Source organism: Chelon labrosus (genome assembly GCF_963514085.1).
Source record: "Chelon labrosus genome assembly, chromosome: 9".
In the NCBI taxonomy this organism is placed as follows: Eukaryota; Metazoa; Chordata; class Actinopteri; order Mugiliformes; family Mugilidae; genus Chelon; species Chelon labrosus.
In genome coordinates, this window is record NC_140359.1 from 11,649,056 (window position 1) to 11,706,977 (window position 57,922).

At 43.1% G+C, this 57,922-nt stretch overlaps 4 protein-coding genes across 6 annotated transcripts; 2 read left to right on the forward strand and 2 right to left on the reverse strand.

Annotated features, from left to right (window-relative positions):
• Window positions 1–2,325: 2,325 nt before the first annotated feature.
• Window positions 2,326–4,169, reverse strand: msmbl (microseminoprotein, beta-like; the record flags this gene model as incomplete). The annotated part of the gene is made up of 4 exons (XM_084551743.1): window positions 2,326–2,720; window positions 3,390–3,494; window positions 3,641–3,696; window positions 4,158–4,169. The coding sequence occupies 4 exons, from the start codon at window positions 4,167–4,169 to the stop codon at window positions 2,597–2,599; spliced, it is 297 nt and encodes a 98-aa protein (XP_084407869.1). The 3' UTR covers window positions 2,326–2,596.
• Window positions 4,170–4,622: 453 nt separating this feature from the next.
• Window positions 4,623–13,700, forward strand: kansl3 (KAT8 regulatory NSL complex subunit 3). 3 transcript variants are annotated; one of them, XM_084552441.1, is made up of 20 exons: window positions 4,623–4,800; window positions 5,557–5,825; window positions 5,955–6,125; window positions 6,260–6,350; window positions 6,967–7,152; window positions 7,265–7,393; window positions 7,495–7,611; window positions 7,704–7,802; window positions 8,310–8,381; window positions 8,479–8,553; window positions 8,670–8,827; window positions 8,937–9,000; window positions 9,133–9,321; window positions 9,569–9,725; window positions 10,080–10,157; window positions 10,785–10,964; window positions 11,415–11,502; window positions 11,726–11,853; window positions 12,220–12,326; window positions 12,821–13,700. In XM_084552441.1, exons 2-20 carry the CDS (start codon window positions 5,614–5,616, stop codon window positions 13,055–13,057), a joined length of 2,538 nt encoding a protein of 845 aa, XP_084408567.1. In that variant the 5' UTR covers window positions 4,623–4,800; window positions 5,557–5,613; the 3' UTR covers window positions 13,058–13,700. The 3 variants fall into 3 exon arrangements, with proteins under 3 accessions (XP_084408567.1, XP_084408569.1, XP_084408568.1); XM_084552443.1 differs by lacking the exon at window positions 11,726–11,853 and having other exon boundaries at window positions 12,821–12,959; XM_084552442.1 differs by lacking the exon at window positions 10,080–10,157 and having other exon boundaries at window positions 4,624–4,800.
• A 3,337-nt stretch (window positions 13,701–17,037) lies between these two features.
• On the forward strand, window positions 17,038–45,722 carry bmp1a (bone morphogenetic protein 1a). Its single transcript, XM_084550690.1, has 20 exons — window positions 17,038–17,243; window positions 25,343–25,456; window positions 28,390–28,515; window positions 29,292–29,409; window positions 30,727–30,905; window positions 31,078–31,183; window positions 36,225–36,349; window positions 37,979–38,094; window positions 38,270–38,372; window positions 38,709–38,825; window positions 39,200–39,345; window positions 39,460–39,655; window positions 39,921–40,046; window positions 40,811–40,971; window positions 41,115–41,295; window positions 41,409–41,534; window positions 41,720–41,847; window positions 42,353–42,566; window positions 42,882–43,132; window positions 44,514–45,722. Exons 1-20 carry the CDS (start codon window positions 17,099–17,101, stop codon window positions 44,646–44,648), a joined length of 2,913 nt encoding a protein of 970 aa, XP_084406816.1. The 5' UTR covers window positions 17,038–17,098; the 3' UTR covers window positions 44,649–45,722.
• Window positions 45,723–46,913: 1,191 nt separating this feature from the next.
• On the reverse strand, window positions 46,914–55,129 carry disp3 (dispatched RND transporter family member 3; the record flags this gene model as incomplete). Its single annotated transcript, XM_084552158.1, has 20 exons — window positions 46,914–48,564; window positions 48,713–48,885; window positions 48,999–49,112; window positions 49,202–49,361; window positions 49,456–49,601; window positions 49,879–50,005; window positions 50,113–50,297; window positions 50,589–50,719; window positions 50,813–50,982; window positions 51,088–51,224; window positions 51,306–51,452; window positions 51,539–51,700; window positions 52,058–52,222; window positions 52,346–52,437; window positions 52,555–52,694; window positions 52,868–53,028; window positions 53,344–53,478; window positions 53,576–53,712; window positions 53,831–54,050; window positions 54,148–55,129. 20 exons carry the CDS (start codon window positions 55,127–55,129, stop codon window positions 48,208–48,210), a joined length of 4,041 nt encoding a protein of 1,346 aa, XP_084408284.1. The 3' UTR covers window positions 46,914–48,207.
• Between the last annotated feature and the right edge of the window lie 2,793 nt (window positions 55,130–57,922).

Consider the following 57,922-nt stretch of genomic DNA (forward strand, 5'->3'; position numbering starts at 1 on the left):
TGTGGATAGTGGGTAGGAGTTTTATTTTTTACAAATGACAGAAGTAATGTTTTAATTTCTCTCACAGAAGGAGATGAACAACTATGCTGGATATCTTTTACTACTCCAAACAAAAAACAGTGTTCATCAGACCTTCAGAGCATGTACAACAGTGACTCAATCACTTCCCTACTGCACCATAAATTGGACAAAGCTCAGATGGGTTGTCTTTTTTGCGCACAATGTATTTGCATGCCTCGGAGTCAAACACTGACTCACAGTCGGCGGGGAACTGCCTTGGGGTGGAATAACTGCAATCACACAATAAAAACAGAGTTAGTCAGTAGAGCTTGGCAGTATGAAAGGGGAATGATTTTTCTTTGGATTTAATCACGGAAATGTTGTAAAGTCTACTTACGCAGCGCAACAACGTCCACAAGTACAGTCCCAACATTCACTATTTCTCCATTTAGATCCTACTGCATGCCATGTCTTATCCACATCATCCTGGCAATGGGTCATGCCTGGGGTAGGGAGGAGTCACAATTCAGCATCATATGTTTTAAATATATATTTTTAAATGTGCTATAATGTGTGTGTGTGTGTGTGTGTGTTTTGTTTTTACCAGGTTGCAGAAGCTTAGCGCTGCATTGAGCTTTTGAAAGTGACAGCTGAGCACACAGCAGCAAAGCCAGAGCCAAATATTTCTTCAGAGGAAAGGAACAAATATTGTTTCAACATTCAATCACAACACTCTGAATCCAGATATATCCAGTTAAGCTCTGTCAAATACAATCATTTTTCATTCACCCTTTTACTATAACCTATCAAGAATGTCACAAAACTACTACCAACGAACACAACTTACCATTGTGGCAGTTGGATGTGTCAGATGTGTCAGATTTGAAAAGTGCTGAGATAAGAGTCTGTGTGTTTTTGAAGGACTCTGTTTTTTAAACTGCTTGAGTGAGGACCTTTGGAATCAAACATGAGAGGGTAGAGATGGGGACAGTGGTCAGCTAACTCACAGGAGGAGTTAAACATCAAATGCAATAGCTGTATTACACTCGGACTTTGGCCCAGCGCATGGCAAGCAAGTCACAGATGGACCAAGGAGAAGCACTGCTCAGGAGGCAGGACAGAGCAGAGAGATGCACGGAAGACGGCTTGTGGCCTTCATCAGGGTCATCCCTTGATGTCCCCGAACTGACATCAACCTTGGAGGAGAGAACACAAGTGTGCCTGATTGTTGCTCCCCCAATTTACTATAAATAATTTATGACTTTAAGGGCGCACAGTGGTGTGGTGGTTAGCACTGATGCCTCACGACAAGAAGGTTCCGGGTTCGAATCCAGGCTGACTGGGGCCTTTCTGTGTGGAGTTTTCATGTTCTCCCTGTGTCTGTATGGCTTCTCTCCGGGTACTCCGGCTTCCTCCCTTAATTGGTGATTCTAAATTGGCCTTGAGTGTGAGTGTGAATGGTTGTCTCTCTCTCTGTGTTAGCCCTGCGATAGAGTGGCGACCTCTGCAGGGTGTACCCCGCCTCTCAATAGTCAGAATTTAACATTTTTTTAAGTTATATACACTTAAATGGTTTTAATAATAACAATACAAAAAAAGAGTCTACTTAAAAGTAGTACAGTCAGGACTTAATATTGTAAGTCAAATACACTTAAAATTCTAGTTTTATTATACATATGAATGTATTACATTTTAAAATATTATATTTGAATATATATAAAAAATAAAATAAAATTCTTCTTTTATTAATGACCACACAATGCAGTACATTTTATTTATTTTATTTAGACACACAACAAAGCAACAGATATGTTTTATCAATGATCTATGTGAAATACCAGATGCAAATCCAAAATAACAGTTAAACCTTGTTTTCATAAAATTATCAAAATGGGTCTTTGCCAACAAATACAACAGTATGTTCTTACTTTTTGCTGCAGATATTACCTTACAGTACATTTCTATGATGCAGCAAACAGAAATAATTTCCTTCCAAATACAATCACAGCACAGTTTCTGCTCTGTGAACAATATTCAAGTATGAAAAAAAGCAACACTGATCATGTAGCAGCATACTGCGAGTGCAAAAGGAAAAACTGTACGCTTTGTATGCCACACATTTGCTTCCTTGTGAGGAGTATATGAATCAATAAACAACATGAGACAATCAAAATTCAGAATTTTTCTTTCCTTAACAGAAGATTTTATTTTACATTTTCACAATTTCACACAAACTTAATCACTGTCTGTCACATTAGTTCTTGTAGTGCTGGTTGATTATGAATGAAAAGTTTATTACACACTTAAACTTCAGTGGGAGATTTTGAAGGATTGTTTGCGTGAAAGTTTAAGAGATTTCGCCTGAAATTTGAGAAATTGAATTGGCTTGTTATTATTTAGTAGTTGTCTATTTGGATGCCAAAAGCTACCAGAAACAAGTTAAATGTTACTCCTTGCTGAGTGTTTTATGTCACATAAGGTAGTGAGGAATTATGTCTGCATGCCTTTTATTAGTTCATCAAATTACTGTTCATACAACAGTAATTTTAAAAAATGATTCAGAACTTAAGAGCAGTTAAAACAATGATTCCATCATCTACATTGCAGCAAAAATTGGACACAGCACAGATGGGTCGTTTTTCTTGTGCACTGTGTATCTGCATGCCTTCGAGTCCAACACTGACACACAGTCATCGGGGAACCTCACTGGGGTGGCATACCTGCAATCACATCATAGGTATGTAGTTAGTTTAATTCGTAAGGACAAAGAATATTATAATTTCTTTCCACTTAAACATTGCAGTGTTGTACCGATCAGGCATAACATCATGACCACTGACAGCAGAAATAAATAACATTGACCATCTTGTGACAATTCAATGTTCTGCTGGGAAACTTTTGGACCTGGTATTCATGTGGATCTTACTTAGACATGTACCACCCATGTAGAACAGACCAGGCACCCCCACCCCATAGCAATGACACTACTTGATGGCAGCAGCCATCCCCAGTAGGATGTAGCCTGACACAGGCACACACACAAAAACAGTTTAGGAACAACTAAAAAAGAAAAAAGAAAAAAAAAAACAGCACAAGGTGTTGACCTGGCCTCTAAATTCACTAGATCCCAAATTGATCAAGTATCTGTGGGATGATCCACAGAGGACCCTCCGATCAACCCATAGGACCCAAAGGCCCCCACTAACAACATTCTGTTGCCAGACACCACAGGACACCTTCAGAAGGCCCATGTCCATTCTCTGATGAGTCACAACTGTGTTGGAGGCACAAGGGAGACCTACACAATATAAGGAGCATTAGGAATATTACTAACCCTAACCCTTAGGTCATGATGTCATGCCTGATTGGTGTCATGCTTGTATACTTACCCAGTGCAACATCTTGTGCAAGTACAGTCCCAACATGAACTAGTTCTCCATTTGGATCCTACTGCATGCCATGTCTTGTCATCAGGATCCTGGCAATGAGTTGCGCTTAGGTGTGTCAAAAAGGTACATCTTTTTCACCAGATGTAACCTAGCATCATGTAAGAATTTTAAATACATATTTTAAAATATACTGTGTGTTTGTCGTGTGCTCTTCTTTTGTTTTACCAGGTGGAAGGACAGTATAGGCACACTGAGCCTTCGAAAGTGACAGCAGAGAACAAAGCAGCAAAGCCAGAGCCAAATATTTCTACACAGGATAACACAAACATATATAGTCATTTTAACACAGAATTCGGACATGTATCCTAGCATGCATTGGGCAAAAAGCAGAGAAACCCCAAATAGTTAAACAAAATGAATTATGTTTTAGTCACTGACAAGTGTGATAAATAACAACTTAAACAACGTACCATTGTGGCCGTCTGATGTGGCAGATTTAAGAAAAGTGTTCGGGTAAAAAGCAAACTACTGTGTTTCTGGAAGACGCCCTTCTTTTAAACTTTGAATTCAAACAAGAGTGGAGACAGATAGGAGGAGAGGCCACCTAAAGGTCATCATCAAGTTTATAAAAAGCTGTTCACTCAAACTCTGGCACAGTACAAAGCAAGCAAATCATAGGTAAGCCTAAACAGAAGAACTGCTCAGCAAAGTTAGCAGGACAGACAAAAGACATATGCACCGCAACCCAGCACATCAACTACAGGTTACCATCACCGACATCACAGTTGGAGGACAGAACTATAATTCACTAGAATCATTATCCATCTTGTGACCAGATAGATAGTTCCCCATAATCCTCTTTCAGAGCTGTAAACACAGAGCTCAGTCCTAAAACCAACCTTTATATTTACCTCAAAAATGTAATACAAGAAATACAACTTCTCTAAAGTAGGCCTAAATAAATAATATAATAACAACAATGGCATTCAAACGCATTAGGTTAATTTAAATGTACATAAACAATTACTTTTGTGGAATGAGCAAATTTACACTCGTATTTCTTAATCGTGGAAAGAATAAACACATTCAGGTGAAAAGTTACTGAGCCAGACTCCTCCAGTCCAGTCCATATTTTCTGTTACTCACTGACGCGCCACAAACAGGGTTGCCAGTTTGGTTGAAATACCTCCTTGAATGCCGTTCACGATTTACGTAGCACAAAAGGGGGGGATGTGGAACAAGACATGGCAACAAATCGCACAACAAAAGGAAGTGGGGCTCGTACGCACTGAATATTTATGTTTTATATAACCCCTGAAATTTACCAAGAAATACGCATTTCTTTGGTTTTCTTTGGCTCGGGGGAAGAGCTGAAGCAGTCGCGGCGAATATGGAGTAAAGAAACAAAGAGGTACGCCGCAAAACACAGCGATAACGCCATACGATTAGCTTTTAGCGCGCTACGCTAATGTTAGCATGCTAAGCCAGCCCACCGCCTTCAGTCGCCTTATATCGTGGGCGTAGGAAGGAACTTGAATATTAATGGAAAATTAGAAACTTAAATCGGGTTTAATGTGTGTGTTTATTTTTGTGTTAAAGTTGCATACAACACAAAACGACTCTATTAGTAATTATGCTAACACTTTCAGTACATTGCTGGAGCTAATAGCTGACGCTCACTGAGCACAAAGCACCTGCGTGTTTGCACGTCAGTCTGTACCAGGGTAGCTTCTGCTTTAACGATTCGTTTCCTTATCTATAGATGTGCTGGTTATCTTCCAGACAGGTCAAGTCACATTTTAGAAAGTATCCCTGGGGCCTCGATGCATTGCGTCCTAAAAATAACTGCAATAAACCGCAGCGAAAGTGCAACTAACATGAGGAAACATTTAGTCTGGCACAGGGCAACAACCACATACAGAAATACTGTAGGTTTATTTGTACATATCTGGAATAACATCTAAACTACACAACTAGAATATTTAAACAAACGGAAGACATTATAAATAAGTGTTCAGGGGCTGTGTAGTAAATGCAGCCATGAGTAAATTCACCTTAATTTGTTAAATCTGCTATTTGGAAGTTAACTCTCTGGGTGAAAGGTTAACAAATGAATTTGTCTTTTTATTAATAAAATTAATGAATAAAATCCTTTCTTTCCTTGCAGTTTGGACTGAATCCACACAAGAGGCCTTCCCGGGGCCCTTTGGGGCCCAGGAAGAAGATGCATCGTGGTGGGGATAAGGACTTTCAGATATCGGCACGAAAGATGGGCACCTCCTTGCTTTTCCAGCTGTCGGCTCATGAAAGAGAGCTGGATTTGGTTTTTCTGGACCACAGCTATGCCAAGCCGTGGAATGCCCATCCAGATGCCAGCAGCGCTCGGCCCACAAGGGCGCTCTTTGTTACCAACCGTCGCCAGCCTGAAGCCTTGTCGTGAGTCCAAAAGCTCCTAATCATAGTCTGTAACTGAAGTTAATATCTAGGTTCCGGTTGGCTTTGACAAAAATGAATCCACAGGTTTTGGTTTCATCACTCATTAGATGTTTGTTTCTTTGTTTGCAGAGATTCTGATTCTGTAATAGACGTGGAGTCTGTCACACCTACTCCTGTTCCTCTCTACGATAACCAAAAGGCTCTCAGTGTGATGAAAGAGTGTGAGCGACATGTCCTGTTTGCTCGCACAGTTGCAGAGAGCCCCCCGCCCCCTGATGACTGGGAGGAACACATAAACAAGTAATGAAGCTCCTGGAGTGATCAACAGCTAATCCTCAGCTGTTACACTGACACATTTGTTCAGCTAGAATATAAGTAGCAAGTAAAGTATTTCAGCTGCAGTGAATTGTTTTGACATTATCTTTCTGTTTCAGGGCTGGGTGGTCATTGGCTCAGAACAAGTTGTTCAACAAAGTCCTCAAAGCTCTGCAAGCTGAAAGATTAGCACGTCTAGCCAATGAAAATGTAAGCTGTGCTCATGTAATCAAATTCTGTTCTCAAGATCTAGAGTTGTTGGACATTTGGTGTTTTGGATAATGTAGGCTCTGTGGAACACAATCTGTGGTATAATAGTGAAAACACTGTTGTGGGTCTTTGGTCACTAATGTCCAACACCTATTGGTTAGCTAAGCTGTTAAGCAAAAATAAAAAATGGTGGAAACTTGTGGGCATATGGCATGCCAGTTGGATAATCAAATAACACTGAAGCATCTGAGAGCAAGTGATGATGGCGAAATTACTGACAAAAAAAAAAAGCTGTTTACTGACTTTGTTAAAACCACTGGACTGTGTAATGTTATATGGATTGTACGCGGTTTGGTTTAGATTTTTTGAAACAGACATTGCTACTTCACACTACTTTAATACTGGTAAAAATCTGTATTCTAGTCTGCATTTTTGATTCATTCATGTTTTTTTCAGATTATAGTTAATCATTCAAAAGCACCTGCCCAGTTTTTATAGGTAACATAGTTGTAATGTTAAGGCAAATGTCCTCTGACAAAGTCACGTGTAGTTATAGAAATTTGTGACATACTATTGTTACCATGTCACTACTAATTAGTTATTTTCTTGTTCTTAGGCTTCAAATGAGCCAATTTTGCGGAGGGTAGCTGTGGACAAGTGTGCCAGGAAGGTGCGGCATGCACTAGCCAGTGTGAGCTGGGACACCAAACTGACACAGTGGCTACACACAACCATGATTGAATCTTTAAGCCTTGCCATGCTTGCTGCTTATTTGGATGTGCTACAGACTCTCAAAAGCAAGGTATGGTGTTTGTAATTGAATGAATAGTACAAAGTGGTGTGTATTTTCTGTCGTGCTTTTTCAAGGTCTGGAACTCTTGATTCATTACTCTCCCTTCTCTGCATTTGAAAAGCTGCCCTCGCTGATCGACAGAATGTTATTGCCGTCATCAAAGAGTGGAGCTCCAAGTGCAGAGGCCCTGTCACTGCTACTGAAGCGGCCTTGGGACCCAGCAGTTGGGGTTTTGTCTCAAAACAAACCGGTAAAACTAAATCATTCACCCTCAGTTCTTAATAGACTATAACTTTTTGTACTTTCCAAGATCTGTAGGTAAGCATCAGTTTCTTTTCTGTGTTCTTGCAGAGTAAGCTTCCTGGATCTCCACTTATCCTTATTTCACCATCAAGCCCAACCAATCCCGCCCTTTCTACCTCACGGCGGATGAGATTCTGGCAGTCCCAGCTCTCCTGTTTGGGAAAGGTCTGAAATCTCACTCAGTGGAAAATGTAGATGTTATCAAGAATATTGTTTGTTTTTCTCTATTGTTCCTAAGACATCTGCTTCTTTGTCAGGTTATCCCAGTGCACACTCATGTAAGCAGTGGGGCCAATATCGGCGTCACCCAGTGTCTAGAGCACATGTTGGGTACTGTCAGAGCCAAGGTCATGGAGGTAAGGTGTTCTGTTTTTATTTGTGTGTAGTTGTAGTGCACTAGTTGTGCGCAGTGTGAACATTGTTTTGTGTAGTTAGCTGACTTGTTTTCAATATAAATACTGGAATTGGCATTTAATGCAAAAAAAGATGGGCATGTAAGTTGTGTTTTATAGTTTTGCAAACTTAATTTTCTGTGGTCTTACTAGAAAACAGCATTTACAACATACTTTTGTTGCCTTCAACTTCAACTTTGTCGAACTAGTGAGCCTGTCGTTACAGCATGTTCAAGTCTTGTACGCAAAATGTTTGGCATTCATCTGGTAACTTTCAGATAGACTTTTCTGGTGACCCCAATTGAAGGAAGAATTTATCAGAATGATTGTTGTTAGTTTGCTTCTTTGTTAGTTTTACCGATCAGATCTGTTAAGGCAATCTGGATAATATATGCTGTACATAATTATGCTTGGTTTTTGTGAATATATTTGCACCTTGTGTTGAATATGTGTTATGAATCTAACCACCAGGTTCACAGTCATTTCCCCCACAAACCTATTATCCTGGTTGGCTGGAACACTGGTGCTCTTATCGCTTGTCATGTAAGACTTGTTGTATAATACATCACAGTAATGTAATGTGAGGCTGCATGGTTTTCAAAAGGTGTCATTACATGATTTAATACTGTTTCATTTTTAGGTATCCCTTATGGAGTATCTGACTGCTGTGGTGTGTCTTGGTTTCCCCCTGCTAACAGTCAATGGGCCTAGAGGGGTAAGCCTTGAAGCATCGTTTTCCATCAATATTCATTTCTGTCTTTGTTTGTTCCGGTATTGTATCATCATTCTTTTTCTTAATAGTGTGTATGTTGTTGTGTTGCTTGTTTGCAGGATGTGGACGATCCACTGCTGGATATGAAGACCCCGGTGTTGTTTGTGGTCGGCCAGAATGCTCTCCAGTGTAGCACAGAAGGCATGGAGGAGTTCAGAGAGAAGCTGAGGGCAGACAACAGCATGGTGCTGGTTGGAGGAGCCGATGACAACCTCAAGTCAGTCACAATCTAAAGGCGCAATAGATCGTATTGTGTTGTTTACTTGGTAGCCTTTAAGTGTAGAGGTTTTAGTATTATTGTGTTGTAACACTGTATCTCTCCACAGAATCAATTCAGCAAAGATGAAATCAGAAGGACTGACTCAGACCATGGTGGATCGCTGCATTCAGGTTGGTCCTTATAACTGACATATTCTGTTACACAGTTTTCCTTGGTGTATTTCCTCACCTCTATGTACCTGTAGTACATAGAGGCCTCTTGTGTTGATTTGTTTTAAGCATTCTTCCCTCTTTGGTCTTCAGGATGAGATCGCTGACTTCTTGTCTGGGGTCCTTACACGGGCTGAGGGCCACGGTCACAGTTCAGGGGAGATGAGGGACTTGGACACAGAGAAGAAGAAAAGGCCTCGACGAGAGCTTCCCTTTGACATGGAGAGAGGACGGCCTTCCTCACCTGCACTGAGAGTTCCCATCTCACCGTCAGGTTCAGAGGTTAGACATCTCTTTATTTTTAGTCTTTAGATGAACCACCAGTGTTGTAGGTGACTTGAATTTGAATATTCTTACTGTAAGGAAATTCTAATTAAGTTTAATTCTACTGCTACTACTATACTACTATGTATTTATAAGATTAATAATATGTAGAACAAAATAAAATCCATCAAGTCTGTATAAAAAGCTACACTGTGACTAACACTAATTATTACTCCTCGTGTCTTCCTCTTCTCTGTGTCCTCAGGATCTGTCCAGTGTCTGTAGCAGTCCCACTTCAAGTCCCAAACCCAAGACATCTGGTCTGTCTCCAGCACAGAAGTCCAGTCTGATCACGGCTACACAGCTTCTCAAGACACACATGCAGCGCTCTGGCACTGTGCTCACCCACAGGCAGGCTCAAGGTTAGTTCACCACCTCAGTCTGGGTTCTGTGGAAATGCACGGTGAGCAGTCACGTTCACCAGCATGTGCTCAGTGATTCTTGGTACCTGTGCGTACACAGCTTTCACGTTTGCCCCACTTGTTTATTTAATCATGTTGCAATGAGTCATTCAACTCAGCCAGAGCTGTGCAGGCTGAGCAGATGGGTGGTATGTGAGATGTAAAAAATGACTGTAAATAAATTTCTTAAGAGATTATCACGTCACGACATCTGACGGGGCAAGATGGAACGTGACTGAAACTCTCTCCTCTCATTCTCTTGTCTCTTCTCTTCCTGCAACTTTCCTTTCCGGCTTTGTTTCCAATTCATTCCAGCTCAGTTTGCTGCTTTTATGAAACAAAACATGCTTGTGAGGAAAAATCTTCCTCCAGGCACCCCTCCTTGTATTTTTGGTAAGTGTCTATCCCTCTTCTTTCCTCTGTCTCTTTCATTCTCCTTTCTTTTTTTCCACTTCTTTAATTGTATATGAATCAGAATTCTGCAAGGGTCACATCCGTCTGTACCCACAAAGCTTAGCATTGGAACCAACCCTTTAGCCACAAATTTCTCTTCGTCAAATCCGGATTTCATCCGGTAATATAAGTCCCATAACCCAAACCACCATTTAACTCGGTCAGTCACTTTAAAGTGCTTTCTTTTTACTTGCGCAACTCAGCCGAGTGCAAAACAAATGACTAATAGCCTACTACCTAAAATGCCCATTAGAATATTTTAACCTGTGCTAGGACCTGTGAACTTGTATAAATATAAATATTTTTTTCACCTTTTCAAATATTGTAATGCAACAATATGTTGCGGGTTAGCTGATGGATACCTGACATGTTACAGGTCTCTGGTATGAGTGATGCGTTTTAAAATGCACTAAAAAGCCCAGTTGCTTTGCCTTGAATTTAACATTTGTTAAATTAAAGCAATAGAAAGATCAATGGTATATGAGGGAACAAAAAAAACACAGATGCAGGTCACTTGAGGACTCAACTAAATATGTTTGTTTATGTGTGTTTGTCTATATGGTGCAGTGCCAGTAACCAGTGATCAGATGGAGGGCCTTGACAGAGATGAACTGCGGCCTCACGGCAAGAAGAGGCAGACGCCAAGTCCCACACCAAGCAAAGCTTCCAAGAGAGCAAAGATCAAGGTCACCATTGTTTCCCAAAGCGAGTCAGCAGGGGGCGCTGCCACTCCTGCTGCACATGAAGGTATAATATGTGGGGGATATTTACTTTTCTTTATAAACAGTATGTTAATGTCATTACATTAGAAGATCAGTACCAGTGAATTGTGATTATTTAAAGAGTGGGACAACTGCATGGGCTGTCGTGGTATGATCAGACTAAACATATACTGTTGTTTTTATGACTGATAAAATCATTCATGGGCAGACAGGAACTTTGAGCGGCTCAGCTTTATTCACATCTCCTGATGGTTGATAAGAAGTGAAGCATGTCTGGTTTACAAATATGTCAAAGTGAAAGTAGGACTTCTTTAGTGTCTTATTCTGTGGGAAAATACCTTTTTTGCAAGGCATGACCTGCTTGTGTTTGGACATTTCTGCAGGGCTTTAGCCCCTTTCCAGAGACGATCGTTTGTAGTTTTTTTCCACAAAGCTTAATTACTGGCTCTCCTAACATTCTCCTCTTTCCATGCAGTGGGTATCTCTGGGAAACCCTTAACAGTGACAGTGGGACAGACTGTGGCTGGTGCCAGGGAGCTCTCTGGACTTCTTACTGGGCAGCGGTAAGATAGTCGGCCTTGCTACACAAAAGCACATTAAGTATTGAGTGCTTAAAACCCTACCCGAGCCTACACCCACGTCCACTCCCACCCTATTGGGCATAAGTGTGTGTAGCACTGAGAGATTGTTGAGTGGTGTACTCAGAGTTTGGGAACTGAGTGATGGCCAAACAGCACTTGCTGGGGTAGCTCCTGAGTAGATTGGTGGTTATGTGTGTTACTGCAGGTCTGGTAGTCTCTCAGAGGTGTCTGGTGCCCTGTCCCCAGGCTCCAGCTCATTCAACAGCGGGCAGCCTTGCATGGTGTCAGGGTCCTCCACACCAGTCCAGGTGCAAGCTCCAGCTACCGCCCAAGGTATCTCTGTCTTGTCCTGCCTTGCACGCCTGTTTGCACTCTCCACTGTGCAGATAACCTCAGCACAGTAACCTCAACACACAGTGCAGCTCTAACGGCTTTATAGATCGAGATTCAAATTCCGAACACTGGATGAGAACAGTGTGTGAGGACAATATTTATCAGCAAACATCATCATTGATCACCTCTTGCGCCATTGCTATCTATTGCTGATCCAAACCTTACCCTTTGGACAGTCATATGGTGTGTTTGTATGTGTGTGTGTGTCCATCTAGTTTAGGCCTGTGGGGGAGGTTGGATGGGGAACCAGTTTTACTTCTCCAAAATTTAAGCTTCTCTGATTATTGTCTTTGTGTTTGTGTGCAGCGCCTTCCGCCAGCAGTCTTCTACAAGGCCTAAGCTTCAGTCTTCAGGAGATCGTCACCAAAACTCCTAACTTGCCCTCTTCAGCAGCCAACACAGGAAGCACCCAGGTACTTCTTGATGGCCCAGTTACAGTACATAAACATCTGATACCACTGAAATGAACTTTTACTAGTTTAAAGTCCGTTCTCTGTGGAGTACGTTAGACCCATAGAAAACCACTAGTCTGTAATTGTAGGGTATAGGAGAGCAAACACGAGGCAACAACAGAGATGGTTTTAGTGAGTCTTCCCATGGCCTAAAGGTTGAGACGCATACCACGTAATTTCACCATCCATAGTTTGATTTCTTTACCCATATCTCTGCTCATTTCTTTTTAGATTGTCACTTGTACCCAAATATGACGAAAGAAATGTAATAGAGAAATATATGTTAATGATCAATAGGTGTTGTATTTAGTTCTGCTAATAAAATTTATCTATCTGACATTACAAAATTGAAAGATGGGGGTGAAAGAAGGTGAAAATCAGTCTTAGTCTGCTGTTGTGTGCATGTAGGAGGGCTGATCTTTTAACTACTTGTTCGTCGTCTTCTCCATCCTCAGGCGGTTTGTGGTAAGCCCCAGGGTCCGGTCCTGAGCTCTCCCGGTACCAGCAGCAGTACTCTGCTCCGGGCGGTGCCTGTGGTCACCACAGGAGGAGTGGCTAAAACCACTGCCATACACCAGCTGCTCACCAATGGTGGGCTGGCCAAACTTGCTAGCAGCTTGCCCGGTTTGGCACACATCACCAATCAGACCACTGGTATGTCTCGAACTGCTAAAACACGACGGCCACGTTGAAGGCCCAGACTTCATTCATCCTTTGTTTTGGAAATAGTAGGTCAGGGCGTCTGTAGGCCAGGGGAGATTCCTGCAGTAGAGGACAGCTTTGTCGACTCATGTGGAGACAGTTTGTCGGAAAGAATCTGACTGTTTTAAGGTTCAGTGCAGCTGAAAAGTAGGGCAGATCAGTGGCATACATGTTTGGTTTTCATGTTCACAAAGAGCCATAATTATGGAAAATGTAAAGTCAAAATCTGAGTTCCTGTGTTGTACTCATATTTGTAGAAGTATTTATAGAAATTAATACAAATGTAAAATATAGCTGTATGGAACCATGTTATACTGAAGAATTGTGACTCGAGTTAAAGTCCATGTTGGGAAGTTTGACCAAATTTAACAAGTTGCCCAAATGTTCAATCCAGACTGCTTCTGTGTTTGCTTTGTTTGGTATTGTTTTCATTACATGTTTGTTTGTTGTTTTAGTTGTTTGCCTCTTCATGTAGTAACATTTTGTAAATCCTTCCATTAAATCACCTGCTTGTAATATTCATAAATATGAATGCTGCTGACCTGCTAGAGCGTTGTGTTGAAATGCAATAACATTGGCATGTGGCATTACCTGACCTCTGTTCCTGTTGTTACAATAAAGACTGGAATCAAACTCATGTTTTGTTTTCTTTCAGTGTCAATCAGTTCAATTTCCCACCCCCTTCCCTTCCTGAACCTCCAAGTGTGCTTTCACCTCTCACATTCTTCATCTAACATCCTGCTTATATTATAATTTGCAATGAACCATTGAGATCATTCTGATGATTTTCATCGCAACTGGTTTGTGGCAAAAGTAAAAAATGGCCGTTCTAATGTATTTTGAGGACGAGCATGTGTATCATGTTATTGCTGAACATTTTTGTTTGTGTGTTGTCAGGAGGGCAGAAAGCCCCCACTTCTATTACGGTGACTCTTCGAGGAGCACAGCCGGGTAGATCTCTTAGCCAAGCTGGTGAGACTGCGACACCCGCTCGTACCCAAGAGCCCAAGGTGTGTCTCATGTCGGTGTATGAAAGGCGCATCGTTTCCTTGCTCTGATTATGGCACGTGTTGGCTTCTACTTGTTCACTCATGTTTTGTTTTCATAGCTGATGAAAAGCCCAATTGCCATGGCAACCATGAAGTCCTTGAATCTGGTTACAATTAATTTTCTTGTCCCTTGTCTGCATTTTGTTCTAGTAATGATTTAGAAAATACTTTTCTTTCATGGCATCTTCTAGGTCATAGGTGCACTTTTTGTTCTATCCACACAAACCATTGATTCATTTACTGAGGAGTGGAGGAGCATAAACAGAAACACAAAAGTTTCTTTAGGCACACTAAGGCTGTTGCCAGTATCTCAGCGATTAAAATAAGTCGGTGTCAAACATTAAATTGCCATTAAGAATCGAATATAAATACTGTATAATAATAAATGTAATTGTGCGTCCTCTCTTTTTTCTTTCTTTTTTTTTTACAGCAGTGAAAATCTCAGCTCACTGTTTCTATGTGGCTATACATCTGATGTAAGATGGAGCCAGGGGCACCTGGGAGTCACGACCTCCAGATAAGACTGTACCGCCCCTGCTATGATGAACACACTGCCCCATAACACCTGCCTCACGTCCTCCGGAGGGCTCGGCTGTCAAGGTGGTGGGAAAGGGCCAGGCGGTCACTGTGGCCGGGTCGTCACAATGTTCAGTTTCTGTTAAGTAGCAATGAACTCTGCTAACACTGCACCGGTGCATTTGTGCTCTCTTTTTACAAGTTAAACAAGCACGAAAGTAAACAGCTAAATACCTGGACTCTTGTAAAGCCTATAAAAGGGCAACTGAGCAACTTTTAAGTGCTGAGTGTAAATTGGCGTCTCAGCTAAAAGAACGACTGACATCTTTTGCTCATTATCTCCGCTATAATCAGCTGGACACGTCTGAGCGTCCCAATATTTGTAAAATAGCCACATTTGAATGTTAGTCATGGCTTTGATTTCATCTCTAACACTTATTTGCATCATTACAGTATCATCGCGGTTATTTATTTTTGTGTATCAGCTTTCTTTCACCATGACAAACAACTTCACCAAATGATCTGCTAAAACAATGAAGAACTCATTGGTCATTAAATCAGTCAGTATTGGTCATAATCACGCGGTCGAGGAAGCTACAGTCTATTGTCAAAGATGCAACTGTGCAAGTGTGAGTTTGAATAAGGCATTACTCATAAAGCTCCAATACATAAACACTGATGAACGGCTTTTGTTACATTTGTTTTTCATATGAGCTGATGTTCCATAATCAAAGCACTGTATAGGGCAATGCATCCCATCTGCAGTCTGTCAACACTTCACTATATGAACTTTTTGTTTGAAATAAACAGACACTTGCTTTACTTTGCTAATCTAAACATTTGTTTTCGTGTTCAACACTCGTAGCATTGGGCAAGCTGAGGAACTTCTCTTCTTCAAAATATTATGAAGCAGCTTACGCTCCTGCGTGTTTTTTATGCAGCCGTGTTTACAGCAACTTTATATAAATACAGCCCACTCCTCTCTGCAGACATCCTGTCTTAAATTCCTCACATCAGTTGCGGTCAGATAAGATAAAGATAATAGTGTGTCCCTTCCCTCTTGTGTAAGCCGATGGATGTAATGAGAAAGGACAGGATAACTGATGCCAGTCAGACAGGCAACATCAGAGCTGCTGGCATTTCCTCCCCTCCTCAGCGCCAGCAATCCATCTGAGGTCTCTCCATCCAATCACTTCTACAGCTCAGTAACACTTTCTGCAGAAATGATTCGTTTTGTATGTAGTCCAGTGGAACTGATATGTTTCAGCTTGGTTTAATGTTCATTTTGCAAAGTGAAAAGCAAAAGAAAATATTAACCTTGGACAGTAGCCTTACAATAACAGTATCTTTACACATAATACATAGTATGTGACATATGTGAAGATACAGACATTGAAGGGCCTGGAAAGTGCAAATATTAGCTGTAGAGGAAAGATGAAAAACTAATCAGTCAGAAACAGATGATTACTAAAAGAAGGCAATAAGCAGGCTGTAGTTATTTAAGGATAATCAGGTGTCACTCAAGATTAATAGATAAAAATATATACATATTTTGAAGAGTCTCTTTGTAATGTTATGCGTTTTCAGCAGGCGGCGCTCTAATCTCTTCAGTTCGCTCGTTATGTGTGAGCAAAGCCTGGAAGAGAAAGATCAAGCAGTCTGTTTGTTGGTTTCCGCGCGCGTGCGTGCGTGACAACGCGAGTAGGCGGCTGGTGTCTAGTGCGCGCTTGTGAACAATTGTCCGTGCGTAAATAGTGCGAGGCTGTCTCGTGCCCCGATGTGTGTGTGTGTGTTGAAGTAAAAAGAAATGTGAAGGGGAGAGTTTGCAACTTTAATTAAAGTGTGAAAAGATGCGGAAAATTAGAAGCGCCAGATTTGTCATGCGGGTGAAGCTGAACTTTTGGATTTTACGCACTTTTACGCACAGAATAAAATGCAATGTTACGGTCGATTTATATTGAATTTAGGTGTATGGCTATAAATGAGGCCGTGCAGCCACAGAGGGGGATCACAACATTAGTTCTTCACACAAACATAATATCCAGTCAACCAAATTATAGTCCCTCATAACGGTGTTCAAGGACTCCTGATGGACCGACGAGGAAGCAATAAAAACGCACCCGGGCATCGCCGGCTGAAAGGTTGTTTTCACCGCCCCTGAGGAGCTGCCATATCATCAAAGTTTCTCAGGCAGTACTCTACGCTAGCCCCAAGCTCCGTCTGGAGGAGAGAAATCACTGCCCCCAGAGCCAAGAAGACACCGGAGAGAGGCTGGATTTAAAACCCGCCCTCCGGAGGGATCTCGTTTCCCCCAAAAACCTCCCATTTTCTCTCTCTCTCTCTCCCTCTCTCTCCGTTTCTCTTTCTCACTCACTCTTCTCTCTCTCTTTCCCTCTGTCCCTCTCTCGTCCCTCTCTCTTCCTTTACCTTTATCCCTCGCCTTTCGCCGTTTCCCCCACCACAAACATGGATCTCTCGGCGAAGTGTTTGCTTCTTCTATCATGTCTTGGTGTGATATTGGCGATCGATTTGGAAGCGATTGATCCAGGCTACTATGTGGACCCCAGTGCCACATCAGAGGCGATCGACTACAAGGATCCCTGTAAAGCTGGTGAGATTTCCCCCCGTTTTTCTTTCTGTGAGACGCTGTGTGATTTAACCTTATTTATGTGGCGGCAGAAACATGCCACGAATGTGTTCGTGGAGCTCGCAGTGATCGGCCAGGGAAAGCGCTTTTGGAGAGATGACAGTAGTGGATGTGGTCTTTAAAAGGCTTGAGAGAACATTGTGTGCAATTGTTTTGTACCAAGTGATATAGTTTCTGCAGTTTGAAACATTTGAAGCGCACACAGTCGCCTAGGATAACCCAGCTAGGAAAGCGGCAGCAGGGATGAAAATAAGATGAAAAGGTTTTCTGAATACATTTCTCGAGGCATAAAAAAAAGTTTTAGCTTGAGTGCTCGTTGAAAAGTTACAGCTTGCTGGTATTCTTTTAAAATGTGATCATCTGGTTTTTGCAGGGTGTCCACAGTGTAGCAGCTTTAAAAAGAAAAGTCTGAGCTGTTGGGGGAAAAACAAAGGATTTCTGCAGTTTGAATTTAAGACTTCTGCTCCCTTTCTGGTTGTTTTTTGTCACTGCACAAATAGTCCTTTTTTTTTCCACCGGCTGTTCACACGGCCACTAAAACAAAGTGGAGGAGGGGAGAGAAAGGAGAGAGTACAGTGGAGCTTAGAAATTATGCACACATAATTCTGCTGGCTGTTGTCTAATGGGTCACAGTAGAAATATGTCTGCTTCTCTTCTGCTGTGTTGAGACCTGCATATTTTTTCCCTTTATTTGGCCAAAGAATATCTGAGTTGTCATACAATCTTTTTTTTCTTTTTTCTTTTTTCTTTTTTCTCTACTGTGAACTCACTGTCTTGCCAAATCCCTTTGGGGGAGTTTGAACAGATTGCGTTTTCCATCTGGTAAAAGTATTCAGGTTACAGATACAGAGAGTTGGCTTCAGTCAAAGTGACCTCTGAAGTCCTGGAAGTGCTTACTGATTTGGCATTTGACAATTTCTGATGTGTCAGTTGGTTATAAAACGCAGTTTAATCCACCAACTCTCAGTCACTCACCTCCTCATTCCCCTAAGAAGCAGAGTAAACGTCAAGCCGTAAAGATTGTCCAACACAAACATGATAGAGGTCAGGGCTGCTAATGAACAGTGTCTCATAAGTCGTTAAGAGGTTTCTTCCTGTTTTTGTATTACTTTGTTTATGTTGAGTCATTCGTTGAAGGTCTCTGGCTTGGAGTCACTGGTCACTGGGGGCGTTGAGACGCAAACTGACAAAGGGGTGACGATCCCGTGTTTGTATCCAAACTGTTTTCTCTTACGTGGTTTTCAAGAAATCGTTGGTACTGAAATGAAAATGTCTCAACAAGGACATTCCCACTCGATAATCCGCAGTCATGACTGGTGTTTATCTTGGAGAGGATGTTATTATTATTAGTCGCTCAGTTTGTGCAGAGTGTCATTTCAACAGAGTTTATGGTTTCCTCCGGGCACGTCTGCCTGCAGGTGGCCGGGAGATGGTCACAAGAATGAACTCCCACTCTTTTAGCCCGCCCAGTCTCCATCTCTTCCAACACCTACCTGATTTTCTCCTTCCTACTAAGCGGCAAACCTGTCCAAGGTCTCTCAGCTCTCCCTTTTACTCCTCACTCCTCCTCGCTCATTTGATACATCAGACACTATTTTTTTTTCACCACAGTCAGCCAAAGTCTAGCATAGAGTTAATGACTCTTGGATTATTGATTTCCTCTCCTTTTTTCTCATTTTCCTTGCACGTCACTACACTGAGTCTATTTGATCGCTTTCTGTGGCCAGAGGTCAGCATTTTTATGTCAAGCTGCTTCCGCCCCAGAAAATGTTTTCAGCCGTGTGACGTCTAATGCAGCCATGCCCCGCGAGGAGTGTATTTCATACTTGTCCTCTGTGGGGTTGTCCTTTCTTAACAGAATGTCAGGATTTTTACTAATTCAGGGGTGATATGTTGGTGTGAAATAGTTTTCCTGTTGTCCTCTTGAAAGTGAATATAATGGGCCCCCATTCAGGTCCCTGTGAAAAGGAAAGGGTGTATTGCTGTTAAACTCTTGCTACATTTGTAAGGGCTGGTTAGCTGCATGAAGAAGCGGTCTGATTATTTATAAAATCCATCCAAAATGTTTCCTTTTGCAAAGGCTTCAGTAACTCCTCACTATCCCGACATGAGAGTAATGTGCACCGATTGAAGCACGCATTGCAACAACATAGAAGTAATGCCATCTATTTAGGAGTTAACCAGTGGAAAATTCCTTAGTTTGCAGAACTCCGAACTTGGCAGCGTCCCAGGAAGTCATTTAAGACTCTAACAGCCCACCGGGATTAGATCCACTCATTTCCAAAATGAAATATGGATGAGAACCACTCACGCTCATTGTCTTCTCTGCTTAAATGATAATCTAAAAAGTAGTCGCTGTTTTGACTTGTATGTGTGCGTTCACTCACGGCGCAGACATTTCTTACTTTAGACACTCCGTCTAAACACTCCTGTGACAGCAGTGCCCGAATGTGGTGTCCATTCTGCATGTCAGCGCTTTTACATATATGCTTCTGCGTTCAAGTTTTTCGACTGCAGAGGTCAACCTTTACAACCCCTTTCTTCTCTTGCCCTCAAGTGGTTTTCTCCCAGAGCCCCGAGCTCATTCCTCCCACTGGCGAAAGCACTTCACACAGACCAGGTCATTCACCTTGTGCCAAGGGAAAGCACGACTAGGAGATTGAGGGCAGGCCAGTTACTCTGTGCCACACCAGCCCAGGTGAGGTGAGTGCAGGCCATTCATGAGGGGCGCCTGGTAGGTTGGAAGGTTTGTTTGCACCCTATGACGAATTGGCTGCTGTCAGCAGGGACAGTTTAATTCCTGTTACCACTTGCCGTTGGCCATTGACTATTATTTGGTCATTTAAAATACAACAACTGGATATTTTTGTTTTTGCAAGCCTCTATAAAGGTCACCTACTACATTATAATTACTCACCAGATAGCCTTTATGTAATTAGTTAAGGCTCTGGTTCGTGGCAACATCTGATGTAAAGATGTAAAGCAGCTTCCCGCCAGACAAAATCAGAATGACATCTTTATGTGCATTTGTCTGACCAGTGGTTTATGTATATATCCTGTTCCTATGTTGACGTTAATCTGAGTCTCTGAAAATGGCAGCTAAAAACAGATGACACTCATTACCCTGCTCCTTCCTTCAGTCCTGCTCTGGCAATTAGATTGGTCTGCCTGTTGAACTTCATGATTGGGCCTTCAAGCAACACTTAAGCAGATGCTTTTCTTTTATCATGGATTGCAGGCTGTATAGCTGAGCCCACACTGGGTGTTTTTTCTACATTATAGGACCCCTGCCACTTCTCTCTCTGCGGGGTTCAGGTGATTAGGGAGCCAATCTATTGGCATGATCTCAATGCGTTAGTTGGAACAATATGTTTGTCGTCAGAGCTAAGTAATAACTAATCTTGCATCACATTAAAACCAAGTCCGGGTATGGAGCCTAAGTAGCAACAAATGCTTTGGGAGCGCCCATTCAAATAGCTCAACGGAGGCCAGTTTATCCTACAGTAATGAACAGCTTAGCAGTCATTCCTTCATTATTCACATATTGAAGAATTGTTTTTTTCCTGTAGCGAATACTTAAGGTGTTATCTTCAGCGGCATGTAGCTGTTATTTGTGTAAAGTGTTGAGGATTACTTCCAGATTCAGCTCATTCAGAGACCCATTTAAACTTTACTTTGAAAATATGTTCTCTGAAAACCTACTCTTTGCACACACCAAATTGCATTAGTCTGCTTTCTCAAGCAGAAACATGAAGGCTGGGTGGTCCAAATAAGTTTTGTCAAAGGCGAAGTTATTCATCTAAGTAAAGAACTCAAATACTGTGTATTGTTGACATTTTAAAAAAGACAAACGGTCGGTGAGCTGATGAGTCATTAGAGGGAGTTCGACTGGCAGTGGGGTATATCAGTAATCAGTGGCGGGGATGAGCTGGGGAATCCAATCTGCTAATGGGCTCGATGGAGTGTGAAATGTTAAAGGGTAGGCAGCCTCTTGCTGTGTGCCCTTTGCAGCTGAAGCCGCTCTGATTTTGTCAATAACAGGGAAGCTGCAGTGTGGTGACAATAACGCTGTCTCGAGTGTTGAGATGTCAGGATTTTATTGGGAAATAATTACTTGAACCTCAAGCTGCAGTTTGTCTCTTCGGCAGAACCTCTCTTCTAATTATACCCCAGTTACCTTTTTTGAGTGCAGGCTTTTTTTGCTTCTCCCATCTTGGTCTCAAATTGCAGTGTTAGGAAATGTCAAGGTAAGCATTTGCTGAAGAAATAACAGCTGGTTTTGCTTTAACAAAGTAGAGAGGTACCATATTTACTTGACAACATACGTGCATAATACAATTCATCTTTCCTTTGATAGGATTGTTTTTTTTTCCTCTTAAATAGTTGATCTCGATATTCATGTTGCACAGGCTTTGCTGCTTTAGTTAGTTTTTTTTGGAGCAGTGTTAAACACATAGTGTCTGCAGGGACAATGGCTACACTGGGCAGGATTTGGCAGAAAGGGCTGGTACCGAATGAAAACCTGAAAAGTGATACTTACTCTGTCATCAGATGGTAATCACCTTTACGCAATACACTATTGGCCTCTATTGGAATTCAAATTGCAGCGTTTGTTACCAAACACTGGCTGTGAAAGGCGGTGCCAGGCTATTGTGATGCATTCCAGGCTTACATATTGGCCAGGCCTTCCCATCCCTCACCATTAGGTCATGTATGAGGAAAGGCAGCCTGAAAGTCTTTATAAGCATGGAGAGGAGTTAACTGGGGCCCCCATATTAAATCTGGCCCTCTAAATATAGGCTGATGTTAGAGTCTGTGTAGGCTTAGTATTGATGTTTGTGCAGGTTTCAGTGGCAGATGTCACAGTCTGGTATTCACGGAGGGAGATTTATGGGAATAGTCCTGGAGTATTTGACACCGCAGAGGTCGAGGCTAGGGCATTACACAAATCAATGGGATTAATTTGATTGAGGTCTCATGTTTAATCTGACTGGATATACTGATTGATGGGGGTCAGTCTGAGATGAGGAGGATTATGGCGGTTTAGATTAATTTAAAATTGCAGTGAAGGGGGAAGGTTCACATGTCAAATATGTCCAATCCAACATTTCATTAAATGTCTGTGTTATATGCTCACTGGCCACTTTATTAGGTATACTAGTGAAAAAGAATGATTTCTATTCTATTACAGTCCTGCTCTAAATCTTAGCTTCATGAAGGTTATGGTATCCAGCATTTGTTCAAAATAACCGAGAGAGCTGTTGTGTTTTCATGGTTTGTAGAACATTTCAATTGTATTGTGTTGTACTGACACATGTTTCTATTATTTCAATAACCCCATTGTTGACAATGATCCCATTGTCTAAATAACAGAAACACTTTTGTGTTTAATTCAGTACTGTTTAACAGAACCAGCTCCATCCTCCAAAATGATCATACAGTTGAATTACCGCCTTTCTGACGCCGTTCCAGTACAAACTGCACATTGTAACAGTCATGAAAGGGGATTTAGTGCATGACGGTCATAATAGCATGCATTTGTTTTCACGTTGGAAACCTAATGAAGTGGCCTGTGATTCAATAAAGACACATTAGTCTGTATCATAGATTTGCATGCAAACTTAAGGCCCCACATTTGTTTCTCTGACTAAAAACAGACGACTAGAACAGAAACCCTACAGTTATTACCTCACTCTTCTGCAAAGATATTATCAATATAGCTGCAGCTGTTGTCATTTAAGTAATGAATAATATTTGGAAAGCGATGCAGTACTGTACTCTGCAGTGATCACATGCCATCTGCCACATTCTAGGCTGTAATCTACTGTACAACACGCCAGTCTCTCTCTCTCTGTGTCTGTACTACGGCGCTCCGTATCAAGTTTATCACCTTCGTTCACAGCCTGTCCTCAATCCCAGCCCAGAGTTGTGTTCAAAAGATTCCTGAAACCGTGTGTCTGCTGATAATTAATGCCAGGAGACAAGGGGATTAATTCACAATCCCTGCAAGTCTTTCCATAAACCTGCAACAGCGTCTCCAGGACGACTGCTGTGCCCGGGGGAAATGAGTCCTAATGCCACCGGGCTGTGCATTTGCTCGCTTCAGTCTCCACTGTTGTCTGAGAACAATGACACTGCGGATTAATCGGCCTGTCTCCAGAACAGTGGTGGATGATTGGGACTCAGAGAGCGCAGCCCTCTGTGAACCTCATGGGGGTGGGAGAAAGCCTGCACCTCGTTATTTGGTCACGGCTTGCGCACAACTCTGATAATATGCAGAAACGTGATCAGAAACATCTGACAATCGTTTAAATTCCCCTCAGTTAATATGAAGAGGGAAGAGTCTCTTAGTAATTTATCTCGTTGCTTATGTCCTTATGTGACAGGAACTTGGATTTAATGGTTCCAGTACTGCCTGTTCTTTTCAGCCCTCAGCCACTTCTGGGAATCAAATAGAAATGTGAAGATAAAAGCGAAAAAAAATGTCCTTCTTTTGTCAGTCTATCCATCCTATAGTGCATAACATCTGGTAGCTTCCCTTCTCTGCACTGTTTTTGGCAGTGGCCGTCAGTATGAGTGCTGATTGTGAGTGGTCTGTTTTGTGTCTCAGATTTGGTCAGTCAGTGTTTTTTGTTTCTCTGCAAACTCAGATTAGAGGATCCCTTTAACCTCTGGAATTTAAACCTATCCTGCGTGCGTGCCCTGTCTTGTCAGCAGTCATCTACACCGTTTCTTATTGCTGTCATTAGCCTCTAATCCAGTCATTCTGTGCATCCTCTACAACCTGCAGGGTGAAAAACTGGCCTGCATCTACCAAAGCCAGCTCCAGACTGTTTCAATAATACTCCTCTGGCGCACAGAGACCTGAACCAAGTGGTTTTTTTTCTCTCTTTCTCTTTCTATTGTGTTTTTCCTCCATTTTTCTCTCAGACCTCAGTAAAACTTTGATACAAGTGCAAAATATATTACACCATTCCCTTGGACGTTCCTGTTTTGATAAAAGGAAACAAAATCTATGAGCTGCCTCAAAACTAACCACACCAAATGAATTTATTGTGTATTTGGCAGCAAAGACGGCTTGTATAAGAGAGACGCACAGAAGAATTTCACAACTTTTGAGAAACGCAACAACCACCTTAAATCACTCCCATTTGCTCCACGCTTTAAAGGGTTCACACTAAACTACACATGCAGAAGGCTGTCACTTTCTTTCAGCTCCACATCAGCCTTCCCTGGTTAGAACCGTGGTGTGAGCAGAGGGGATATATCTCCTTCCTTTCTTCCCTTCCCATCTCGTTGTCATCTCCTGGTCGGAGATGGATTATAGTGCCACCCCCTTTGCCTTCTCCCGAACCCCCCCTCCCAAACTCCTGCATACAATCTGGGCCATAAATTCTGGAAACGTGCTGGTGTTAAAAGCCTGTAAAACTGAGCACCCTGTCTCTGCAGAGAGGACTGCTTTTAGAAACGGGGCATTCAGTAAGAAATCTAATAAAGCGCATTCCTCATAAAATGGCACTGTTTGGTTATTTTCTCCTCTCCTTGGCCTCATTAAAGAGCTATTACTTGTTCAAGGTGCCCCATATTACTCCATCAAGGCAGCGTCAGTATCTCATTGTATCATAGATAATAGTCTTCATTAACTCAATTATTAAGGTGCTAAAGAAGAGTGTTTTGTGTTCTTGTTTCTGTAAAGCATATTGGTAGTCTTTCGCTCCTCTTCAGTACACAGATCTTCAAAGGCCATGTGCAGTGTGTGGCTGAGACAGCGCAGTCATCCCGTTATCCTGAGCTGCTACTCTGTTTTCATTTCACTGCAAGGAAGGCTGGAACTGACCAGAGTCAATGAAGAAATGAGCTATGTATTTTCATGTGTGTGTGTTTGTTACATGCTGAAGGCCGTCCTAAACTGCTTCGACTGGGCCTCCACGCATGCAGCTCAGTCTGAGCAGCAGGAAACGCTCGAGGCTACAGGGAAGCACGGACCGCTGCTTCACATTGTGGGACCGCCTTACATGTCGTCTGACCTGTGCTGTCTCTGTCTGTCTGTCTGTCTGTTTCAGCTGCCTTTCTGGGAGACATTGCTCTAGATGAGGAGGACCTGCGGATGTTTAAGGTGGACAGAATAATAGATTTGGCTCAGAGGACCGTCCAGATTGTCAATCGCACAGATGCAGGTAACCAACAGAAATCACTGCTCCACAGGTAACAGCTTGAGGTAAAATTCCCCATTAGAGCGCTGAGGCGAACAGTTTTGAACTGTCATTCTAGATAAGATAGCAACAAAAGAACTCAGATGAACGTGGCTACCACATGGTTGTTTTTTTTTTGATTGGGAAATAATTAGAAGTGAGGCCTTTTTCCCCCTACAGCTGTCAAACCACTCAGATCCTCTCCAACCTGGAGTCGACCGCAGCACCTGTCTGATTTGCAGCTTTGTGTTTTTTCATGAGCACTCTTCGAATGTTTATGCCAGCAATCATGTTATCACCACACGTTCCTACACCTGCAGCACTATGTTTGAGAGTAATTGCGGGGCTTTGTCAGTCTGAATGTTGTTCTCAAATAGAAAAGCGCTACTTAAGCAACTGCAGCTGTGAGTCAGCACCGGCCAATAGGCCTCGCAGTCCTATAAACTATACGTGAGCGTGAACCAACAAGCATGTGCGTGTTTGCCGTCTGTGCTGGAGCAGCGGCAGTTTGCTGTTTCTTTGCTCGAGTTTGCTGAGCAGAAGAGACACTTTAAAGGATTAAAAATAAACTTCCGCTCCTCAAAATATCCACTGGGACAGCTTGATTTTCAGACTAAATAGTTACGACAACAGTCTCGGCTCAGAGCTGCAACACAGGCAGACTGTTGGTACACACCTTTGAATATCCATTTGTCCACTTCAGTGGTTTAGTCGCAACTCATCTAATTGTTTATGTAGTGGAAAGACTAGTGGTCAAAATGAAAACCCCAATCAGTATGGTGGTGTTGCACAAGACTGTCCCTTAAAAGCACACCAAGCATGGAGACAAATATTTATCATAATGTTTGTGCCTCAGGCTGCACAGACAGTCTGTCACTCCAGTATCTATACCAGATCACCGTACACAGATGGGATCCTGATTAGTTTACACATGGTTGTTTTCCCTTATTGGGTCAAGGCAGACCGAGGTCACATTGAATATCTAGAGTACACAAGAAACAACTTAAATGAACAAGACTAGAATACTTCCAACAGTGATATATTGCAGAATATATAACTTAACACATGTACGTCCAAGTAGTTTTGTTTTTGTGCACGTATCTTGAAAGTTGGAAGTAAAATAATAATTTCTTCAGTGCTCTTCCACTGAACGAAGTGCAGAAAGTCATGATTTTCATTCATTCCATATGGCATCAAAGAACTCCATTTGTGAATCCAAAAATGTCTCAACACAAGTTCAGCCTGCACATCTCCTCTTTCTGAACTGGGAACTTGCTCAGTTGTCGTAAACCTGCAGCTGTACGTATAACCTCACTGCAGGTCTGGCCGTGCCTCTTCATCTACTCTGCAGCCTTACATGCTGTACACCAAAGAGTAGAGCATTTGGTTAAATATATAACGCAGTCAGAATAACGAGCGACAAGAGATAAAGGCTTTGCTCTAAAAAGAAAAAAAAATAGCGAGGAACAGTGAATAAAGATGGTAGATAATTGGAATTAACACATCTTCCACAAGTTTTGTCCCCCCCAGCACTTCTTATCAGTTAGCTGAGCAGATTTGGCTGTTATCAGCCTTTTCTACAACACATGCACAAGTGTCCCTGCTAATTGATCTCGCCAGGCTGCGAGGATTTGCTTCTGCACACTGACATTCAACTGAAAATACGGTTCCACCATATTAATAAAAAAAAAATAATAATTGCACACTTTGTCTTGCATGTTAATCAAATTTAGCGAGTAGTTCTAGTTTCCGTTTCCATACACCTTGGAAGTGGGTGAAGCTGTGCCAGGAATCCCTGTACTACTCTCAAGGTCAATATGTAGAGGTCGACATTTTAATTGACTGTTTTAATAAATGGTACATCCATCTTTTAATGAAGTTCTGAACAGGGACACGTATCATTTTGTCATGGGGATTCAGAAGGGTTTTTTGCTCTGGCAGATTGACTTCCACACACTTGCACAAAAACAAAACAAAACCCTGTGTGAAATTACCTTTTATAGTCGAGCCTCTGCCCCTCAGCGCATTAAAGTTGTGTATCTTGTATTTGTGTGACTTGAATTCAGGACTCCTTCCCAACACACTCATTAAAATCACACAGTGCTTAAATGTAGTTCAGCAGTTCTCAATCTCAGTGATCAGACCCCTAAAGTTTCCCCTTTTACATACATGTACCAATCCCCTTAAATAACAAAAAAAGGAGTCACTTCTCCTTTCTTGTGGTTTTGTAAGGTTTTGCAACATGGCGCACATAATCCAAAGTCAACATTTACGTAATTCAAATTCTCATAACTACGGTTAAAAAAAAATAAATAAAAATCCTGGCAAAAGCATCACTTATTGTTCACCATATGTCATGTTGAAAAGTGAGCTCATCGTTCTCAAGACACGGAACATAAGAAACCAGTTAAAACCAGTGTTGTAATTATTTTATCATATAAAACTTAATTTGCTTCAGAGATGCATCGTTTACTAAATCTTCTGAAAACTTTACTCATACGTCTGACTTTTCATTTGCATGTATATTAGTCGCTCCTGTTCTGCTGTGCTGTATGTGCCATTATGGATGTTTCTCATTTTAATCCCCAGGTTTATTTCGGGGCTTGGTCTCCATGGTAACATTTATACCTAACAGGGTGAAATTAATTTGAAAGAAGAAAAGAATTCATCCAGTGAAAACTAAGAAGCACAATGTTATCTGAACCAATGTCTCTTTAAGGGATTAAGTACATTTTTTAATGAGAAAATTATAAGCTCCTTGCCTTGGTTTCAGAACAAAAAGTGATTTGTCACCAAAGCAACTATCCAGAAGTACAAAAAAGTGTCTTTCTGTTCAAATGTTGGAGAAACGCTTTTTCTGTGAGACTAAGAAATGTACTGAATCCTCCATGTTTTTCTTGTCTGGTTGAAATCCTCAGCACCAGCCAATCAAAATAATCAAAGCAGGCAAGGTTCACACCGAAGGAAAAGGGCTGCGACCTCCAGACCGGAACGTGTTTGGCCTGAAGGTGTTATTCCCTATGTCATCAGTGGTAACTTTAGCGGTAAGTAACAACCATTTACTCATGATATAAAAGATCAGGAGCAGGTTCTTCCTAAGAGTGTAGGAGAATCTGCGGTGGCCACCGCTTGAGTCACTGTTGGACTATAAAGATGGCAGCTCCACGGAAGTAGGCCAGCTCCCTTTGTAGATATGATGCGCTCATTCCAAACAAAACAATCTGTAGAAAAAGGCGATTATACATTCATCAAAACACAGTCTTTGAAATCTGTCTTCCATTCATGCTAATATTTGCCTCTAAATTCTGCACACTGACCCTTTTAAAGATCACACAGCTATGAAATCTAAAGCGTAGTTCTTGGGTGTGGTTAAAATTACACGAGTCTTTCATTCGTCATATTTTCTGTTGAGCGGGGGTGTTGCTGGCACGAATAAGCGTTGAGGTGTCATATCCTGAGAAGAATTTCTCCAAATTGAAAGAAAAATCCCCAGCTGTAATGTCCTGTCCTGTCATGTCATCTTCAGCTTCAGCTTCAGCTTCTGTTTCTGGGAAGTGTGATGAGTTATGGTTCAAAAGCGAAACAATTGGTGCCATACTGACTTGAAATATAGAAAATTATTAGTATTAGTATTAAAAATATGTTTGATATGGTTGTTAACCGGGTGAAAAACTGATTTTACATCCTGTTACGACTATTTCTATCAACTCTTTGTCCAACTGCAGATCCTTAAGCTGTTGTCAGCTGTACACTTTATGTCTTATTCATCTCCTTTTTTCAAATTACTGTGTTTTCTCATCCTCTCTGACATCCTATTCAGGCAGCCAGCGGGCTATATTCCGCCAAGCCATGCGGCACTGGGAGAAGCACACCTGTGTGACCTTTATTGAGAGGACACAGGAGGAGAGCTATATTGTCTTCACCTATCGACCATGTGGGTGAGTCAGTGGGGTTTTTAGCTCCCGCATGTAGGCTCCGAACAAAGGTCCGCCTCTGTTGAGTCTTCACCATATACAGCTAATTGCTTTACGCCTAAGTTCTTTTCCTTGCCTCCTGCTCAGCAGCCTTTCACCATTGTTCGTCCTTTCTGTTTGCAGTCTCTCTGCTGTGTGAGTTGTTATTTTAGCCCCTACCAGTCCTGAAAGGAACTGACATTCAGTGTCTAGGAATTTCCCGTTCAGTCACTGAGCTCTTGTGTCATACATGTTGTACAGGATAGCACACAAGGGAGAGACTTCTTCAGACTTTCCACATCGCACAGTTAGGCTGACTGTCCACTCATCATTTCTGTTTTAACAGATACTCAGAGGAAGTGCTGGTTGTGGCTATTGTTGCTAAGCGACTATTGACAACCTGTTTATTTGGACGTGCAGGGCCCTTTTACATCATGACAAAGTACTTTTTAATTAAAGCATTTGGTGCTGTTGGGAACACAAACCAGCGCAGCCCATTAATTTGTGATTTTGAGAGTTATTAGCGAGGTTTCCAGGTGACACGCCAACCTCACATAGATTTAGTTTATAAATGGGGTTATGCCATTACTCAACATGTACGTCTCCCACCGCTTTGTATCATTCAACACATTCAGCCGAACAGAAAGCGGATGCAACTCATGAAACCTAACTTTTTCCAGCCAACTGTTAACAGCCATTTTTAGCCTGGTAACTGGCCACTGGAGCAACAAGGATGACATTATCCACATAGGCAGCAGTGGTTAGCAGTGGGAACGCTTGACTCCGCTGCATATTCAGCAGGCCCCCATCTGTCCTGTGCAAAGTTCAAGGCGTGTCTCAGGAGAGCCTGACTTGGCTCACAGTAATTAGAGAGCGGCTGTCTGGCCCACAGGGCCATAATGTGTGTGCCCATCCTGCAGACTCCCACACTGAACCTTTCATATCACACTGAGATGCTCTGCAGCCAACGTCCACCATCACTCTCAGCATTTGCATTGACATGCAGGTGAATGAATGTCACTCCTGTATGGATGGATGGAAGGACGCCTCATATGACTCTTTAATAGCACAGACCAGAGCTTGATGAGATGATGTTTTCTTTTCAAGCTACTTTAATACATAAACACCATGTAGTAATGTCAGAGCTATTAAAGCATGTGCAGCCAGAGACACATTCCTTCTTTTTCTCCCCCATTTGTTTCCACTTGTGAGTAGTTTTTAAATTTACTTATACGCTAAGTCAAGTCCTATATTTGGACTCTGTAAACACTGTTCTTTGTTTGTATGGCTGCTGATACACAGGTGCTGTTCCTATGTGGGTCGCCGCGGAGGGGGACCCCAGGCCATATCCATTGGGAAAAACTGTGACAAGTTTGGCATTGTGGTGCATGAGCTGGGTCATGTGATCGGCTTCTGGCACGAACACACTCGGCCTGATCGAGACGAACACGTCAGCATCATCAGGGACAACATTCAACCAGGTAGGGGCACAGGCCTAGCAGCAATCTCTAAGTAAAAAATGTGTAAGAGATACAAAATCAGAAGAGTCGCATGTTTATACTTTCAGAATATATGTTGCATGTATAAAACTCATCATGGCAGTCAGTATTCACCTTTGACATCAGTTGTGTGTTTCCTTTTTTCCTTTCACAGGACAGGAGTACAACTTTTTGAAGATGGAGCCAGGGGAGGTGGACTCTTTGGGAGAAGTCTATGACTTTGATAGTATCATGCACTATGCCAGGAATACATTCTCCAGGTAGGAGCCAAGCCAAGTTCCACTCGATACGCCCCCTTATGTTTAGTGACTGTATAGATCTGTAAAGAATCAGATCTGTGTCTGGTGATTAATGTGGCTCGGTTCCCAAATCCTGGGAAGAAGAAACAATGAAACCTTCAATTCTTCCCTTTTGATAAATACAAGAAAACTAACAAGTTGCCTGAGGCCATGGAGCTTAGAAAGAGACAGCTGTTATTTGAATGTCTGTTTTGGATCTGTGTTGCTTCCTAAATATTCGAGTTTTGGTGCAAAGAGACAGAACCTGGTGTATTGGGAGAAGGTGCGTCTTGGGTAGATCTTTCAAAAGCTTCTTCTTTACACTAGCTTCTGTTTTTGATATGATATGATGGTCCTCAGCCTCTTTTGTAGGTTTGTTTTGGCTGGGTCTTTTTAATTTCAACCATCAGTCCTCATATGGTAGTGGGCTTTAAGGGACCTGGAGAAGCATGATTGTAATTTATGTTATATTTGAACAAGATTAACAACAAGATTGCCTATTGCCATACTGGGATTACTGACGGTCAAATGATAATTTACGTGGCTCATGAAGTAAGTTCTAACAGGAAATTGGATGTGTCTGGCTCCGTTTAGCTTCTTCATTTCAGACCTGAGTGGAGCTCTCTAAATTGGTTTATGGTCCATTCATGCTTTGCTGGCACTGAAACCAGTATCGTTAACACTTTTCACCACTCTTGTGCCTAACCTATGCAAAACTAGCAGTATGACAGTAGATGTTGTGCATTAAAATTATTGAATGATTAAAATAGCTCTGAAAAATACAAAGTGATTGCTTTTGTATTTTCTCTTTAAGTAAAAGCCAAGGCTTTGTAGCCATAGTTAAAGTGTTTGTCTGGGATGAGCTCCTTTCCACAGCTTGTTTTAATTAGGCCCACTCTCCTCGGTTCCCGCTGCTTTGCAGCAGCAGCCCCAGTAAAGCAGTTTTTCCTGGTGGCTGAGCTAACCCAGCAGTAGTAGCCCTGCGTCATCACAACAGAGGTTCTGCATGCCTCTTCCAAGGTTATGAGAAGCTTCTTGTAAAAGTGTTTTCATAGCATAAACCATCTCATTATGGTCCTAAAAGTCCTTTGAAAGTGCTTTCATGATGAGAAACATGATGTTATTGCAGCGTACTCCATGGACTCCTGTCCGCTGCAGAGTATTTAAGCACCTTCACAGCGCTCAGGTGTTATAATGAAGGCCTTGCTCAATGTCTTCTGCACACCTAGCACAATTTATTCACCCTCCAAAACCACTTCCATATGGTAAAGAATAAGGCAGTGGAAATTTTCAGGCCTTAATTAATGTTTCTATTGCAATTCCAGGAAAACTTTCTGCCCAGGTTTTAATGCTCCCCAGATTCTCGACATACATTCACACACCTTCAAACGTGTGCACCTTGACTTTGGACAGCAAGTAAATAACTGATAAAGAAGCAGAACTTGGTAAACGGTGGTAGCCAGAATTGACATTGAATACCGGAAACATGTTGCTTAGAAAAACATCTGTTTGTAAAAGCAGAACTGCGTGTGTCATACTTCATATGTTAGTCACATTTGTCACCAGATGACCTTCAGGACATCCTGCCAGATGTTAGGCTTTCCTCACTGCACTGGAGTTGCGGTGTTAAATCCGTATGACAAACACTAGCAATCCTGCCTCCTGCATTAGTCATTTACATGTAGGCTGCGGATGATTTTAAATGTTTTTTACCACTCGGGTGACTGCAAAAGCCGAAACAGACCTCCTGGGAGAGTTTGACTCAGATTCAGCTTCTGATTCATTATTATAATTACAGAAACATTGCTACTTTCACTGTAAAGTGGCCTCTTGACTACCTGACTGCATAAAGCTATGACAACTTTATAGTCACATGAATTTAAAGGTTGCCTCCTGTGCAGGATATGAATTTGGTTTTGTACATAGGAACTTAAATTAATTGCTTGCCTTTAATGCACAGCGGCAGCTGCAGGAACAGTCACAGTCATACGTTGTTCCACCTATAGCTAGGACGGTTGTGACAGCCCTCACTAAGTCATAGTGGGTGTAATGTGATCGCTGGGTGCATGAAAGTCCAAAAAAAACAAAACAGACTATAATCACTACTACCTCAGTCTGATATAAAAAACAGCTGTTGACTGTTCTCACTTGGCCCTCTGTACCAGCTGTATGCACGTCTATCCACATATATCTATTTATTCCCGACCACTAACTCTCCCATGCCCTGGTTACTGTCTCAGTGTAGTGGCCTCTTTCCAGATCAACTGCCATGATCTTGCGGCAAACATATTCTGGGAGGCAGAGAGAGTCAATCTTTGTCTAAACTGACGCTGAGGCTGGATGTTTGCCAATGTACAGAAATTCCTGTCTGGATCCATGCATCCAAACTGCAGGTCAAAAATTAATTTGGCCAGAATGGATGGAATTTGCAGAGTTTGATTTTGTTTGGTTTTAGTGTCGTTTGCCGTATATGGAAATGATAAAAAAAAATTAAAAAAAGAAACAGCGAGGCATAGAGTAACATCTGGTATGACACAGAACTGGTATGAAACTTAATACTCTCACTTTATACTACTTTAACAACAAACTTTTCTCACTAGCGGTGAGTCTGGTGCAACTGGTAAGATAAATATGTTGTTTTAAAAAAGGTCTTTTAGGGGAAAGTTTTATCTCATATGGGATTTTAGTCCATTCAGCACAACCCCACGTAGCTGTTGTCACTCACAGGTCAAGATTTGGACTTAAGCTCCTAATCCTGTAAATTTGCAGCATGCCTTCCAGCTTGCCGCATGACTGAGGCGTCCATACCCAAAGTACGTGGTGAAATCCACCCTGTTCTCTTTTTCTAGTCTGATTCAGACTCTGTTCCCATCCTAATTTGTGGAACTGTGGTGATCAATAAGACTGTTAAGACATGAGAGAGAGGAATGGCCGTCACTGTTGGGGAATGTTTCACAGTACTGTATAAGGAGACGAGAGGCTCCTGTTAGCTTTTCACAAGTCATTCTGAGCACTTTCTGTGTAGCGCTGATTTACCTGTGCCAGTGTCTTTCTTTGTTGCCCCTTTGTCAGGCAGTGTGTTTGCGCTGTGTTTTACAGTAAATCACCGTGGGAAGCCAGGGCGTTTGCCGCGGGTGTTGTTCGGAAGATTTCATGGCTTGTCTTGATGTTTTGCTGCGTCTCTGGGGGACAAGCAGGGCTGAGCCTATGCTTTTTGTCTCTGGTGTGTTACCCGACCCACAGCTCTGTTTGCCCCCTCCTTTGCTCCGCAGATATTTTTCAGGACTGGTGCATGGAGCAGTGCCAACTCAAATAGAGACCTGCCAGTGTGCCCTTTGTCTGTTCGGACACCAACTGGAGTGGCGTTTTTACCAACAGCCAGCATACGGGATGCTGGTAGCTCACAGAGAGACAGGCAGTCAGAATCTAAACTGTTAGCTCAGGCTGCTCTGTTTGCACATGCCTGGTGTTGACAGGCATGTCACCATGGGAACAGCCAGGGAGCTAGGCCGTTCCTCGCCAATAAAAGAAAAATGAAGATGATAAACTAGCAAAGTGTCATATGAGGCAGCGTTGTGAAAATGAATCTTTATGGACTAACTCTTCTGTCCTGCCATATTTAAAGCTCTCGAGACACACCTGATAAATGTTATAGTTTTCATTTGGAATTTTTCTTCTGTCAGGAATGTGGCTGATGTTCACGTTGCTCACTTCACAGCTTATGAAGTTTATTTTAAACGTTCAGTAACTCTGGCGACGGGCTTAAGCTCTTAGTTTTGGTCCATCTGTAGGGCAGACGTGTGTGAAGAATGATCTCAGCGTTAACCTCTTAAAAACAGACCATGTGACCCCGACCTCAAAGGAAGACTGTGATAAGTGACTGCAACTGTCCATCTGTTGCATTTCAACCAGAGACGCATAGATCTGTCAGAGCAGACATCAAAGAAAAATCAGTGACATCCAGGGAGATTCCCGGCCTGCGCGCACACACGCACGCACTGATTATATGTTACATGTATGAGTTGAAAGGATCCACTAAAGATTTTCAGCATCACGGTTCTAATGAATGGATTGAGTAGAAAACTGAGTCAAGCGTATTTGTGGCTGGTTACATTACCTTAAAGGTTTGAAGTCGACATGGGGAAGAAGGCCTTTAACATAGCATTTTAGATAGAGCCTTCTAATTATGGGAATTATTTTAACAGATGTGGTTTTACATAAGAGATCCCATGAATATTTTTACATTTTAAGACAACAAAATGTACACCGATCAGGCATAACATTATGACCACCTTCCTAATATTGTGTAGGTTTCTCTTGGATATGCGCCTTCTGAGGGTGTCCCGTGGTGTCTGGCAACAGAATGTTGTTAGTGGGGGCCTTTGGGTCCTGTGGGTTGAGGGGAGGGGTCTCTGTGGATCAGACTCAACACCTTGTGCAGTTTTTCATGTTTTTTGAATTGTTCCTAAACCGTTTTTATGTGTGTGCCTGTATCAGGCTGCATCCTGCTGGGGATGGCTACTGCCATCAAGGAGTGTCATTGCTATGGGGTGGGGGTGACTGGTCTGGTCTAGGTGGGTGCTACATGTCTAAGTAACATCCACACGAATGCCAGGTCCAAACATTTCACCACAGGACGTTGTATTTTCACAAGATGGTCAATGTTATTAACTTCTCCTGGCAGTGGTTTTAATGTTGTGACTGATCAGTGAATATTAGTGTGTTTAAATGCTAATCCAAGAAGACTGAAAATGATCTCATCATTCCTCTTCTGTCTGGTATTTGGATTTAAAGAATTCTTCTTCTTTCTTTGTCAACACTGGCAGCATTTATCTTTTGTCCTCTCAGTCCTTTAGAAAGTTAATAATAATATTGACAGTGATTGAATCACACTCATTAATTGTAAGTCACTTAATACTTGAGCAAACATGCTATGTGGTGTGTTGGAATAGTTAGCAGGATCGTGTGCATGCTGTCTGGGTTCCATGCACTATTAACATCAATCTCGCTTTCTGAATTACAGAGGCATCTTCCTGGACACCATCCTGCCACGCTATGATGTGAACGGAGTGCGACCACCCATTGGCCAGAGAACCAGACTGAGCAAAGGGGATATTGCACAGGCACGCAAACTCTACAAATGCTCCAGTAAGACCAAAATGACAGATCCTGTCTGCTATGGGTTTTTCCTGTCTATTTTTGCATGTGCGCACAACGTAGCCCTGAGAGAGAGCTCTGTAACTCCCCCTTCCTTCCCCAGTGTGCCTCTACTATTGATGTGGTGGGGTTCCTTGGCTACAGCGTCTGAGGCTCCCAAGATGGGAGGAGTGTAAACACTATCCAGGGACAGGAAGTTTGTCATCACCCTTTCCCAGATAGATGCTAAAGAACAGCTGGTCTTCCGAAGAAATGACTAAAATGCGATTTGGGAATCAATGTCTGTACATCGCAGCGAGTATAATGTAAATTGTGCAGCTTTACACTAAGGAGAGTTATGTAAGCCTGGCACTTTTCCGAGCCACTCATTTTGTTTATGTCACCAGAGAGGACAGAGAGACGATTTAATTTTGTGGAAGTAAACTGGATTTATGGCATTAGCAGATGTACACTGAAGAACGGCCTTCTGCTGAATGCATTCGATGTCAGACAGTTAATTGTAGGTCAAGCAGGATAGCTGAGTTGTCAGCCTCACATTATAGCTCAGTGAATAAACATAGTGATGGGTCACCAGAGACGGACCAGCCAGTGTGGTTTCAGAGTGGAAGTTTTGACTGTAAATGGATCTGTATGTGTGTCAGTTCAAGTGTTCTGTCTCTTTCATCACGACCATCGCTGTCTCGTGAGGAGCACTGGATGATGTGGCGCACATCGTGTGGGATGAGGTAGTGAGTCTCTCCCCGTGTTCTTGGAAATAATTCCTTAAAGAGCCAGCGATCTCCCATTCATGCAGCATTCCTGGGTGTGCCTGTCATCCCCGGTGTGTGTGCCTGGGCGCTTGTTAATGTTGCAGGATTGGCAGACCTTTGCCAAGCGCTTTTGCACACATCTTGTAGCTCGGGGCTCATCGTTTTTGCCTGCTTACACACAATCCTCGAGGGAAGCAGTGAATGCAAACAGGCAGGGAAGATGTTTTCTTAACTCCTGCTAAATGCAGCCCAGGGTAAAAATAACACACTGGTAATTGTGAATGCGTAAACAGTTCTCAACATGGACAACTGAAGATACCAGCCTACTCTCTATCATTCCTTCTCTCTTAATTAAACACATTTTTCCCCGATTTGGCAGGGGCCTCCTTCAGTCATCTCATCAAGCCGTGTATTGTGTTTGGAATCGGTCTTCGCACACTTGCACACTTAGTTTTGCCAGTCAGACTACGGGTTGTTGTTTCACTGGCTACATAATGCATCACATCCTCCAGGGGGGTGGGTTATTTATAGACGGCCAGGTTTATTTTCAGAGGATGCTCAGAGAAAGTGTCTCCATTCCTTTGTGTGATCATCTGGAGTATGTGGGGGAGGAGAAGGGTGAGAGGCAGGGTTATGGGTGAGTATTACCAGCAGATGTGCCTTTGAACATAAAAGAGCTGCCCTTTACTTCACATTCAGTGTTACACTTCCCACATCTGTCACCGCAGCAAGGTTTCAGGAGATTTACCTCAGAGCTGTTTGTGTGTGTAGCTTGAATTAGTGGTTTAGGGCAGGGAATTAATTGGCAGTGCGTCACGTTCATGGCTTATTGCTTACCTGCAGGTTTCTATGTGTTTGTTTTTGTGCACAGGATGTGGGGACAGTCTGCAAGATAGCAGCGGGAACTTCTCGTCTCCCGGCTTCCCTAATGGATACTCGGCCTACATGCACTGCATCTGGAGAATATCAGTCACACCAGGGGAAAAGGTATGAGCATATGGAAAGTGTCAGAACAACTTTAAGATACCTGAAAGAAAAGAAAAAAAAAAGGTTTACCACTGACTAAATACACTGATGTGGTGGTGCTGTGTTTCTTACTGTATATCTGTGTTTGACCTTTGGCCCCTACTGCGTCAGTAATCAGGCTTCCTTGATTTTTCAGATCATTTTGAACTTCACCTCCATGGATCTTTACAGGAGTCACTTGTGCTGGTATGACCACGTGGAGATCCGAGATGGATACTGGAGAAAGGCACCGCTCAAAGGTTAGCTTTCACTAGAGAGTGATGTAGACCTGCAACTAAAGATTAAATCAGAATGATATATTTCTTGACTAGTGATTAATTCACCCTCCCACTCATCTCCCTAAGTCTGTCCAGAAAATAGTTCAAAATTCAAACATATTTAGTTCAGGAATGAGTGATATGTGCAGTCATACTCAGAACAAACGGTATGCAAAATATTTAAATGTTAAATGTTAAAATAAAGATGATAATTTATCCCGGCAAGTAGACGGCTGTGTAGAGGAATTTCTGAGCTATTGCAGGTGCTGTAGTGATTAAATCTTTGTTTCTGTTCGCGCGCCTTCACCTGTGACCTAGGTCGTTTCTGCGGTGATAAGCTGCCTGAGCCAATCATCTCCACTGACAGCCGACTGTGGATTGAGTTCCGCAGCAGCAGTAACTGGGTGGGAAAAGGCTTTTCCGCCGTTTATGAGGGTAAGCTCCCGGTCTCTGCCCTCCCCGCACCTTATTCCAACATGCCACTCAGCTGACTGAACACATGGCCAGTCACACATCCAACAATGTGCCTAGAAGCTGCAGCAATATCCACAGTTTCTGGCTCTCCTACTGCTGATGTGTCAGGCACTTTACGCTGCATTAATCAGATTTTGGCTGGCCTTCACGTTCAGCTCCATTGTTTCCAGACCATGCAAAGGGATGATGTGTATTTGTGTGTGTGGAGGAATTTAAGCTAATCCACGTTACCTAAATCAGTGGATCAAAAGTGATTTTATTTTTCAGAGGCTGATAATATTGCTATCAAGGGAGCTCAATGTTGTTTTTATTGTTTTTTTTACCGTCATATGCAGCCATCTGTGGTGGGGAGGTAAAGAAGGACATGGGCCAGATTCAGTCCCCGAACTACCCTGATGATTACAGGCCCAACAAAGTGTGCGTTTGGAAGATTTCTGTAGCTCAGGGCTACCACGTAGGCCTCACCTTCCAGTCCTTTGAGGTAAGGCACCACAGCTCCTCTTTTTTGTTAACTAGATCAAATTAAAGTTTCTTTTTCATATATGTTATGGCTATTTTGTCCCACTTTAACCCCAAACCTTCGGTCTATCATCAGATTGAGAGACATGACAGCTGTGCATATGACTACCTAGAGGTGCGTGATGGAATTTCCGAAAACAGCCCTCTGCTGGGCCGCTTCTGTGGCTACGACAAGCCAGATGACATCAAAACCAGCTCCAACCATCTGTGGATGAAATTTGTTTCAGATGGCTCTGTCAACAAGGCGGGCTTCGCTGCCAACTTCTTCAAAGGTGAGAGGTTAAAGGCTGTAAAACTTTGAGGGGAGAAATTCAACATCTGTATTTCTGACCGGTTGCAGCCCTCACTCTGTCGCCCATTATCGTCTCAATTTTCAAGCAGTTCCAGTTCGTTCCAAATATATTTGTTCTGCTTGAACCTTTGGGCTCTGCGCGGCCCTCTTTGCCTGGCTCGGCTGCGGTTTTGGAGGGTTTCTCTTGTAAGCCATTGTGCTGTGGGGCCAGCTAAAAGGGTCCTAACATATCTTTGTGTTTTCAGAGATGGATGAGTGCTCCAAACCGGACAACGGTCGCTGTGAGCAACGCTGTGTCAACACACTAGGCAGCTACAAGTGTGCTTGTGACCCAGGCTATGAGCTGGCTGCCGACAAGCGCAGCTGTGAGGGTAAGTACAGGGAGCAAAGTCACCGTGCCCTGCTCGCTGTGTCATTTACATGCTAAAGCGCTTTGCACAGTTAGCCACCTAAACACAATAAGTACAGTCATTACTACAAGACAGAAAAGATGCCAGCAGTCATGTTTGTCCTGGTTGGGCACTATCAGAGATTTGAGTCATAACAATACAAGCTTTATACTTATCTCAAATTATATGTTGTTGCTCAAGCCCTAACGACAAGTATACAAGCTGGAGAGTATGACTAATCAAACTGTGTCTACCCGGCGAGGAAGCTAGCTGTTAATTTATCTTCAGCTGTGTGTACAGTCTCAGAAAATATTTATAAAGAAAGTGAAGTTCTACTCCAACAATAATATAATAAAACATAACAGATATACAACATACAGATATACAACATTTATGATTCCACATATAAAATCTTAATCCAGGTATCAGCACAGCATTTACAGCATTTGTTGCAGTTGGTAAGGATCAACATTGCACATTAATTTTAACTAAGAATAGCCAGGTGAGGGAACATGTAATGCCAGTAGCTGTAACAGGTTGTGTGTTATATAACTGACACAAAGCTACAAAGTCCTTGTCAGGAAGGTCAGGCAGTAATCAGTTCTTTTTTTCCAGCATACAGAATTTCAGAGGGCAGCATAACATTTGGAACCTGTTGAAACATGTGGCGCTATCATTTATTTATTGGTCTGTATCGGGCTTACCGTTTGTCCTTGTCTCCTCCCGTGCTGTGTATTTCTGTCCAGCCGCCTGCGGAGGCTTCATCACCAAGCTGAATGGATCAATCACCAGTCCAGGTTGGCCCAGAGAGTACCCCCCAAACAAGAACTGCATCTGGCAGCTGGTTGCCCCCACACAGTACCGCATCACTCTGCTCTTTGACGTCTTCGAGACTGAGGGCAATGACGTGAGCACTGGGGTTTTTATGAATCGACACGGGGTGGGTTTGTTCTGTGCTGCACCATCAAGCCTTTCTTTTCTTCTCGTGTTACAAAATTAAAACCAAATAAAGTGTCGCAGCCTCTTCACAGACTCTGTTTCTCTGCTCAGGTATGTAAGTACGACTACGTAGAGGTGCGCAGTGGGCTCTCGGCGGACTCGAGGCTGCACGGGAAGTTCTGCGGGGCAGAGAAGCCAGAAGCTATTACCTCTCAGTACAACAACATGCGCATTGAGTTCAAATCAGACAACACAGTGTCCAAAAAGGGCTTTAAAGCGCAGTTCTTCTCAGGTGAGTCCTCTGGCAGTGTTATACACCTCATCAACCAAAGTCTTTTTTACTCTTCCCTCAGTCAGTCTTCAAAGTGAACTTTCATCACTATTGTGTCCTCTGTCCTTCCTCAGACAAAGACGAGTGCTCCAAGGAGAACGGTGGCTGTCAACACGAGTGTGTCAACACCTTTGGGAGCTACAGCTGTCAGTGTAGGAGCGGTTTTGTGCTGCACGAGAACAAACACGACTGTAAAGAAGGTATGTCACCACAAACCTTTGTCTCTTAGATGTGGTTGCGCATTTATTCCCATTATTGACTTAATCTTTTGCAGCTATTCAGTGCAGGTATTAGTGTTAACGCGAGCATGCTACCTATTCTGGGTTACAGCAACATGCACATTGAGTTCAGAAGGTTGTGTTGATTCTGTGATGTCTATTTACAGCTGGTTGTGATCACACTGTGAATAGTGTAAGCGGTACCATTACCAGCCCCAACTGGCCGGATAAATACCCCAGCAAGAAGGCCTGCACCTGGGCGCTCACCACCACTCCCGGCCACCGCATCAAAATCGTACGTGTCTCTTCCTGCTGCTCTCAGTGTAATTTCACTTGTCCGTCACGTCTTTATTTGTGTGTATCTTATCCTTGTAATTGAATTGCTGAATCCACTGAGGACATCTGTGTTTACTGTGCTCATATTAGAAACTGTTGTGGTATTCGTAATGATGATGTGTGGCTCCCCCTTCTGTTATCCACTGCATTTTTTGCCTGCTGCGAAACACATTCAGTATTTCAGAGTAACTGGTGAAGCAAAATCAGAACCCATCAAAGAGTATCGACAGATGTAGCGCACGTCTCTGTTTTTTATATAACAATGCAAAAAATGTGACTTAATTAAGTTGGATTTTTCCTGTTGAAGATAATTTTATTGGTCTTTTTTTTTCTGTCCAGAGGAGGGACCGTTTCTTGAACATGATTGTTCTGTTAAGCTTGTTATCTGAAAGAAGCCTGAAACACTTTAATCTCATACATTTCTGTTAATCTCTCTAACCACCTTGTTTGCTTGTTTGTGACAGTCCTTCAACGAGCTCGACATGGAGGCCCACCTTGAGTGTGCTTACGACCACCTTGAGATTTACGACGGGCGGGATGGAAAAGCACCAACGCTGGGTCGCTTCTGCGGCACCAAGAAGCCCCCACCCATCACATCTAGTGGCAACAAGTTGTTCATTCGTTTCTTCTCTGATAATTCTGTGCAGAAGAAAGGCTTTGAGGCTTCCCACAATGCAGGTAAGAATATTTCCACATGTCAGCTCCAGTCGTGTTGAACAGATATTTTCCTGCTAAAGGCAAAACTCTGAGTAATTTCTAAACCTTCATACTTTTGGGGGACATCACGGGTGAATTATGGTTTTGGATGTAATTGTTTTTATGGGATATAATTTAGGTCAGTATCTACCACCCTGTCTGAGAATGATTATGACTCATTTTCAAACCGAGAGCTTGCTCAGGGCTACATTGTGTCTGGATCAGTGTAGACTAACAAATACTTTCTTAATTACTCTGTCTACAAAATACCCAACTCACCTCAACTTTTCTCTCCAGAGTGTGGAGGTCGTCTCAAGGCTGAAGTCAAAACCAAGGACCTGTTCTCCCATGCCCAGTTTGGGGACAATAACTATCCCGGAGCCTCCGACTGTCAGTGGGTGATATCAGCAGAGAAGGGCTACGGTGTGGAGCTCATCTTCCAGACTTTTGAGATCGAGGAGGAGGCAGACTGCGGCTATGACTACATGGAGCTCTTTGATGGAGGTGACACCAAGTCTCCACGCCTGGGACGTTACTGTGGCTCAGGGGTAAGGACAATTTTCTAACAACATCGATACTCTGAATATGATTTCTTTGGCAAATACAGCTCGCTTGTTGCAGCACTTTGTTCTGCTTTTACGGTATAACAGCGGGAGTGGGGAGAAAAGTGTTTCGGAATCAGTGGTGCTGCTTTGTAACCTATCCCATCGGTATGTAATAGGCTGACTTTGAGCACCGCCCTGGGGCTGTTGATTCCCATCCATACGCCGGATTAATCACTTTGTTAAAGCTGACGAGTTCCTCTGAGTTTGGGAGTGTTGCTGTGGAGGTGGTTGTAGGTCAACACAAGCGGTCCCTGGGTGTCGATAGCACCAGAGTCTCTGGCACTGGGTTGTAACTGCAAAATAATCACCCAGTTCCAAGACTGCAGCTGGAGTCTGGAACAATGAGGCCGTCAGGGAATAGAGACGCAAGTTTCCTTAGGTCAGAGAACAGCTTGATTTCATTTACACACTTCAGTAATAAGCTCTGGCCTCTTACTCACGCCCGTTCCTATGAATCATTCGCTGGAGGGGACATTACACCCTCAGTACCCCAGGGAGCGGCTCCTCAATCAAGTTTCCTTTTATAAAACAGGTTGAAATAAACTGACACAATTCAGCCGAAAGTAGGGTGAAAACTCATTATAATGTTGGGAGGCTTATTCTGAGCCCAAAGGCTTTTCTCAGTTAAATAGTAGACTGTTGCTGGGTCTACAATAAAATTGGCAGGCTACTTTCTTCTTTCGCTTTAAATCCTTTTCCAAATAAACTGAGACTTATGAACAACTGTAGATATATTATTCATGTTATGAATGGCAGCTTTAATTAGCAGTCTAGTGTTTTTTTTTACAGTTGGTTGCACAAGCTTTAGCTGCTCTGACGTTACAGCACTCGTCTTTTTCACAGCCACAGGGCAGCCGACCGAGTACCTAAACCAACACGTTATTTTTCAAAATGACATTTTTGAATTAATATTCATGCAATACCACACTTCTGACAAACACTCGGGTCAAGTGTTGAATATATTTCAGGAAAAGAATTGGCTGACACTCAAGACAGCTTAGAAAGTGCTGTGCGTTATCTGAGCTCTCTGCAATGCTGCACCTGGCCCTCATCCTCAGAGCATTTTATATCCTCACTTCAGTATCTATCAGCCAAAGACCGTAACAGAGTAAAGCTGAAAAAGGCAATTTCTGGACTCTGACCCTTACGTGACTCCTGGCTTTTATAGAAGAAGCACTCAGAAACCAGCCGTCATGGTCACTGATTTGACTTCAGTTTCATCACATGAGGAGTCTTTAGTTTTAATTGAGGTGCAGTCAGAGAGGCGGAGAGAAAAGAGAAGCCACAACCACAAATGAATCTGTTGTTTTGTCCCTCCTTACAGCCTCCAGAGGAGATCTACTCAGCCGGTGACTCCATTGTGATCAAGTTCCGCTCCGACGATACAATCAACAAAAAAGGATTTCATGTCCGCTACACCAGCACCAAGTTCCAGGACACACTGCACTCACGCAAGTGACAAGCGGGGGCCGGAAGGGGCCGTGCAGGGCAAAGGGGCAAACGGAGGGGCCCCCAGGGGAGGCGCCAGCCTGATGCTCGGAAACCTTCGGCCACCAAGATGAATCAGACACGACAGAACAGCCGCAAGACCACCAACCGCACCTCAGCTCCTAGGGGCTCTAGCTCCCCCCACAGACTGTGAGGAGTAAAGCCATTCTGCAGTACACCTTGTTTTTACCTTTTTATGGTTAGAATTGGGGTGGGAGGGTGAATGGGGAAAATTTATCAACTCAGTCCCCTCCAGATATTTTTTGATTGTTTCTTCTTCTTCTTTTTTTTAACAATACCTCCAAATGAGAGGCACAAATGAAAACCGTGGATTCTCAGGACCTGTAGGAAGGCAGGCATCAGCTGGATAGATCCCTGCTTTTGTCGGGCCAGCCCACCACATCCAGGGGGGTAGGGGCGTAGGGGGGTGCAGGGACGTCTCCTGCACTCCCCAACAATTGCTCTCCTCTCCTCACTCTCTCATCCCTTTGGTTCAAGGATTCCTATCCATAATAGGATTAAAAGGACTTGACTTGAGATTTTGATACTGTATGTCAGTCAATTGCATGTAATTACAAGGAAAGAAGGAAAACTGTACAGTGACAACACCAGCATTTGTAATTGGCATTGTCCTGGCAACCAGTGGCAAGATTCTCGTTGTTACCATTAACAAGGAAATTAAGGAAGCAGTTATCTTATTAAAGGACTAATAAATGAAATGTGGTCCATGTCTTCTGGTTGGTAATTGCTTGCCTGATGACTGGCTTTTACTGTACCTCCATGTATAAAGTAATGTGTTTGATCTTTCAAAGGGAACATGTGCTTTTCTCAGCTCGAACCAGTTAGCACTTTACAGTGAATTGTTCCAAAATCATGAGCTTATGAATTTTTGTGAAATGCAATGCCAGTTCACTTATTTTTAAATGCATTTTATCTCTCTTACTCTTCTGTTTTTTTTAATTGCTCCATTTAGTTCCTCAGGCATACTTGAACATTGTGTGTGCCCTGTAACATGGGGTAATAAAGACTTATGTTTCAGTGTTGATTTACAGTTCTGATGTAAAATAATTTCTCTCCAGAGAAAATGCCTTTTCTTGGTACAATGAAGTATTTCTCAAGAACCAAATGAGCCTGGGTATTTATTGTTATAGTGAATACATATATAATGTAACGGTGGAAAGGTACTGTTGAAGTTAGCCCTATAATTGCCTTCTAATGTATAGCCACTGGTCTATGTTGAATATACTTTGTTGCTCACTCATTCCCTCTCTCCCTTTATTTGTCATTCAACACCATGTTGTGTGAACTTGCTGCAGTCGGACGCATTTGTCTGATGTCTGACTTTTCTTCACAGCTCTAATTTGGATCTGCGTACCTGTTATGAAGTTAAACCGAGTCTTGGCAGCATATTAAATGCTGTGCTTTGCAAACTGAGTGCAATCCAGGACACGCGAGAAACAGATTTAAGGATTTAAACGGGTAACTTTGATCCATGTTGGAAATAAGTTTCAGAAGAATTTTCGACCCCAAGCAAACATAGAAAAACAAAGTCATATAAATATCTCATATTCATCCTGTCTCTTATTCACTATTTATAGATGGAGCTTGTCATTTCAGGCTACAGGAGGAAAGCGTTTACTTTTCCACTTTGCTAAATGTTTTTCCTCTACACGTAACATCTCTCTCTCTCAGAAATTATTCCATTACTATTCGGCTGTGCTTTTACATAAAAACATGAGTAGCAGAGCCGTGCACAGAGAACTGCCAGTGACTGAAAGTGGGGCTTTTGCTTTATTTAACCTAACAAAAAATCCTGCAGACTGGTTGAGCTACAGTTTGGGGAAACAATTTCACAGTCATGAATAAATGATAACGATCGCTGAAAGATGCAGGTATCTTTTTGCATAAATGGATCTTTTCGTTTGATGACGGGAAATGACCTTCCTTTATAATCCAGCTGCACACGCTTACTAGCAAGGAATAAGTTATTTCCTATGCAAACAGACCAACCACAAATATACAAACTTAAATGAAAACACCGTTTTCTTTTCCTGTTGCAACGCAATACATAAATTCCCACAAATATTTTTTCTGATTTTACTCAAAATTATTTGCGTCTTTCTGTTATGACTATTTCCATCACGCTGCCACTTTATGTAGAACAACCTCGTCTGGTTTAATACCCAACATAAAACATTGATGTGCAGCAATTCAGTGTTAAATGTGAGCTGACTGGTATGAATAATTAACAGCAGCCACCCCTAGATGTCTACTGTAGCTCTTCCAGTAATTATGTGACTGTAAGCAAACAGTGACAGCTCTTCATCCTGCTCCGTTACATAACAATGCAGAAGGAAGCGGTGCAGAGCTTTTAACAAAGAAAAGACTCAAGGCTTTCTGCACCTGCTTTATTTGACATTCACAAGTAACACACACATAAAACTGAAATTTACTGCTCTTGCCTCGATCGAGTCAGTCCATCTCTCTCTAACCATTATTGTGTTTCGGGGGCTTGACAAATGGCCCTCGCCTTCATTGTGGGGCAGACCAGAGCCATCACTGACGGGCATTCGAGTGGTGCTCTAAACTGCGTGAGAGCAGAGTGGGTTACAGTGAGTGCATACAAGTGTGGCTGAGGGCGTGCAGAGAGTACACCTGAGGAGCTGACAAGAGGTCTCTTTCAATTAGTGCTGATGGCAGAAATAGAGACTCTGAAGCAGTTTAAGATCTGAGACATAACCATGTAAAGTCGTAAAAGAGGAGGGTCACTTGTGCTTAAATACTGGCATACACAACTCCTCTAAACGTGTGTGCTGGCAGCATCCAAAGTTCAGCTAAGAATGTGTGAAAGCAGCATAATGACACATTTACATCACATTTAACAAATCTGTATAAATTTGGTTCATACAACTTTTAGTCCAGCCACGGCAGGACGTCATCACAACCTGCGATACAAACGTGGCTGAAAATCATGTTCAGTGCACAATTAAGAAAACACAAAGGAATTAAACAAACATAATGTTTCACGAGATGGCCATGATTCATGAGAATCAATAACACTAATCTTCACGGACGTCAGAGCGCCGCGTCCCGTCGGCGTTCACAACAGCAGGTCACAGAACAGTCAGCAGCTCTTCACAACTCAATAAGTTACACCGAAAACTGTGACTCAGCCAGTGTTCCCCAGCGATTACTCAATCATCTGGGCCGAAGGCAAAACCAGATCAAAAAAATAAATAAATACCTCAACTGAATCATCATGAACACGCAGAAAGATCAACCTACTACTATGAGTCACATAATCAATTGTACGATGTTTTAACAGTTACCCAGTAGGTGAGGATTTTCCCCCAAAACTTAACAATCCACTGATCAATACAAAGAGATTTTGACATCTTTGTGCTGTAAAGTACAAGATCATTTACTGATCTGACATTCCTCCCAAACATGGAGGAAAATACAGTTTTATTTGTTTGCATGCAGAGGAACTCCTCTGTCTGACATCAGTGTGAGTTGATGGACAGTTCAATTTATGTGCTGATTGATTGCCAGGCCAGCGAACCCAGACGTCCTCCCACCCAGCACAGAGCTGCTCCCAAGGCTGCAGCTGCCATCACAGCCAGACTGGCCTTTAGCACAGCGCCAGGGTGTCTGCTGAAGCGGGCAGGGGCCATGCAGGCCAACATGGCCACAGTCACGGTCAGGGTGAACAAAATGGAGACGGCTGTGTTAATGGCCACGATCTGGCCGAACTTGGCGAAAGGCACAATGACACAGAAGAAGAGAGGGACTGTGGATATCACCGTGGTGACGGCGCTGGACACTATGGCAACCCCCACATGGTTCACTGCCTCCAGAGTCCGCCTCTGCCTCTCGGACGGCGGCTCCTGCAAACACAACACATTAATTTAAAGGATTAAAGGACGGTTTGGTTAAGTCATAAGACTCACAGGTGTTTCTGTCTTCTTAAATGGAAAATTAGGTAGCCTCTGTGTGTAGACAGAAAAGTTTTTGTCAAACTAATAAACACCATACTATGTTATGACCAGGTGTAGAGGGCATGGTCTCCCCAGCCAGCAGGTATCCCTCCACCAGGTGCAGACAGTAATCCACTGAAGATCCAACGAGTATAGACAGAGAAATGGCCTCCACCGCTCCCATCTCCCATCCCAGCCAAAACATGACAGCCACGACCAGACAGATCACTCCTGTTGAAGGCCAGAAATTACACAAAGTTACACACACAGTCCAGAGAACTCAAGTCTAAAATACACATTTGAATGTGTAAACACGTCTGCTCCGGACATGAATCTTCTCTTACCTACAATGGTGATGAGGACTGGCAGCAGCAGCAGAGGATGTGCAGTAAACACAGACACAGCTGCCACACAGATGGCCAGAGACAGCAGAAGACTCCAGAGGGCACTCTCCACTCCTACAGCCAGACCAGAGAGCCGTAGTTTGTCAGATTTGTACACTCACTTCCTCATTAATCTCTCTTCCTCTTAGACACATCCAACTTGCCTATGATTTCCATGAAGATCTGCTTCCAGTGTTCGCAGGTCTGGAAACCTCGTTGTAGAGCAGAGGACTGTGGGAGGCTGGCAAGTTGCTCCTGGATGAAGTTCTCCCACTGAAGGAAGTCGGAATAGGTCTGAAAGGAGGATTTCCCTTTGTATGTGGTCTTGTGAGAGGAGAGGGAGAGCATTAGGGGTGGCTCCAAATCTGAAAGCTGTTTGATGCATGCAGATGAAAAGCTGAAAGATGAAGGGACTCACAGACTCAAAGGCCATGGACAGCCAGCGGACCTTTCCTCCATGCATTCCCACCGTTCCGTGAGAGAGCTGCCCCGGGAGCAGGTTGGGTTCAGGGAGAGAGTGACACTCAGGGTGGAGCAGAGGCAGAATAGAGGATAGCTTGTTGCCTAAAGGGAACAAAGGAAATAACATTACCTTTAAAGTACCTCTTTGCTCTGTGTATGATTTTATTCATACCTTCTTTTTGTACAGCATGGGATTCATATAACAGTTTTTGGACCATATAAAAAAGACTTTAAAGTTGCAGCTACGGCAAATAGCAGAAAAGCAAAGGAACACACTTTCCCAAAGCACAAACTGCATCTTCAGATGTCATCCTTTGTCCTTTGGCAATTGACTAATAAAAGACTAAGAAAATGTAAAGATTTGAAATTTGTGTGTTACCTGAGGGCAAGCACTGTGCACCTCCTGGCTTCACAAGCTGACTATTTGCACTGACAGCCTTACAGATTTTGCAAAGATGCCCCATCTCCTGGAAAATATCGAAGTCTGGATCCAATATAATGTTGCCCTTTGGATAAAATTAAGCAGCACGTCAATGCCATGAGAAAATTGCCGCTGCATTTTTTTTCTCTGTTGACTGTGGAGATACTCATGATGCATAGGTGCAACCCTCACCATATCTCCAATGACATGGTTGTCCTTCTGCTCGGTTCGGTTGACTCCCAGGATCCCAAACACGACAAAAACCATGGCCCCGGTGTCGACCAGAGGACGTACCGCTGGGTTGCCGCACACACCGCCACTGCATGGGTTGAAGCCAAACGTTTTGGATGGTTTCTTTTTGGCAGAAGATGAGGGATCTTGGAAAACGGAGCCGGAGAAAAATCTCTCAATGCTGTTTATTTATACAGTTTAAAAATATCTGTACAACTGGAGTGCTGTGGAAAAATCCTCCTGTGGGTTCAGAGTGCCACTTTAAGAAGCTATATTTGAAGAAACTGTTATGTCGCTGTGATCGCTCCACTTTTAGGATGCAGTGTGAGATTAAACAACATAAAAAAGATAGGGTGATACATGCAGGGTGAGAATGGTTTCCCTGATGGGCTAACAAATAATAATGCTTTCCGACACTGAGACACTTGCTTGCTCACCGCTGGGAAAAGGAATATAAAAGCTTCCCTGTGAAGGGCCATCAGGCCCAGAACTGATGCCACAGCCTGGCGGGTTGACACATACTCGGCTGGGATGAGGTCTCAGGCGGCGTTGTGCGAAGTACAGCCTCCTGAGGGGAGAGAGCAGAGCTGAAATGACAAGCTCCCCACTAAAACAACATGACATGAAATCTAACTCAGACTTCTTTCCCTTGTGTTTTCACCTGCTGTGCTGCTGTGGAGATGATGCCACATAAAAGGAAAATTCAGGCGCCCAGCCATGACGAGGGTCACATGAGACGGATGTGATCATCCAGCTTGGGTACGGGCGGTACACATGAGAAACACACACTGTCATTCTGGTGGTGTAATTGCCGTGCGGCTGATTAAAAGCCTATTTAGAGAAAAACAAGATTCGTTGTAAGTCACTCAGTTGGATGACTCAACACTAATTATGAAATAAAATCTGCAATTTGTTTCATTTTTTCTGTTACTAAACCTGAAATGATGACACCCCTTCGTGCTCTGTACTGCACATTTTCCATGGCGATGGGGTGGTTGCGTTAATGGAGAAACGGTAAAGTGTTGCAGAGCCTCCAGGGTCCAACTTTGATATGAACACTGTCATCAAGGACCCTGAAAAACAACATAAATCGCAATACTTCAAAGTCGGCTTTAAGTCGGGAGAAAAACGACTTTTGTGTGTTGAATGTTTACCCGTTTGGTTGGTGACTGTGTTTGCCTTTACTGAGCTCTGAGGAGCAGTGGAGGTTGTCATGCTTGGGCTTTGCTGATGTGTAGAGAACCTGAATGCTGATGAGGAGGTGTGGGAATACAGCAGATGGGGTTTTTCCATGAACACACCTGCAAGATACAACATGCATTTCAGATTTATGTTTTTGCATTAAAGAGGTTAACTCATTGTGTTTCTTTCACTGCTGCACTAATACCTGAGCACATGGGGCAGGAGATGCCTTGGCCACTGAGGTTGCTCCTCAGACCCAGGAGAGTCTGGAGGTTTGTGTCTTGGCGGAACAGAAGAGGGGCGTGAGTGGCCGGCCTCAGGAAACAGCAGCAGCCAGCAGACAGGAGCAGTACTAGGAGAAAGACACCTGGCCGAGAGGAAGACAGTGATAAACGACGTCAGAGAGGAAGGTCTGGTGGAGTAGATAGAGCTGATGGGGGGGACACTTTAGGAGCAGGGATCGATTACAGTCACTCTTGAAGAGTGTGGATGAATACTTCATGAGCACCACTTGCTTTTCCTCTGACAGATTGAATCCCCTCGGGACAAACAGATTGGACCATTTCTTTAATAGTTCTTATTAAAGTTTGAGGTTACTACATCATACATCAAGAGGCCTGCACAAAATGTCTGAAAAGACCATATTACAGAATTTCACTGTTTCAAGTTTTCTTGGGTTTAACTAGATCTTGTCCAAGTTGTCAGACTTTATATAAAATCTCACCCAGAATGGCTTTCCGATGCTCCACAGCTGGCTCTGCCACTAAATGCTTTAGGGCCCACTGGAGATTTGTGCTAACCACACCCACATGCTGCTGCCCTGGAGGGGACAAAGGTGTCTCCACTGACAGGGACAGAATGGCTGCATCGCCGTCTGTGTCACAGGAGCCTGCCAAAGACAAAGGGAAGGGCCTTAGTGGTGCCTGGACAGTTGCTTTTTACAGCCTGCACTCATCCCCTTTCCAATTCTACCCCCGTCAAGCATTCAGTGCAAGGGAGATAATAATCTCACCTGGCTCCATCTCCACTGACAGAAGTGCCACATCGTCATCCTCATCTGACAAAGGGCTGTGGCTCGCTGACAGCCCCGAGAACGACTTCCAGCTTCACAGAGACGAGAGTTAAAGGAGAGAGACAGCTGAGGGGATTACATCTCACCCGTGGTGCTGCACAGCATGCGCAAATAACGTCACACACAAAAGTAAGGAAGTAATGTCTCACCAATTCAACCATGCATGTTCATGAGGCTCCACACACTGAGTCCAGATACACAGGGCGGCTGGCATCAGGACAGATACCCAAAGCCAACAGCAGCTGACAATGAGGGCCATGAATAGGCCAAAGTCATGCACGGCTGGGATCTGAGTGTCAGTTAAACGAAGCACAGCGTAAAGGACCTTGAAACATTCAATTTGTGCTTATCGTGTGAAAATAGCCTTGTGCTGAGAGAGGCACCTCCGTTCATCCACAGCAGAGGAGTCATTTAAATTTCACATACAGATCCTATTAACTGCTGTTTTTCTTCAGTGATTACCTGAGAAAAGGTGTTAGCGGCATATGCAGCCGCAGTGGTGAAGGATGTGAGGAAAGTAGCTCGGCCAGCTGTTTTAATCGTGTAGATCATTCGCTGCTGCGGCTGACGCAAATGAGAAGCCTGTCTGAAGGTGCTGATGAACACAAAAACATCATCCACACCTGAGAGACGACGAGAGGACAAATAAACTTATTACACATCATGGCGAATACACTGTAGAAATGTGTTTTTGCGAAATAATTGTTTAATAAGATCACGCTCCTGCTGAGACTTCAAAAAGATAATGAACAAACTCTCACAACTGCTCATCAACATATTTTGAAACGTTTGGACACATCTGGGCTTGTGCCTTGATTCTCATTTCCGTTATTCTTAGCCAAGCCCGAGAGCGGCATGAATCATTTTCACTAAGTCTCAACAAGAAAAAACAATGAGCGTCTTCACAAGAATGTTAGACTGAGCCTTTGATAACTTACCAATACCGATTATAACAAAGGCTGCCACTCCATTGAGAATCCCCAGGTACCTCACGCCAAAGACAACATGGTATAAGAAAAGAGCCATCAGACAGCTCAGTCCGATACTTGCAAGTCCAAAGAAAGTCAGAAAGACTACAGAAAGACAAGAAAACAAGAAAAAAAAACAGTTTGTAACTATCCACATGTTGACACCAGTGCAAGTGAAACAGGGAGAAGGGTCATACTGTACCAGAAAACGAGGTAAGGACAAAGACGAGTGCAGTGATGCAGGCTCCACTGATGACAGCCAGCATCATATCATTGTGGAAGGTGTGTCTCACCTCATCATCAAACAGCTCTGTTCCCCCATACAGCACCTTCACCTGGCTGGAACAAAGAACGGCAAATGTGACCAACATTGTAACTACAACGCATCAGAATAAACATGCAAAGACAGTATGCTTTACTGTGATAAACTGTCACTATTTTGTATTTTCCTCCTGACCTGGTAGATTGCTTGGCCAAGATGTCTGCATACTGAACCACAAAGTTTTTGAAGCGAGTTCTCTGCTCATCTGCTCGGTCCTGTAAGGAGTAGTATGATGGCAGAGGAGCTCCAAAGTGGATCTCACTGCGTAAGAGAGAGGAGGAGAGATGCTCAGGGGACAGACTCTCGTCCACATACCAGTAGAACTGTGGGTGGGTAATGGCCAGACTCAGAGAACCTACAAGGCAACATATATAAGGTCAGTTAGGACATTTAGGTTATTATACTGTCACGGGGCGTCATTTATGTTCAACCTAGAAACCCTGTGGCCCAACCTTGAATATCAGCCAGGTCAGGGCCCATGCCGTCATAGTATATCTTGCCTCCTCTCTCACTGGGGTAGAGGTAGGACAGGAGTGAGCTGGGTGGGGAGCAGTAGGACGGCCCCAGTGGCAGATCCCTCAATACTTCCAGAGGCTTCCAGCAGAACTGATGAAACTGTGGGTGCTGCATGAGCAGACGCTCCACGTGATGAATGGTGTCCAGACGGTCTGGAGTAAATATGTTGTGATCGCCTTGCCCTTGAGCCACGAACACCAGCTCAATCCTCCACAGAGCCTGGCTCTGCAGGTAATAATTGGGGGTGAACCTGCGTCTCCTGATGAGTGAAAGAGTTGAATTTCCATCCCATAATCTCTGCTCTCCCTCCTTGAGATTTGAGCTCTTGCGATTCTTCATTTCCTCCTGACTCAGTTCAGGCACTGTCTTTTTATCTCTGCTGGCTGCAGCTCCTCTCCTCTGATCATCCCCGGCTTGTAAAGGGTCGCTTTGAGAAGTAGAGGTCTGCATGCCCTCATTATCTGTCCTGTTCGGCATCCACTGTCTACCCAGCTTCTCTAGCAGCAGCTCCTGCAGGGCCTCAGATTCAATGTTATCTATGTCTCGCCTACGTCTGTCCCAGGAGCCCAGCTGTGTCTTAACAGCGATAGTGAGGGCGTCAAAACGTTCAGCAGAAAAGTGACTATGAACCTCAAAGGCACTGTAGGAGAGGTCTATGTCCAGAGGAGGGCAGTAGAGCAGCATGTAGGCAAAGAGGGCACATGGCAGCAGGACAGCAACACCTAAAATCACTCCACTGGCCCAGGGCTGTGTGTAAACCCACCCCACAGCCCTCCACACCCCACAAGCCTTAGCATCCTCAGAGGAACAGCTCCGTCCTATTGCCGCTCCGTCCTCATCTTCCTGCTCCTCCTCCTCCTCCTCCTCCTCGCATCCCCAGTTCGTTTGAAACAGCAGTGGCTCATCCTCCACATCCATGCTGGCACCTGTCAGGGACACATAACATCATCACTCACTTAAAGCTGTGCTTTTTCTCCCGACGGGGCAGGTGAACATGAGCACAATATAGATATTTGAACTACCAGCAGCTGATAGAAGCATCACACAAAATGAAGGACAAGGCAACTTCCAAAGTTGTACTCGGCGAGCAAGGGCGTGAGAGAATTAAGTCCGTCCTCAAGCAGCTGTCGACAGAGGCCTTCTATTGACAGCTCATATGGAGAAAATTGAGGGGGGAACCTTTTTTTTTTTCTCAAGGGCTTCTTTGAAAAAAATGGTTGGCTGAGTCTTGCTTTAAGATGCTGATCACAAGGGCTTGGGGGTGAGACAAGCTAAAAGCTGTGATTTAATTTCTCTCTCTGTCAGTGCAGCCATTATCACCTGGAGAGAGTCTACTGGTGTCTTTCTAGATATCAGCAGTCACTGTAGCTGTGTCTGCTCTGCACCAAATTAAATCATCTCACACGTCTAATTACTGACAAGACAAGTGAGCGGGGTATTAGACAGAGTTGCAGCATAAGAGAGGGTTTATCTCCTGTGATGGGCAGCCTTTGACTAATAGTGTCAATAGGTGCCACTTTTGTTTTCCACTCCTCTACACACAAGATACTGCAGACAGTTTGCATTCAAGTGGCAGTGAGCCCGCTAACTGCAGCAATTTATCTATTCTCTTTAGAAGAGTGCTTTAAGGTCAGCCAGGTAGGACACTGAATCTTGATTATGGATAAAAGATAGCTGCGCCCGGCTCTGTAGCTTAAGTGAAAATCCATCATAAAGAGAAGAATTTACAGATTATATGGTTTAATCAATATTTGTAAAAATGATTAAGACTCCACCAGTCAGAAACCAAGAGAAGAAAGACTCTTGAGAGACAAACCCCTGAAGCTAAACTGAACTAACATGCTGAGCCTTGATCGTTTTGGGATTTTAGTTTGTTCTCTTACACCTTAATGCATTTTATGTCATAATACTGTTAAAGCAGAAAGTGTGCTCGTATTTGCAGCAGAAAATCTCCTCCTCCGGTCAGTCTGTGACAAACGCAGTCTCCTCATCGCTGATTATGGTGCAGCTCATGAATGTGTTTCATGGGCAGATCATTAAAAGCCATTGCTTTACAGTTCCTCGCTATCTGCGATGGGTTTTAATTTTCTCCAGTTTGCACAGGACTTAGAAGTGCTAATGCAGTTTTATGCGGGATTTCTTTTTCTTTAATGAAAGCGATAATAAAGCCTGTGGAGGAAAAGAAATTAAAGCTCCACACTGTATCTATAATTCTTAAAAATAGGCCAATTTTGTGGCTTTTTTATTTTTTAACATGGACACTTTTTTTTATTAATTATCCTACCATGCCAGTGCACACACAAGGACTCCAGTGCATCGATAATGAGCGAGCACTGGCCCATGCACTGTGAACATCCTGCACCTGCAGAGAAGAAATTCACTAATAATGTTGGGTATTTTACCCTTAAATTGTGGAAGCACTTTCATTTTTCTCGGAAAAATCCTTCAATTATTGCTTGGATATTTTCAGAATAACAAAGAAAATAATTTGCGCCAAGCTGCTGGCTGTAATTTGATGGTAGCATCTGCCACCATCACGGGTGATTATTTCAAAATGAGCACTATTATGCCATTTTCTGTAATGCCGTAATTTCAAGCCGGTTTTCCTCTCCAAGTTTGTTTCTGTCCAAGTGACACACCAATTATGTGACCAGTCTTGAAGGAATATGTGAGATATGAGTCTGCATTCGCATGAAAATGAAATTGAATACACCTGCTAATTTCGGTAAGTGGATTTCTGTAATCCTTTTACATCTCATGTCTTCGCCTCTCGAGCTTGTTTTGATGATGGTGCTCTCATCAGCAGCAGAAGAGAGGAGGCACGCAATATGAGAGAAGTGCGAAGGAAAGAAGGGAGGAGGGAAAAGTGTGGGGAAAGACAGAAAGCACACATACGCACACACCACAGCCATCCCCCATCAAATAAATGACCAGCACTTCAAACATGTGTGAGCAGAAACTGTGCTTTTCTGCTGTTTAATATTCATAGAAACCAAATCTAAATGACAGGGCTATCAGCACATCTCCACAGCTCTGTGCCTGTGCCCGTTCCAACGTCAAAACAGGCTGATTAGTGGTGCGGACGTTAAATTCTGACAATTCGATGGATTCATTTGACACTGAGAGGCGCTTATTAGACATTAAGGTACAGCTAGATGCTTCATGCTAAACCTCTAATGTGCCTTTCAAGCGTCAAGCAGGTACAGTGGAGGAGAGACAACCACAGTGTTGCATGGCCTCGGGGACACTTCCTTTCCTCTCCTCTTGATGAGTCTGACGCTTCTTTGCATCCAAGAACATTGCAGCTCCTGTACAATAATTACGAGCCGTGTACAGCTGCAGAGCAGCGTGAGCAGAACAGAACAGAGCCTGATATAACTAATGTGTTTACAACCTGCCAGAGTTGTTCAATGCTGCTATTTTTTCTGCAAAGACTGGGAGAAAACAGTCGATTTGGACCGTGTGCAGGTGTGTCATTAGCCATACTGCTTTCTGTATTTATTGGAATAAAAACTGTCCCCCATATGGATTTTTCATAGTGAGGCGATGTTTAGCTGTTTTAGGCTCAAAAATTACACAGATTAACGTATGTAGACGCCTGGAATGCACTTCAGCATGCAGGTGTGAAATCTTGAATTCATCACTTTTGTATTATATACTGTGTGTGACCCTGATTTGGATGCCCTCGGTTGCCCTGACGTCTGAACTTTC

Bases quoted from the DNA above. Each gene is read 5' to 3' on its own strand.
- kansl3 (XM_084552441.1), top strand. From the start codon at position 5,614: ATGCATCGTGGTGGGGATAAGGACTTTCAGATATCGGCACGAAAGATG. The intron at 6,126-6,259 runs GTAATGAAGCTC...TTTCTGTTTCAG, and splicing joins TGGGAGGAACACATAAACAA to GGCTGGGTGGTCATTGGCTC. The intron at 12,327-12,820 runs GTACTTCTTGAT...CTCCATCCTCAG, and splicing joins CCAACACAGGAAGCACCCAG to GCGGTTTGTGGTAAGCCCCA.
- bmp1a (XM_084550690.1), top strand. From the start codon at position 17,099: ATGGATCTCTCGGCGAAGTGTTTGCTTCTTCTATCATGTCTTGGTGTG. The intron at 17,244-25,342 runs GTGAGATTTCCC...TGTCTGTTTCAG, and splicing joins CAAGGATCCCTGTAAAGCTG to CTGCCTTTCTGGGAGACATT. The intron at 39,656-39,920 runs GTGAGAGGTTAA...TTGTGTTTTCAG, and splicing joins CGCTGCCAACTTCTTCAAAG to AGATGGATGAGTGCTCCAAA.